The sequence below is a fragment of the Schistocerca serialis genome, chromosome 1, assembly GCF_023864345.2.
Source record: "Schistocerca serialis cubense isolate TAMUIC-IGC-003099 chromosome 1, iqSchSeri2.2, whole genome shotgun sequence".
Lineage (NCBI taxonomy): Eukaryota > Metazoa > Arthropoda > Insecta > Orthoptera > Acrididae > Schistocerca > Schistocerca serialis.
Window position 1 is genome coordinate 786,633,929 of NC_064638.1, and position 72,089 is coordinate 786,706,017.

Genomic DNA, 72,089 nt, shown 5'->3' on the forward strand with positions numbered 1-72,089 from the left:
CGTGGCGATGCAGAAGAGTCTGTGAAACTGAACATTTTCCTGCCTTTCAGTAAGGACGTTACTGCCCTCATAAGAAAAATCCTGACAAAATGGAACATCGCGGCAATCTACACACTCACCCGGAGCAGGAAAAAGAAGCAAATAGCTGGATAATAGCTGGAAAAAGCAGGCATTTACAGGATTCCGTGTAGATGTGGGAAGGTGTACGTGGGTACTACAAAAGGAACGATCAAAAACCGATTAGAAAAACACATCTGTAACTGTAGAAGGGGAGAGATTGATAGATCAGAATTTGTGCAAACGTTTAGCGTCCGGCAGACCACCAAATTAATTTTGATACTCCTCAAGTACTGACAGTCACAAGTGGCTACCATGAAAGGCTATACATACAGAACACAGATATTGTAAAATACACCGAAATTTCAGTAGGAAGGAGGATGGAGTGAAACTGAATGACATCTGAATCTTGGTGCGGTAGAAGATGTGTACTGGTCTTCCGCTATTGGGTGATAGCAACAGCGGACGACGACAACCGACAACGGACAATTGCGCTCAAGTGTCCTTAAAAATATTCAACTCTTATTATACTCGCTCAGGAACTGAATTTCCAGATCACTGAAATAGGTTTTCTTTTTTTTGTTTTAATTTCTAACCAGAAGGTCAAATAACAATTGTCATAGGTTTAGTCTTAAAATCTTTTAGTAGTTCTTCAGCAATTATTTATTTTCAAAAAACTTTCAACCAGTATTTTACCTCCTTAGCGGTTGAATTTACAAAAGTTTTAAAACATACATTTTTTTTATTTTTGAGTGAGAACAATAGCAACATAAGCCCTTTCATCCCCTATTTTACCCACTGAGGATTGGAATTTCGGGAATCCCTTCTTAAATGATCCCTGATGTATAAGATCCACGATCTTTCCAAACTTATGTAGGTTTTTGTCCTTAGCGGTTTGGGATGGGCGATGATGTGTCAGTAAATAGTAATTCTGTCTGTCCCCCTTAGGGGTTGAATCTCGAATAACAGTGAAACATGTATGTTTTTATCGCTAACCGAGAAGTCAAACACCAATATTCATAAATGTTGCTTTAAAAATACTTTAGTAGTTCTTTAATAATGATATATTTTCAAGAAAAGCTTTCACCCACTATTTCACCCCCTTGCGGTTAAATTTCCACAAATGCTGAAACAGGCATCTCTTTGTTTCTGATCGAGAAACCAGATACCAATTTCCGTATGTATAGCTTCGACATAAAAAAAAGAAAAATTTCATCCCCTATTTACCCCCAATGTGATGGACTTTCGATAAACCGCTTCTTAAACGACGCCTACGGTATAAGATTCACACCTTCTCCAAATGGTGATTCTGAGTCAGTGAGTCAGGACATTGCCTTTATATACAGTATAGAGACTGCGAAACATTGCCGGATCCGCAAGTAATTTTATAAAGAGTAAGCGTCACGAGTTATGTGTCACACAAAACTGGTAGTTGATGTGGAAACATTGAGATGAACTTTCATTACATTCGTGCAGTTGACGCACAAATGACAATTACATTATTATTTTAATCAGTCTGATGCAATTTGCCACACTTGTTGTTGTGCACTTAAGTGCAGAGACTGTTTTGATGCAACTCTCCATGCTACTCTACCCTGTGCAAGCTTCTTCATCTACGAATAACTACTGCAATCTACATCCTTCTGAATCTTCTTTGTGTATTCATCTCTTTGTCTCCCTCTATGATTTTTACTCCACACACTTCCCTCCAATACTAAACTGGGACCCCTTGATGCCTCAGAATGTGTCCTACCAATCGAGCCCTCCATCTAGTCAAGTTGTGGCACAAATTCCCCTTCTCCTCAAATCTATTCACTACCTCCTTATTAGTTACATGATCTAACCATCTGATCTGCAACATTCTTCTGTAACACCATGTTTCGAATGCTTGTATTCGCTTCTTGCCTAAACTATCTATCGTCCACGTTTCACTTCCATACATAGCTACACTCCATACAAATACTTTCAGAAAGGACTTCCTGACACTTAAATCTATACTCCATGACAACAAAATTCTCTTCTTCAGAAACGCTTTCCTTGCCATAGCCAGTCTGTATTTTATATCCTCCTTACTTCTACCATCATCCGTTATTTTGATTCCTAAAGAGCAAAACTCATTTACTACTTTAAGTGTCTCATTTCCTATTCTAAGTCCCTCAGCATTCCATTATCCTCGTTTTGCATTTGTTGATGTTCATCTTATATACTCCTTTCAACACACTTTCCATTCCGTTCAGTTGCTCTTCCAGGTCCTTTGCTGTTTCTGACAGAATTACAATGTCGTCGGCAAACCTCAAAGTTTTTATTTCTTCCCCACAGATTTTAATTCCTACTCCAAATTCTTCTTTTGTTTCCCTTACTGCTTGCTCAATATACAGATTGTATAACATTGGAGATAGGCTACAACTCTGTCTCACTGCCTTCTTAACCACTGATTCCCTTTCGTGCTCCTCGACTGTTATAACTGCCATCCGGTTTTAGTATAAATTGTAAACAGCCTTTGAGTCCCTGTATTTTATTCCTGCGAGCTTCAGAATTTGAAAGATTGTTTTCCATTCAACATTGTTGAAAGCTTTCTCTAAGTCTTCAAACGGTAGAAAAATACGTTTTCGTTTCCTTAACCTAACTTCTAAGATAAGTCGTAGGGTCAGCATTGCCTCGTGTGTTCCGCTATTTCTACGGAATCAGAACTGAGGTCGGCTTCTACCATTTTTTTCATTTGTCTGTAAAGAATTCGTGTTAGTATTTTGCAACCGTGAATTATTAAACTGATAGTTCGATAATTTTCACACCTGTCAGCACTTGCTGTGTTTGGTACTGGAATTATTATATTCTTCTTGAAGTCTGAAGAAGTTTTGCCTGTCTCATACATCTTCCTCTCAAGATGGAAGAATTTTGTCACGTCTCTCTCAAGGCTATAAGTAGGTCTAATGAAATGCTATCTACTCCCGGGGCCTTGTTTGACTTAGGCCTTTCAGTGCTCTATCAAATTCTTCACGCAGTGTCATATTTCCCATTTCATCTTCATCTATGTCGTCTGCCATTTCCATAATATTGCCATCAATTACATCTCCCTTATACTGACCATCTATATGCGCCTTCCACCTTTTTGCTTTTCCTTCTTTGCCTACGACTGGGTTACCATCTGAGCTCTTGATATTCGTTCAGGTGGTTCACTTTTCTCCAGAGGTCTCTTTAATTTTCCTGTGGGCAATATCTATCTTACCCCTAGTGATACATGCTTCTACATCCTTACATTCGTCCTGTAGCCGTCCCTGCTTAGGTACTTTGCACTTCCTATCGATCTCATTTCTGAGACGTTTGTGATCCTTTTCATTTGCTGCATTTTTATATTTTCTCCTTTCATGAATTAATTTCAATTTCCCTTCTGTTATGCAAGGATTTCTACTAGCCCTGGTTTTTTTACCCACTTGATCCTCTGCTGCCGGCCGCTGTGTCCGAGCACTTCTAGGCGCTTCAGTCCGGAACCACGCTGCTGCCTCCGTCTTAGGTTCGAATCCTGCCTCGGGCATGGATTTGTGTGATGTCCTTAGGTTAGTTAGGTTTAAGTAGTTCTAAGTCTAGTGGATTGCTGACCTCAGATGTTAAGTCCCATAGTACTTAGAGCCATTTGACCCTGTTTATCCTCTGCTGCCTTCACTATTTCATCTCTTATAGCTACCCATTCATCTTCTACTGTCTCTTTCTCCTGTTCTTGTAAATCATTCCCTAATGTTCTGTCTGAAACTTTCTATAGCCTCTCGTCTTTCAGTGTATCCAGGTCCCATCTTCTTAAATTCCAACCTTTTTGCAGCTTCTTCAGCTTTGGTCTACAGTTAATAACCAAAAAATTGTGTTCAGAGTCCACTTCTGCCACTGGAAACGTCTTACAATTTAAAACCTGGTTCCTAAATCTCTGTCTTAGATTATATAATGGTATCTGAAACATTCCAGTGTCTCCAGACCTCTTCCACGTATACAGCCTTCTGTCATGATTCTTAAACGAAGTGTTACCTATGATTAAGTTATGCCCCGTGCAAAATTCTACCAGGCAGCTTCCTCTTTCATTCCTTACTCCCAGTAAACATTTACCTACTACTTCTCTTACTTTCCCTAGAATCGAATTTCTGCCCCCCTCCCCCCTCATGGCTATTAAGGTTTCGTTTGCCTTAACCACCTGAATAATTGTCTTTTATCGCATCATGGATTTCTCCTATCTCTTCATTATATACGGAGCTAGTTGGCATATAAACTGGTACTACTGAGGTAGGCGTGGGCTTCGTGTCTATCTTGGGTACAATAACGTGTTCACTATGGTGTTCGAAGTAGTTTGTCCACGTTCCTATTCATTTATTCATTATTAAATCTACTCCTGCATTACCGTTATTTGATTATGTATTTATGGCCCTGTATTCACCTGACCAGAAGTCTTCTTCCTGCCGCCACCGAGCCTCACTAATTCCTACTATATCTAACTTTAACCTATCCATTTCCCCTTTTACATTTTCTAACCTACCTGCCCGATTAAGTCATCTGACATTCCACGCTCCGATTCTTAGAACGCCAGTTTTGTTTCTGCTGATAACGACGTCCTCCTGAGTAGTTCCCGCCCGGAGATCCGAATGTAGAACTATTTTACCTACCGGAATATTTTACCCAAGATGACGCCATCATCACTTAACCGTAAAGAAAAGCTGTATGTCCTCGGGAAAAATTATGGCTGTTGGTTTCCCTTGCTCCTAGCCCTTCGCAGTACCAGCACAGGAAGGCCGTTTTGGTTGATGTTACAAGGCGAGATCAGTCAATCATGCAGACTGTTGCCCGTGAAACTACTGAAGAGACTGCCACTCCTCTTCAGGAACCATAATTTTGTCTGGCCTCTTAACATATACCCCTCCGCTGTGATTGCACCTACGGTACGGCTATCTGTATCGCTGAGGCACATAGGCCTCCCCACAAACGGCAAGGTCCATGGTTCATTGCCACACTTAAGTCCATTATTTTTAATTAAAAACGTAATTGTTGTCAATCATCTTCATGAACTGGATAGCGTAATATGTCCATTGCAACATAAATAGCTTGACAAATTTTACGATAAGAAAAAATACTACAAAAGTAGCTTGCCAATAAAGGAATAACATTAGTTTTCTTCAGGCTCTGGCACCAAACACCATCGTAAAAACTTTCCGCCATCGTCTGTAATTACTGTCGATTTTTCACTATTCGCCAAGGCGGAAATATTGTCCTTTCAGATAGAAACACGAAAATCTTCACTACACTCTCGAGAGTCTAGTCCATCAGAATGCCCCCCACAGAGCTTCCCTACGGTCTGTAGGTTACTCAGCTGATGTTTTTCTTTAACCTTACGCCCGTAATATGCGGGGTGACAGTCATTGAACTATATGAAAAAACCGTGCGCACATTTTATTGGCGGCCGGTGTGGCCGAGCGGTTCTAGGCGCTTCAGTCTTGATCCGCGTGACCGCTACGGTCGCAGGTTCGAGTCCTGCCTCGGGCATGGATGTGTGTGACGTCCTTAGGTTAGTTAGTTTTAAGTAGTTCTAAGTTCTAGGGGACTGACGACCTCAGATGTTAAGCCCCATAGTGCTCAGAGCCATCTGAACCATTTTGAGCAGTTTCTTCAACATGTAAACGTCGCTACAGATATTCGGATTTAGGTTATGACATGTTCGATATGCCTGCCATTACTGCCGGTGATGTGGCGCAGGCGATTAGTGAAATTCTTCATGACCCGCTGAAGTTTCGGAACATCGATGGTGTCGATGGCCTCCTGAATGGCTGTTTTCAGCTCAGAAATGGTTTTGGGGTTACTGCTGCACGCCTTGTCTTTAATACAGACCCACAAAAGGGAGTCGCATGTATTCAGGTGCAGAGAATATGGCGGCTAATCGAGGCCCATGCCAGGGGCCTCTGGTACCGTAGAGCCAGAACGCGGTCCTCAAAGTGCTCCACCAGGACATCAAACACTCTGGTGCTACGATGGGGTCGAGCTCCGTCTTGCATGAACCACATCTTATCGAAATCAGCGTCACTTTGGATAATGAGGGTGAAATCATCCTCAAAAACCTTTACGTACCGCCTTTACGTAGTCACTGTGCCGTCAAGGAATACTGCACTGATTATTCCGTGACCGGACACTGCACACCACACAGCCGCACATTAAGGGTGAAGAGACTTCTCGATCGCGAAATGCGGTTTCTCTGTCCCCCAAATGAGCCAATTTTGCTTACTGACGAACCCATCCAGATGAATGTGGGCAACGTCGCTAAACGAAACCATACGTGTGCATACTAATTTCTATCACGCCCCGCGTCCAACTGTGTAGTTTATATGTCCTAATGCAAACCGTTCAGAAGTTATGAGCATTTCATTTCATATAGTCCAATAATTGTCACCCGTAAAACCAGTTAACTGATCTGTAAAATTTATCTATTGTCATTTTCAAATATAATATGTTCCTATCCTCAATATCTTTACTAAATAAACTCCTTGCAAACCCCAACCAGCCTCTGTTATTGACCAGTTAAATATTGCGCTTTTTCTTTCATATCGTTCGTCGCCGCCTTTCGCCGAGAGTACTCTTCGAACTTTACACGAAGCGAATTCTCCACATTCTCTTCACACCGTTGAAATGCTGTTTTTGGCTTTCTCAGCTGAGGATTCCTCGCTTACTTTACAATGAGAAATCTCCTAACGTTACGCTTCCTTGGATGGTCTCTTCATTGCAGAGAGCTGAATCTGTTTCATATTTTGCTTCGACTACAATATCGCCTAGGGTAGAGAGAATCATGTTTCCCAGATTCGGATTTTCCCTTAATCACCCCTTTTCTGACAACGTCTACATATGTGATGATTTCATGCTTTAAACATGAAAAATTAATTCTTCTTGGAATACAATAAATAAAATTAGCATAATTTGTCAGTTGTTTATATCAATGTACAAGATAACTTTTTTAATATATTTGAAGTTCATCTTGTGATACAAATAACAGTTTACAAGATGCAAACAACATTTGCAGTGTGACATAATTACTTGAGTTCTGTAGATATCTAATTATAATACACCCCGACGTTAACTGTATTTAATATAGAGAAGAGCTACGCAAAAGGAACTGCTTGGTGGCTGGAAGGAAATATGAATGGAAGCGTGGTAGTCTACTGCGTCCCCCTTCGCCCCCCCCCCTCTCCTTACGCCCCACCACAGCTGCCAATAGCTGTTAATTCGGTAGTTAAGCGATCGTTTCCTCTTCTCCTTCAGCGCTATCGGAGTACCGGCGAGGAGAAAGGAGTGAGAGACGGGCAGGTGCGCGGGGCGAAGCAGTGACCCCCCCCCCCCCCCCCCCCATATCGGACGAGAGCGGAGGAGGCGGTGCTGAGAGACCACTCTCATAGCCTTTGCTTTACGCAGCGCCATTCTTCTCACCCCTCGAAGCAATTACGGCGCTCGTGAAGTGTAAAGTCGTAATTAAATTTTTCGAGATTGACCCTAATGTTGTGAAAATGAAGGTTAAGTTTTAAAATAAAAATAAATTCTTAACCGATTAAAGGAGGCCGCTACACGGTTCTTTCCTCAGTGTTTCGTAAACTCATTTCTCCAATAAGGTTTCTAATTAATAATGAATTCTTGTTGTAAAAGATCGATTACTCAGATTGATTAACTAATTTGTAGCAGAGTACTTTCAGAAACTCAATTCTCCCATACGGTTTCTGTGTAATAAGGAATTGTTTTTTAAAAGCTCAGTTGATAAGACTGATTACCCTCATCTGCACGAGTACTCAGCAGTTCACACAGACATGTTTGGCGGAGGGTTCGGAGGAACATTTTCAGACTATCTCTCGACCGTTCCTCTCTCGAATAGCACGTGAGAAGAATCTGAATCTTTCCTTACGAGGTCTGATTTCTCTCATTTTATTGGGATGGCCTTTTCTTCCTATACAGGTGAAGGTCAACAAAATATTTACCCATTCAGAGAAGAAAGTTAATAAGAGAAATTTCGTGAAAGATATCGTTGTTTTAATGATTGACAAGCCAACTCTCTTATAATTTCGGGAATTTTGATGAAGACTGGATCCACAGCCTTAGCGAAATTTGTGAATGAAATCATTCCGCTTTAGACTGTTAAATGATTTGATTAATTTCTCATGGTTAGGATTCACAGTCATTAATATTTCTTAAAAGACATCATAGTCGCCGTTGACTGAATGAAATATTTATTATTACGATTGCAATTTAGGCCTTTTACGCTGTAATAAGTGTCGTAACCACCGTACTTAACCCTGTGCACACTGCGGCATAAAAGCGGTAGTGAAAGAAAGAATGTACTCATGTCGGATAGTTTTATATCCTGACAGAATGTAACTTTTGCAGTGTTACTTGAAAATGGCCCTAAGGCCGAAATTGTAATCGTAATAATAAATATTTCATACAGTCAGCGGCGACTACGATGTCTTTTAAGAAATGTTAAATGATTATTTATTGCGATTTCAGTTTCGATACATGGTTATTATCAAGCATATCCGTGGTATATTCTTCCCTATTTTGCAATAAGACAAAACGAGCTGCCCTTCTTTGAATATTTTCCCTGTCCTCCGTCAATTCCAATTCGCGAGTATTCCATACCATGAATTAATAATATTGAAGAGAACAGGCAAGCAAGTTTAGGCAGTTTCTTCAGAGGGTTTGTTGCACCTCCCACGTTTTTTACCAGTAAATACTATTTTGAGTTGTTCTTAACTGTAATCCATATAAGTGTAACGAACTTCTTTTAGTACTCGTCAAGATCTTACGCTTTTTATTGTTTAGTGCAACGGACACTTATCGCTCCGTCTAATACCTTGTTGAAATCAATTTTGCGATTATTTTTAATCTACTGATATTTTACTAGAAGATGAACGACATTATCTTCCGCTAATAATCTAAGACGGCTACTCAGATCGTCTCCTAAATCGTTTATACAGATTAAGAACAGCGGAGGACCTGTAACGCTTCCTTGGCGGACCACATACATGAGGTCTGTTTCACTCGATGGTTTTCCATCAGTTACTATGAACTGTGACCCTTCTCACATCCAGCAGGACAACTGAGACATTGCACTGTAGTGTAGTACATTTTGAGTAGAACACACGTGTTAGGATCGTGTCAAAAGCCTTCCGGAAATGTACAGAAATTAACCAGAGATCTCCTGACAACAGCACACAATATTTCGTCTGAATAAACAACCAATTGTGCCTCAGAAGAACGGTAATTTCTGATTCTGTGATGGCTGTGTGCCAATAGATCGTTTTCTTAGAAGTATTTCATAATATTCTAATATTCATTAAGTGACTTAATTTGCTCGCTTGCTCCAAGTGTATCTACTTCCAAAATACTCTTGTTGATTCGAATTATGGTACATTTACTGCATCTTCGTTGATGAAAGAATCTCGGAAAACTGTGTTTGGCTCTTGTGGCGCTATCATTAGTAATGCTACCATCGCTATCACGAGGCGAAGACATTGATTGTATCTCACCGCAGTTTTAAGTACATCTACATCTACATCTACATTTATACTCCGCAAGCCACCCAACGGTATGTGCCGGAGGGCACTTTACGTGCCACTGTCATTACCTCCCTTTCCTGTTCCAGTCGCGTATGGTTCGCGGGAAGAACGACTGTCTGAAAGCCTCCGTGCGCGCTCTAATCTCTCTAATTTTACATTCGTGATCTCCTCTGGAGGTATAAGTAGGGGGAAGCAATATATTCGATACCTCATCCAGAAACGCACCCTCTCGAAACCTGGCGAGCAAGCTACACCGCGATGCAGAGCGCGTCTCTTGCAGAGTCTGCCACTTGAGTTCGTTAAACATCTCCGTAACGCTTATCACGGTTACCAAATAACTCTGTGACGAAACGCGCCGCTCTTCTTTGGATCTTCTCTATCTCCTCCGTCAAACCGATCTGGTACGGATCCCACACTGATGAGCAATACTCAAGTATAGGTCGAACGAGTGTTTTGTAAGCCACCTCCTTTGTTGATGGACTACATTTTCTAAGCACTCTCCCAATGAATCTCAACCTGGTACCCGCCTTACCAACAATTAATTTTATATGATCATTCCACTTCAAATCGTTCCGCATGCATACTCCCAGATATTTTACAGAAGTAACTGCTACCAGTGTTTGTTCCGCTATCGTATAATCATACAATAAAGGATCCTTCCTTCTATGTACTCGCAATACATTACATTTGTCTATGCTAAGGGTCAGTTGCCACTCCCTGCACCAAGTGCCTATCCGCTGCAGATCTTCCTGCATTTCGCTACAATTTTCTAATGCTGCAACTTCTCTGTAAACTACAGCATCATCCGCGAAAAGCCGCATGGAACTTCCGACACTATCTACTAGGTCATTTATATATATTGTGAAAAGCAATGGTCCCATAACACTCCCCTGTGGCACGCCAGAGGTTACTTTAACGTCTGTAGACGTCTCTCCATCGATAACAACATGCTGTGTTCTGTTTGCTAAAAACTCTTCAATCCAGCCACACAGCTGGTCTGATATTCCGTAGGCTCTTACTTTGTTTATCAGGCGACAGTGCGGAACTGTATCGAACGCCTTCCGGAAGTCAAGAAAAATAGCATCTACCTGGGAGCCAGTATCTAAGATTTTCTGGGTCTCATGAACAAATAAAGCGAGTTGGGTCTCACACGATCGCTGTTTCCCGGATCCATGTTGATTCCTACATATTAGATTCTGGGTTTCCAGAAACGACATGATACGCGAGCAAAAAACATGTTCTAAAATTCTACAACAGATCGACGTCAGAGATATAGGTCTATAGTTTTGCGCATCTGCTCGACGACCCTTCTTGAAGACTGGGACTATCTGTGCTCTTTTCCAATCATTTGGAACCCTCCGTTCCTCTAAAGACTTGCGGTACACGGCTGTTAGAAGGGGGGCAAGTTCTTTCGCGTACTCTGTGTAGAATCGAATTGGTATCCCGTCAGGTCCAGTGGACTTTCCTCTATTGAGTGATTCCAGTTGCTTTTCTATTCCTTGGACACTTATTTCGATGTCAGCCATTTTTTCGTTTGTGCGAGTATTTAGAGAAGGAACTGCAGTGCGGTCTTCTTCTGTGAAACAGCTTTGGAAAAAGGTGTTTAGTATTTCAGCTTTACGCGTGTCATCCTCTGTTTCAATGCCATCATCATCCCGTAGTGTCTGGATATGCTGTTTCGAGCCACTTACTGATTTAACGTAAGAGCAGAACTTCCTAGGATTTTCTTTCAAGTCGGTACATAGAATTTTACTTTCGAATTCACTGAACGCTTCACGCATAGCCCTCCTTACGCTAACTTTGACATCGTTTAGCTTCTGTTTGTCTGAGAGGTTTTGGCTGCGTTTAAACTTGGAGTGGAGCTCTCTTTGCTTTCGCAGTAGTTTCCTAACTTTGTTGTTGTACCACGGTGGGTTTTTCCCGTCCCTCACAGTTTTACTCGGCACGTACCTGTCTAAAACGCATTTTACGATTGCCTTGAACTTTTTCCATAAACACTCAACATTGTCAGTGTCGGAACAGAAATTTTCGTTTTGATCTGTTAGGTAGTCTGAAATCTGCCTTCTATTACTCTTGCTAAACAGATAAACCTTCCTCCCTTTTTTTATATTCCTATTAACTTCCATATTCAGGGATGCTGCAACGGCCTTATGATCACTGATTCCCTGTTCTGTACATACAGAGTCGAAAAGTTCGGGTCTGTTTGTTATCAGTAGGTCCAAGATGTTATCTCCACGAGTCGGTTCTCTGTTTAATCGCTCGAGGTAATTTTCGGATAGTGCACTCAGTATAATGTCACTCGATGCTCTGTCCCTACCACCCGTCCTAAACATCTGAGTGTCCCAGTCTATATCTGGTAAATTGAAATCTCCACCTAAGACTATAACATGCTGAGAAAATTTATGTGAAATGTATTCCAAATTTTCTCTCAGTTGTTCTGCCACTAATGCTGCTGAGTCGGGAGGTCGGTAAAAGGAGCCAATTACTAACCTAGCTCGGTTGTTGAGTGTAACCTCCACCCATAATAATTCACAGGAACTATCCACTTCTACTTCACTACAGGATAAACTACTACGAACACTCCACCACCGGTTGCATGCAATCTATCCTTTCCAAACACCGTCTGTACCTTTGTAAAAATTTCGGCAGAATTTATCTCTGGCTTCAACCAGCTTTCTGTACCTATAACGATTTCGGTTTCGGTGCTTTCTATCATCGCTTGAAGTTCCGGTACTTTACCAACGCAGCTTCGACAGTTTACAATTACAATACCGATTGCTGCTTGGTCCCCGCATGTCCTGACTTTGCCCCGCACCCGTTGAGGCTGTTGCCCTTTCTGTACTTGCCCAAGGCCATCTAACCTAAAAAACCGCCCAGCCCACGCCACACAACTCCTGCTACCCGTGTAGCCGCTTGTTGCGTGTAGTGGACTCCTGACCTATCCAGCGGAACCCGAAACCCCACCACCCTATGGCGCAAGTCGAGGAATCTGCAGCCCACACGGTCGCAGAACCGTCTCAGCCTCTGATTCAGACCCTCCACTCGGCTCTGTACCAAAGGTCCGCAGTCAGTCCTGTCGACGATACTGCAGATGGTGAGCTCTGCTTTCATCCCGCTAGCGAGACTGGCAGTCTTCACCAAATCAGATAGCCGCTGGGAGCCAGAGAGGATTTCCTCCGATCCATAGCGACACACATCATTGTTGCCGACATGAGCGACCACCTGCAGATGGGTGCACCCTATACCCTTCATGGCATCCGGAAGGACCCTTTCCACATCTGGAATGACTCCCCCCGGTATACACACGGAGTGCACATTGGTTTTATTCCCCTCTCTTGCTGCCATATCCCTAAGGGGCCCCATACCGCGCCTGACGTTGGAGCTCCCAACTACCAGTAAACCCACCCTCTGCGACCGCCCGGATCTTGCAGACAGAGGGGCAACCTCTGGAACAGGACAAGCAGCCATGTCAGGCCGAAGATCAGTATCAGCCTGAGACAGAGCCTGAAACCGGTTCGTCAGACAAACTGGAGAGGCCTTCCATTCAGCCATCGGGACTGTCTTTCGCCCCCTGCCACACCTTGAGACGACCTCCCACTCTACCACAGGTGAGGGAGCAGCCTCAATGTGGGCAGTATCCCGGGCAACCACAGTCGTAGTCCGATCGGGGGATGCGTGGGACGAACTGGCCGTCCCCGATAAAACCCCATCTGGAACCCCACAGTGATGCCCATTGGCAACAGCCTCAAGCTGTGTGACCGAAGCCAACACTGCCTGAAGCTGGGAGCGAAGGGATGCCAACTCAGCCTGCATCAGAACACAGCAGTTGCAGTCCCTATCCATGCTAAAAACTGTTGTGCAAAGAACGTCTGAACTAATCTACAGAGAGCGCAAACAAATCGACACAAAATTTAAACAGTTATTAAAATACAAGATTGCCTAGTAAATGCAGTAATGCTGCTACTTGCGCACTGCTGACACACTGCTCGGCGGCGGAAGGAGATTTCACATTCGTCCAGACTCTCTTTGTACTTTTGGCCAAACTTCGAAGTAGAGTTTCGTTGTGAAAGTATTAATAGAGTCTCTCACTGAAGTCGACATTAACTTTCGAGCATCTGTAAATAGTTGCCTATCTAGGAGATTCGTCTTCACTTAAATTTGGCATGCATTTTTCGTTGCTTCTGCAATACTAGTCTGGCCCGTTTTGTGTTCAGTTGGAAGCGCGTCCCACCTCTTTTCAATTTGAGTGGTATAATACTGTAAGTTTCTGTCAACACTATTTCTTTGAATTCCAGCCACATTTGGTCGATGCTTACACAGTTAGTATGGAAGGGAAGAAGAAGGTCCCTTAAAGTGTCAAGCGAATTATTATTTATTCTTTAAAATATATATACACTCCTGGAAATGGAAAAAAGAACACATTGACACCGATGTGTCAGACCCACCATACTTGCTCTGGACACTGCGAGAGGGCTGTACAAGCAATGATCACACGCACGGCACAGCGGACACACCAGGAACCGCGGTGTTGGCCGTCGAATGGCGCTAGCTGCGCAGCATTTGTGCACCGCCGCCGTCAGTGTCAGCCAGTTTGCCGTGGCATACGGAGCTCCATCGCAGTCTTTAACACTGGTAGCATGCCGCAACAGCGTGGACGTGAACCATATGTGCAGTTGACGGACTTTGAGCGAGGGCGTATAGTGGGCATGCGGGAGGCCGGGTGGACGTACTGCCGAATTGCTCAACACGTGGGGCGTGAGGTCTCCACAGTACATCGATGTTGTCGCCAGTGGTCGGCGGAAGGTGCACGTGCCCGTCGACCTGGGACCGGACCGCAGCGACGCACGGATGCACGCCAAGACCGTAGGATCCTACGCAGTGCCGTAGGGGACCGCACCGCCACTTCCTAGCAAATTAGGGACACTGTTGCTCCTGGGGTATCGGCGAGGACCATTCGCAACCGTCTCCATGAAGCTGGGCTACGGTCCCGCACACCGTTAGGCCGTCTTCCGCTCACGCCCCAACATCGTGCAGCCCGCCTCCAGTGGTGTCGCGACAGGCGTGAATGGAGGGACGAATGGAGACGTGTCGTCTTCAGCGATGAGAGTCGCTTCTGCCTTGGTGCCAATGATGGTCGTATGCGTGTTTGGCGCCGTGCAGGTGAGTGCCACAATCAGGACTGCATACGACCGAGGCACACAGGGCCAACACCTGGCATCATGGTGTGGGGAGCGATCTCCTACACTGGCCGTACACCACTGGTGATCGTCGAGGGGACACTGAATAGTGCACGGTACATCCAAACCGTCATCGAACCCATTGTTCTGCCATTCCTAGACCGGCAAGGGAACTTGCTTTTCCAACAGGACAATGCACGTCCGCATGTATCCCGTGCCACCCAACGTGCTCTAGAAGGTGTAAGTCAACTACCCTGGCCAGCAAGATCTCCGGATCTGTCCCCCATTGAGCATGTTTGGGACTGGATGAAGCGTCGTCTCACGCGGTCTGCACGTCCAGCACGAACGCTGGTCCAACTGAGGCGCCAGGTGGAAATGGCATGGCAAGCCGTTCCACAGGACTACATCCAGCATCTCTACGATCGTCTCCATGGGAGAATAGCAGCCTGCATTGCTGCGAAAGGTGGATATACACTGTACTAGTGCCGACATTGTGCATGCTCTGTTGCCTGTGTCTATGTGCCTGTGGTTCTGTCAGTGTGATCATGTGATGTATCTGACCCCAGGAATGTGTCAATAAAGTTTCCCCTTCCTGGGACAATGAATTCACGGTGTTCTTATTTCAATTTCCAGGAGTGTATATCACGTTAATATTTGACGGCATTGGAACTTCAGACAACACCCGCTACCCGTGTAGCCGCCGTCTGTGCGTAATGGATGCTGATTTATTAAGCATATCCAGCCACCTCCCGACACCTCTTCACCCTATCACGCAATTCAATGAGTCTGTGGTCTACACGACGTAGAACCAACTGTACTTTGATTCAGACCCGCCACTGAGCTCTCTATCAAAGGTCCACAATCGGTCCTTGGAACGATGCGGCCTGCGGACAGCGGGCACCCCCTTCATATGCCTTTACCACTTCCGATAGCCACCGGAACGCGGAGAGAACCTCTTCTGAGTCAAATGACACACCGTTTGTATCGGCATGAGCCACAACCTGCACTCTGTGGTATCAGGAATGATCCGTTCCACACTCCCTCTTCCACTCCCCCCCCCCCCTCTTCCCCACTCCCCCTCAACCCCTCTCCCAATATGCATACCGAGTACACATATCATTCACACCTCGGCAGCCATATTTCTAAGGGGCTCCATCACTTGCTTAAAACTGGGACTCTCATTCACCAATATTCCCCCCAGTCCTTGAATGCACAAATCTGAGTATGAACTTTAGGGGTATTTGTAGTTAATTCACTGTACAAAAAGGCAACAAGGCAGTGTAACAATTGTGTATGTGTGCATATGTCAAGTTTTGGTGGCTATAATGGTGTGTTTATGTGGTGTTGTGTCATGTGCGTGATGGATGAGGGTGAAATAAGCGACAAGGTGAAACCCAGTGCCAGTACAAAGCCATCTGCTCTCTAATACACAAAAGGGGCCGCAGAGTTTAACGCCACCACCCAGCAAACGGGTCACCATCAACAGTGTCTCATGCCCCCACTTTGTGGGAGACTACTGAGAGGCTTGGAATTTAATATGGGATATTGGCTTAAATACTGATGATCAGGAACTTTACCTCTTCCCCTCTTGGAGCCCAAATGCTGGCAGTGAAGATTTCGTCCATCACCAGGATTCCAACCGGCTCAGCTCCGAGTCTAGCGCCACCGCACAGGCGTGCTTTAGTGACCTCAGCTACCGAGGCGGGTAACCCCACAGTTAATGGAATAAAAACCTAATAAGCAAAATCAAAAAAGTAATACATCATACAGCTGCGGAGAGTATTGCAACGTATTGGTCAGGAACCTCGAAATTAATAACAACGGCAACCAGAGGCGTCTTTGAATGGTCTACTGGAGTATGAGTAGGGAAATATCAAGAATCACACATGAAATGAGGAAATACGGAGGAAAACAAATGGTGAAAACACTAGTACAGACAAAGTCTAAGCAAAAAGAATACTTTGTTATGGGCATCTTGAAAGTATGGATGGATAGTACAAGACGGTCGAAACAAGTATGGCTGTGAATATCCTCGAAGAAGAAAAAGAGGTAGACCAGCTATAATGTGGAAACAGTATGTAGATGAGGTAATGTATAGTAGAGATTTTATTTAGTTTCAGCTAAATTACGCCTGCGCAAATTCAATGACGAACTACGAATACCAACTTTACTCGGAATGTGTTCATTCGTTTCAGCCTATTTAAAAGGGGAATTTCGCAGCAGAGTGATAACAAGTTTCAATGAAACTAGAACGACTTATGTGTAAGGTGAGTGGCATGTCTAAGCGATATTGAAGGAAGAGCGCAGCCCTGTGTCTACCGCAAGGCAGTAAGAGCTCTGGCAGGCTTTGCACAGAGGCGATTCTTGTTTCACATAATCACACAGAGAACGTCATAAGGAAGCAATTAAACACCTCGATGGTCATTTGCATTATCCGAGGTCTTGTTTAGTCAACTAAACCATGAGTCACATTGCAAATAAAACTCGCTTCCAGTTTCCTTCATAGTGATAGCTTGCATAGGCTTGCTTCTATTGTCTATATTGCCTCATTCCGTTTGGCTTGTTCTGAATATTTCACGAGCTACTGTTATAGATACAGCTCATTTATTAGACTGCTCTATTTTTGACTAATGTTATGCTACTTCCAGGCAGATTTAAATTGTGTGCCGGATCGGGATTCGAACTCGGGACCTTTGCCTTTGGTGGCAGGGAGAAATTCATACTGGAAACAGTTCCCCAGGATGTAGCTAAATCGTTTCTCCGCAATATCCTTCTTCGAAATGCTACGTAGAAATTATTCTGCGAAGTCTGGAAGGTAGGGTACGAGATACTTGAGGAGGTAAAGCTGAGGACGGATCGTGAGTGGCGCTCGGGTAGCTCAGTTGGCAGAGCTTTTCCCACGAAAGGCAAAGATCCCGAATTCGAGTCCCGTTTCCGCACGAAGTTTTAATCGGCCGAGAAGTTTCATATCACCGCAGACTCCGCTGTAGAGCAAAAGTTCATTATGCAATATCACGTCATTTACTGTAATGAATTCAAAAATAGATGTAGAATTTGAAGATTAAAATAAAAGAAATCAACTGATCCCTGCACACGACTACTATCTTTACCTATGACTTGCATTTAATCTGTACCCATCTCTAGCTGATCTCTTACCTCGAGAACAGAAAATCTTTAGAGAATACCTCACTGTGATAAACACTGAAGTTAACTTAGATGGAGGTTGTGAAGGCATTGCTACTTACGCATATAATTTTTTTTCTTTAGATTTCTGTTCTTTTTCTTTTGTTCATATGGGCATTTCTAATTGTGATTATGTAACATTCTACTGTGGTTGTTAAATGTAAAGATGTAATTGTGATTATTTCGTTTGCCAATGGATAAATATGTTTCTTGCTTTGTACCTGTGCTAAAGTTTGCAAAGTTCTCTTTTGGAATATTATTAATTGTGAAAAATGCAGTCAATAACATTTATAAAGATTTATGTAATTTACGATAACGATATAACATCTATAGCGAGGGGACAGCGATAGTGACATCGATAGTCGAAAGGTTGTTGTGTAGTAGAGGGGAGGGTGGATGGTGTGTCTGTGAAGCGTGAGCGGAAAAATAGTACTGTGTTTTATTAAAGGCATACGTAATTGTATGGACAGTGATACCGAACGGGTCGGCTGTTTTTGATCTAATTACGTGGAACCGTTGCTGTTACGCAGCTATGTTTAAAATAATTGTTAATTCTCTTTACCACTGCGGTATGTAATGCCATCGCCAGCGAACTTTAAGAGCAAATAAACCGGACTGTGAAAGTGCCGCTAACAATACTTTGTTGCGGACGACACGAACAGTGCTTTTATGCGAATGAACTTTGCTGGTATTGGTTTTGGGTGGTGGAACTGTTGTTCAAATGGTTCAAATGGCTCTGAGCACTATGGGACTTAACATCGATGGTCATCAGTCCCCTAGAACTTAGAACTACTTAAACCTAACTAACCTAAGGACAGCACACAACACCCAGTCATCACGAGGCAGAGAAAATCCCTGACCCCGCCGGGAATCGAACCCGGGAACCCGGGCGTGGGAAGCGAGAACACTACCGCACGACCACGAGATGCGGACTGGAACTGTTGTCTATCACATTCTATGAAGCCGTGAAAGTGAAGACTTTATTTAACTGTGCAATATAAATGACTTTCAGTGACGTTGTCGAAGTTTGAAATGCGAGAACAGAATGGACATTGTTTACGGTGTGCGTCACACACAAGAACAATTCTATGAACTGTGTATTTGTGGCTAAGACTATATGAACGTGACGAACTGTGTAATTATGGACGCTAGCGTCACGGACAGTGGATAAAGTGTAAAAACGAGCGATGTCTACTTAATGTGCTTTGAAAGAGAGGACATGACGACAACGGTCGTATACTGGCGTCTTGTGGTTTGTTAATCACCACGGGGTTAATGATACAGCTGTGCCGGAACTTTATTTGCGTTTCGAGGGAGAAGATTAACCTGCGGAACTGCCTGTATCCTGCTCTCATCATCGTAACCGGCCGACATCGTGCTGCCCAACGCAACGCTTCGTATGCAACAAAAAGTTAAGAGATTTCGCCGAACGCTATCCCCTGACCTAGAAACTTTCTTTCTCAATTAAAAGTATAAGAATTACAGACTCTATTCAAATAAATTGTTTGTTTAGTTTATGTTTGCTTTCTGCTAACGAAAATAAAATTACAATCAGTGAATTAAAAGTTGCCTGGTAGTCATTGTTGAAACACCAGTAAATATAAACTCTTTCCTCTCATTAGAACTAATTCTCCTTGCATGTCAAAATTATTGTAGTTAATTTATGTAGTTTTATGTAATGTTATGAGACTAGATATATGGCTGACTTATAAGAGTATTTTGTCGCGAAATATGGCGTCGCGCGGAAATTACGGCGACCGCCATAGTTGCTTGCGTTCTGACCTATAACGTAAAAGCTGCTATTCCCGTATTGGTGCATTTCCTGACGTGAGCGTGAATTGTAAATGTCAGCTGTCAAATCACGTAGGGAGTGTTTACCCAGTAATAAAAGTTTTTGATATTGTATTGCTACGAGTCGTAGTATTAAAAGACACTGGTTATACTCAAAAGTGGGTAGATGTATGGTGAACTCCCCCCCCCCCCCCTCCCAGTGTTCATGCAGTTATTAACAGTATTGTGTGTGATTCACGACATTTTGTCATTTTTTCTAGTTCCTTCCAGATATTGTCTTAGATGTCTTTGAAGTTCCAGAGAATATACACACAATTTTGTCGGCTCGGGTTAATTTCAGAGCAGTTTCTCGTGAATGTTAGAGATTTCAGTTATTCAGAAGAATAACAAAGAGTGTGGTTTTCGAACTAGAATTTTGGATGACTTCACATTTCAGATTTTGATAATTATTTTTCCTGTGGGTTGAGGCCATCACAATGTCTGCCAGCTTTTTCTATCGTATTAGCTATTAAAGTCAACTTGAGCGCTGTTTATTCTGGGTTATCACATGATCATAGTGCCTGAACACTCATACTTTTATGTATTACATGTGATGAGGAGATTATTTAGGCGACAAATGTTATCAAGTGCATAATCACAGTTCTGGACAGAAGAACCATAAGACACACGTGTGTGAACATGTGTAGCAAAATTATATAACGGTGATTCAGGTAAGATTGTCATCTCAGGTATTTCCTGAACCACTGAAGGCCTCGTAATTCTGTTTTCTGGCAGATGTATTGTGTAAACAGTCCTCACTACATGACGGATACGACAGAGAGCCTATTTCCATAGCTACATTAATATTACAGAGATGTTGTTATTAGCTTCCCTACAGTAACATCTGCTGCTAATATTGCCGTGCTAAAAGAGACGAATTCAACAGCGCTTCACTCTTCAACGTCCTATTACTACTTTCAGAGCGATCGCAATTACAGTTTATCTGTTATGAACATTATACGGACAGCTTTCTAATATGGAAGTTCGCGATTTCACAACTATGTAAGGAAATACAGAGTTGGTATAAGGAGGAGATAGAGTGTTTCACCGCCGCGATACAGGTTTAAAAGGGTCACAGGGGAAATGTAGCTGTGTCCTTCAGTGAATGCTGCAATACGAGACCGTTTAATCCGTACTCTAGTCAGGAACGCACATAACGTTAAGGATATTAAATGTGCCCCACTATAAAGAGCCTCCCATCTGCTATGCTGAGCAGACATTTTTTGTGTCCCAGTCACAACTGAAGTTTCCCATTTATCCTTCGTTACTGAAGCAAAAACGCGAGTTAAGCAAAATACAGTCGAGCCGTAACATCGAATTGTTTTTCAACAAATTTGTGGCTGTGCAACCTGATATGAGAATACTTATTATAAGTAGACCAGTAACTACGTAAGTATGTAACTACAACCACAGTGTGTTGACATAGGAGATATGTCTTCTGTCAGAATGAGAACTGAGGTTGCACCTTGATAGATTGGCTAATCTAAATGAAACTGATCTCTTGAGCATGAGGTTGTGTCCCCGAAACTAGCAGCAAAGAAAGAAATATAGCCGGCTGTGGTGGCCTAGCGGTTCTAGGAGCTTCAGTCCGAAACCACGCGACTGCTACGGTCGCAGGTTCGAATCCTGCCTTGGGCATGGATGTGTGTGATGTCCTTAGGTTAGTTAAGTTTAAGTACTTCTAACAAGGGAACCTCCCCATCGCACCCCCCTCAGATTTAGTTATAAGTTGGCACAGTGGATAGGCCTTGAAAAATTGAACACAGATCGATCGGGAAAACAGGAGGAAGTTGTGTGGAACTATGAAAAAATAAGCAAAATATAGAAACTGAGTAGTCTATGCGCAAGATAGGCAATATCAAGGACAGTGTGAGCTCAGGAGCGCCATGGTCCCGTTGTTAGCGTGACCAGCTGAGGAACGAGGAGTCCTTGGTTCAAGTCTTCCCGCGATTGAAAAGTTTAACTTTTTATTTTCAGTTTATGTTACAAACTCTTAAGTTTTCATCACTTTTTTTGGAGTGATTATCACATCCACAAGAAAACCTAAATCGGGCAAGGTAGAAGAATCTTTTTACCCATTCGCCAAGTGTGCTAGTTAGGTGGGTCGACAACATATTCCTGTCATGTGACGCACATGCTGTCACCAGTCTCGTATACAAAATATCATACGTGTTTTCCTGTGGAGGAATCGGTTGACCTATGACCTTGCGATCAAATGTTTTCGGTTCCCATTGGAGAGGCACGTCCTTTCGTCTACTAATCGCACGGTTTTGCGGTGCGGTCGCAAAACACAGACACTAAATTTCTTACAGTGAACAGAGACGCCAATGAACGAACAGATCATAATTTTGCGAAAGTAAAGGAAGTGAAATTTTCACTCGAGGGAAGATTTGAACCAAAGACCTCTCGTTCCGCAGCTGCTCACGCTAACCACGGGACCACGGAGCTCCTGACCGCACACACTCCTTAATATTACCTATCTTGGCGCATGGACTACTCAGTTTGTATATTTTGTTTATTTTTTCATAGTTCCACACAACTTCTTCCTGTTTTCTCGATTGATCTGTGCTCAGTTTTTCAAGGCTTATCCACTGTGCCAACTTATAACTAAATCTGAGTGGGGTGCGATGGGGATGTTCCCTTGTAAGTTCTACGGTACTGATGACCTCCGATGTTAAGTCTCATAGTGCTCAGAGCCATTTGAACCATTTATTGAAAGAAATATAAATTTCCAAGCGAAGTGGAGCTTGAAAATTATTGCTTACAGAAAAAAGTAAGAACCGAGTGAACTGGAACTCAAGGCGATTGCGCGGAATCATAGATTGACACAGCCATTCAGATGGATATCACAGGAGTGAGGTGTAACCTAAGTCCATGATTAGCGATATTGCGAAGTGAAAACGTCAGGGAAGCAATAAGCCCATCCGTCGCTATTGTACGAGGTCTAATACATTAATTGATCTGCAGTACCAAACTATTACGTGTGCTGTTAGATAAAATCGTGAGACATGAAACCGTCATTTATTATGTTTTAGCTAAGGAAGAGAGTGGAGTTACAGCCGTGAGATGCTTCATAACACTGTTTTCATGCTCGTCCTGCTACAGGGAATCCACTCGCCAAAAGAACGTACCCACGACGTTGCTTAGAATGAGGCGTACAGTTTAATCATTTGGATATGCCTAGTAAACGAGCCTTTTATGTTGAGGAGAGTCTTGGTACTTTATGTGGCTCTCACTCGTAAGTGCAGGTGTTGGATAAAAATGTGGAAACACCGTAGGAATGGTGAGAGCCAAACCTGCAGGTCGCGCTGTTGTATTTGATAACGAACGGCATCTTTTCAGTGCTCTCAGTACGTCTCAAGTGGTCAGAACAGTGTTCTGTATAGTTGTGAGTGCATGATGCCAGACCTAAGTGAGTTCGAGCCTTGGGTAGATTGTTGGTGCCAACGGACTTGACGCATTGGTAACACCGGTTCCCGTCAGATCACCGAAGTTAAGCGCTGTCGGACTGGGCTAGCACGTGGCTGGGTGGCCGTCCGGTCTACCGAGCGCTGTTGGCAAGTGGGGTGCACTTAGACCTTGCGAGGCAAACTGAGGAGCTTTTCATTGAGAAGTAGTGGCTCCGCTCTCGGAAACTGGCCTACGGCCGGGAGAGCGCTGTGCTGACCGCATGCCCCTTCATATCTGCATCCGGTGACGCCTGTGGGCTGAGGATGACACGGCGGCCAGTCGATATCTTTGGGCCTTCATGGCCTTTGCGGGAGGAGTTTTTAGTTAGATTGTTGGTGCTGGTGTGGTGGATGCCTCCGTAACCAAGCCAGCCGAAGTGTTCAGTGTCTCAAGAGGCGCAGCACCGTAGTTTTATACCGCATACAGGGAAACCGGACAAACATAATCCGAGTAGTCACAACGCAGCCGAAAGTGTACTTTGAGGAATCGCGACGGATAGTCATTGAAAAGGACTGAGGCGAAAAATAGGAGAACGACAGCTATAAAAGTCACTTAAGAATGGAATGTCGCACTCTCAAACCCTGTCAACATAAAAACAACACGAAGGGGCTACAGAAGTTGGGAACTGAAAAACTAGCTGAAATTTCAAAGCCAAACATCAGTGATACAGATGACCTTAACAGGAAAACTTGGTACCCAAGCCATAAAAGACTTTCGAGCAATGGAAGAATGTCGTTTGCTGGAATGAGTCTTATTTCACACTGTTTGCTCGTTCTGGTCGAGTTTACGTTCCAAGAATGAAACATTGCGGGGGTTCAGTGAAAATTCGGCTAGTCATGTCGTGGAATTCCACGGGTCCCATGGCTATATTGCAAGGTCGCATTCCTGTCAAAGATTTTGTGACCATTTTGACTGATCAGGTCTATCCCGAGGTACAATGTATGCACCTCAATAATGATGCTATAATCCAAGACGACATGGACTGGGTTGACATAGCTTAAATCGCCCAGAACTGATTTTGTGAGCGCGAGGATCAGTTGTCGCATCGTCACTGGCACCACAGTTAAGAGATATCAATGTTATAGGGTCTTTGTATTCTACTGAGCTTTCCTTCGTGGGGGACCACAGTCCTACAGAACTTTTGACAGAAATCTCCTCCATTTACTATTAATTGTCCATTTATTTTACACCGTCACAATTTCGGCTTTATAACCATTCTTAAGTGTAGATTCAAATATTAAAATACGTATGACCCGTCTGTGACATATCATCGCCGAAAAAATATATTTCCGGTCTTGTAGACCAGTTTGTATTGCAATGTAGGAGTACATGGTTCAAATGGCTCTGAGCACTATGGGACTAAACATCTATGGTCATCAGACCCCTAGAATTTAGAACTACTTAAACCTAACTAACCTAAGGACATCACACACATCCATGCCCGAGGCAGGATTCGAACCTGCGACCGTAGCAGTCGCGCGGTTCCGGACTGAGCGCCTAGAACCGCAAGACCACCGCAGCCGGCTAGGAGTACATATCGAAGATACTAATATGGTAGACATTTTACAGTGAATTGACAAACAGAAGTGACAAATGCAGGTCACACGAATATATTAGCTGTTAAACATACCATACTGTGTGTTACTGGTTTTTCACTGTGGACAATGTTGGCCTTATTATGTATCTTCGATATGTACTCGTATTCTGTAATACGATAATCGGTCTATAAAACCAGAAATATATCTTTACGGCGATGACATCTTGTTCAATAACATCCGTTCCCTTCCCGCCAACAAGAACCTCTTCCTGCACACCCTCGCGACTCACCGCGTGGCTGCCTTCCTCCTCAATAAAACCTTTCTTCAGCTCCACCACACTGTTCACACCTCGCCCTACCTCCTTCACCGCTCCACTAATCCTCTCCCGATAGCGCGTGGCGAAGTAGCCATTGGTCACCACCGCCAGATCCCTGTTCGGCTCCAACCTCTCCTTCCCGACCTCACAGAACACCTGATCCTTAGTCTCTTCTTTCCTGGCCTTACCATCAACTGCGCCACCGTCTATGTCCGCCCCAACACCCCTATTCCTTTTGAATTCCTCTCCCACATTGACCGTACCTTCTCCTCCTACATGATCGCCGCCGACCTTAACATCCATAGTCGTTCCGCCGCCCAGTTACGGCGGTGGCATCGGTTCCTCTCCTCCCTCCAAGGCGACCTCGTCCCCATTCCCCAGCACACCCACCCTGAATCCAGCTCCACTCCCGATGTCATCCTCTCCTCCCCTAACCTCCTAACCTCCTTAGCCGCATAGCGGTGGATGTTCTGAACTCCATTGGTAGGGACCATCACCCTGTCCCCCTCACCATTTCAGACAGTCGTCGCCACCATCCTGACCCTCGTACTGACCATCCCCCGAAATACGTCCATGATTATTCCCGTGGGATGCCTACTGGGATACCCTCTCTACCCAGGTCGATAGCCACTCCCTCACCTACCATCACCCTGATGATATTACCCGTGCCGCCTCCTTTCTCAAGCAGACCTTGTCTGAGGCTGTGGAGGCCCACGTCCCTTCCGTCGCCATCCACCCTCACCATCTTACTTTACCCCCCCCCCCCCCCCAGGCCGTCCTCCTTCTCCATGAATCCTGCCGTCTCTACTGTGCCTTCCTTCACACGCATGACCCGGACACAGTACGACACCACCAGCAACTACAATGACACATCAGAAACTTCCTCGCGGCTAAGAAATGCTGGGACTGGCGACAGACATGCACCTTTCTTAATGCTACACTTCCTATCAACTCGTCCAAGTACTGGTCAGCCTTCTGCCGCCGTACCGATTCTAAGCCCCCTCCCTACTACCCTCTCCTTCGTGATGATCAACCCTTCCCTGACAACCTTAGTACTGCCAATCACTTTGCCTTCTACCTTTCTGATGTCTTTACCATCCCCGACGATCCCCAGTTCAATTACTCCCTCTTCCCAGATGTCCATGATCAAACTGACACCTCTGTCCCTCCCCTCGTCCCTGGTATCCAGTACTTGGACAACATCGCACACACCGAATTCAATGCCCCCATCACTACTTAGGATCTCATCGCTACACTCCGTACGAAATGCAACACCGCTCCTGGTCACGATCGTGTCACTTATCACCACCTTTGTGAGGCTCCTGCCTCCTTCCTCTCCAGTCTGGCCAGGCTCTATAATGTGGTCCTGTCCACCGGCTACTACCCCGACCTGTGGAAAACCTCCCGCATCCTGATGTTCCTTAAACCCGACAAACCGCCATCTGCTGTCTCCTCCTACCGTCCCATTAGCCTTACCTCGGTCATCAGCAAGGTCCTGGAATCCATCCTTACCCAATGCATCCACCAGCATCTCCACCTGCACCGCGTCCTTCCCATTACACAGTGTGACTTTCGGCCATCCTTCTCTACCAATGACCTTCTCCTTCACCTCACTCATCTCCTCTCCGAACAGCTTAATTCCCGTCACTCCGCTATCTTCCTCTCCCTCGATCTCGAACGCGCCTATGACCATGTGTGGCATTCTGGTCTCCTCTTCAAGCTCCAATCCTTTGCCTTTCCTATTCACCACGTCCGTCTGATCGGGTCCTTTCTTTCCCAGCGTCCTTCCTATGTCACCATCGATAACACAGATTCCTACATCTTCTTCCCCTCCGCCGGTGTGTCCCAAGGTTACGTCCTCTCCCCTCTTCTGTACCTTTTGTACACGGCGGACATGCCGCCGCCTTCACCCCCCATCCACCCTCTGCAGTACGCCGATGACACCGCCTCACCGCCTCCCTTGCCCTCGCCCCCACCCTGCAGCGCTCCCAACACCTTCTCCAGTCCCATCTTGACCGATTCATCACTTGGTGCAACCAGTGATTGCTTAAGGTCAATCCTTCCAAAACCCAGGCGACCTTTGTAGGCAAAACCACCCCTTCCTTCCGCCTCCTTGACTTCTATGTCACCGTCTGTGGCCGTCCAATCGCCCTCATCCCCACCCTTAAGTACCTTGACGTCACCCTTGACCGTCGCCTCTCCTGGACCCCCCCACCTCCGGACAATCCAAGCCAAGGCACGCTCCTGACTCCATCTCCTCAATCTCCTTTCTGGCCGTACATGGGGTCTGGACCCCTCCACCATCCCCCACAACTATAAATCCCTCATCCGCCCCATCCTCTGCTACGCCCACCCTGCATGGATCTCTGCCCCTCCTACCTTTTACAAATCCCTTCAGATCCTTGAATGCCATGCTCTTTGCCTTGCCTATCGCATCCGTCTCTCCTCCCCCCATGCGGATCCTGTATGACCTTATTCAATTCCCCCACGTCCTCCTTTTCCAGATACAGATCCTCTACACCTCCCGTAAACTCGATCCTCCTCACCCGCTTGTCTCTCCCATCCTCTCCCACCCCACCCGCTGCCTCATCTGTATTTCCACGTCCCACCTACATCTACATCTACATTTATACTCCGCAAGCCACCCAACGGTGTGTGGCGGAGGGCACTTTACGTGCCACTGTCATTACCTCCCTTTCCTGTTCCAGTCGCGTATGGTTCGCGGGAAGAACGACTGTCTGAAAGCCTCCGTGCGCGCTCTAATCTCTCTAATTTTACATTCGTTATCTCCTCGGGAGGTATAAGTAGGGGGAAGCAATATATTCGATACCTCATCCAGAAACGCACCCTCTCGAAACCTGGCGAGCAAGCTACACCGCGAGGCAGAGCGCCTCTCTTGCAGAGTCTGCCACTTGAGTTTATTAAACATCTCCGTAACGCTATCACGGTTACCAAATAACCCTGTGACGAAACGCGCCGCTCTTCTTTGGATCTTCTCTATCTCCTCCGTCAGACCGATCTGGTATGGATCCCACACTGATGAGCAATACTCAAGTATAGGTCGAACGAGTGTTTTGTAAGCCACCTCCTTTGTGGATGGACTACATTTTCTAAGCACTCTCCCAATGAATCTCAACCTGGTACCCGCCTTACCAACAATTAATTTTATATGATCATTCCACTTCAAATCGTTCCAGACGCGTACTCCCAGATATTTTACAGAAGTAACTGCTACCAGTGTTTGTTCCGCTATCATATAATCATACAATAAAGGATCCTTCCTTCTATGTACTCGCAATACATTACATTTGTTTATGTTAAGGGTCAGTTGCCACTCCCTGCACCAAGTGCCTATCCGCTGCAGATCTTCCTGCGTTTCGCTACAATTTTCTAATGCTGCAACTTCTCCGTATACTACAGCATCATCCGCGAAAAGCCGCATGGAACTTCCGACACTATCTACTAGGTCACCTGCTCTCCATCTCTCCACTCTCCTTACCCTCTCCCAAGGTGGCTTCCGCCAGCTCGCCCTCGCTGATGATGCCCTCCTCCCCCCCATCTACCCCTCCTACCAACTTTGACTCTCCCCTCCCACTTCCTGTGTTTGTTCCTACGGGCACCCTCTCTCCCTTCTCTCACCCTTCCCTCCCTCTTTCCTTCTTCCCCCTCCTCCTGTGGGCTTCCCCTACCCCTGTACCTTCATTCCTCCCACCATCTCCTCTGCTGTTGGCGTCTTTGCTCTCCCCTCTCCCTCCCCCACCACCTTCTTCCCCTCTTGGCATGTCCCCGGACTCGCACACGTTAAGTGGACATTCGCGCGCCGGAGATCATCGCCATCAGTTTCTCGTGTGTGTGCCATCGTGTTTGCGATTTAGTGTTTTTCGCCGCCTCGCTCCTTCGTTCACTTGTACCGTCTACGTCATCAGTGTTTGTGCGCAGTGTCGACAGTTTTTCGTGTTTTTTCGTCGAGTGTGAACGGCTTCGTGTTTTAAATTTTTGTATCTACTGCTTTTTAATCACCAATCTGTTACTTTTCTTTCTTCCTTGTCTCTTTTATTGTAATACTTGTGGTTGAAGAGCGGAGTAGATTTATCGGCTGCCAGCCCACCTTTGTATGAGGTGAAAATTAACAATAAAGAAAACAAAAAAATTCACAGTGATGACACGTCACAGAGGTCAGACATATTTTAATGTTTAAACATTCACTTGAGAATGGCTATAAAGCCTAAATCATAACTGTATGCATTAAAAGAGCAATTAACAGTTAAATGATGGAAATTTCTTTAATACGAAAAATTCATTATGATCTGCTTTGGAGAGAAGAGTGCGTGATAGCTATACAGCTTCATCACTCTTACCTGAACTTGCCTTTGTTTTGCGGGAAGAGTGGTATAAGACTCACTTGGAAATTAAATTTTGATGTTAACGTTTCTCCTACACTATGTTCGGCATGGTAATGTGTTGCGTATTTGGTGGTTCCATACTTGTGACTGCCCCCTGCATGAGAACCTGCTAGACGTGCAGAGAGTTGTAGTTAACTGCATACTTTGAAGCGGCAGTGAAATTTGTCGATAACTGTCTGATGACGCACGTTTATGTTTCCTAGTTTGAATTGGAATATTAGTCTGAGTTGGTGGCAAAATAAGGGCAGGAGGATATGAAAATACTTCGTGTTATGATGTATCCTTGGAATAACCCATAACCAATTTCCTCTGCAGTCATTGTCGAATTGAACTCTATCAACTCCTGCTTCCTCCTTCGGGAACACAAAAACTGTCAGCTGGTTATGCTGGACAAGTGTCAGATCTTGCTGCAGGGGCTGTGGCGGGCACCCCGCTTCCCTGCGCCTGCCACACCGCAGTCTGCGGGCCAACCGGCGCTGCCCGTCAGCAAAAGGTCGTCCCAAATTAATTGGAGGCTTGTTACTCTGGCGGCAGGGCCTGTGATGACACAGCTCGCTCTCTTTTGTGATCACCTTCTGTGTAATTAAAATCCGTTCGCATGTTTACATGCGTTTCGTAATTGCAATTACCTAAGTGTTTGCGAATTTGAAACGGGCTGAAGAGCAGATGGGCTATACAGGCGAAAGCTAAATTCATCGAGTACAGGCCAGCGACTGTCTGTCGTCGAGTGGCTGGCAATGATGATAACGTGAGCACTTGCCGAGGTGATCAGTTCCTCTTCCATGCATAACCGGACATATGAAAAATCTTCTGAACAACTTGGATAAGATGTCCTACTTCCTAAAGCAGAAAGTAATGGTGCGATTAGAAATCAGAGAAATTTTTTGCAATAAGCCGGAAAATCGAGAATGTAAAAATATACAGTGAGCAGATACAGTCTGTAGTAATTCTCTTGCCTAAGACATCACAGCGTAACCTGGCAGTTATACCTCAATCACAATGCTGTTGTATACAAGGAATTGGCGCTTCGTTCCCTAATGTCAATGTTAAACCTGAGAAGAATAAACACTATACATCCTCCGAGGCTTTGTTAGATGGCAGACACAGATTACGAGCGATAAAGTTTCCTGCAACAAGCTGTAAGGGCCTTGTATCCTTTCTCTTGATATTTCCATCTGATATTTTTTAACAATTTGATTTACTTATTTTTTCATATCGAGTCTGGCGGCTCTCGATGACAGATAAATTATCACTGATTGCTAAGAATGGGCTATAAAGGAGCAGTGAGTTAGGTTACTGCATTCGCAGCATTTCGTTACGGGCCTCGATGCTGTGTAGTCGCGGAAAAAAATGTTATTCTGACGATTAAGTAAATTAAATACAGCATGAGAAGACAGGACTGCAAAATGAAATGGTGCAGCTACGTCGGGAACAGTCTAGAATTTAAGTGTGAAAAGCTTCTCCAGTTGCTTGCCGACTACTGCGCTTTTTGTGAATATCTTTGGAACGCTGAATGACAACCGAACACATAAGATGCCGTTCGTGATCCGAAATATCACAGTTCTCGTATTATAACTTTCATTTTCCATTGTACTTCGAAGAAATCGATGTGACGAGCATCAGTACTACTAATACGGCGCTCAAAAGTTAACTTAAACATGGCAGGAGCATTCAACCAACAACATTTCAGACGAGACATCATGGAAGAACAACTTAATGACGACCCAAGAAAGAAACATGCGTATATCGTTTCATGTCAAATCCCCGAAACAAAGACGTATGGCGTGGCAAATTTATGATGAACTACGTTTCATAAAGAGATAGAAAAACTAATAAGAACAGTTTTAGTTCTGAAATTTTCGAAGCGTAGGGCGGTATGTCAGTTGTCATTTCACCATGTCACTACTAGATAAATGGCTCTCCATGGACGTAATCCAGGAGCTTAGTTGTGCAAGAAACTTTGTATGCTATCTATTTGCTCACCTTAGGTTATATTCATGCACAAACTCAGGTCTTACATTGATTTACGTTAGTATTAATGCTGTTGGGCACCGTTATACAACCACATCTACAGTAAACCTACTCGCTTACTTTACTACAGGACTGGACCCAGACAACAAGCTCCCTACTTGACACGATTCTTTTACGTTCAAACGCTAAAAAGGATTTAGGCCTGGGTCCGGGACTGTTTAACCTTCCTGAGACAACAGTACCAAGTATGGTTTTACCTAAGGACGATTGCCGCCTTACTGTGATGAGGAGATGTGTGTATTCTGCTATGACGCAGAGAGCTACGCAGCTTAAGCTGCTGGCAGGTTGGCTACGTGGGATTTCCAAATGTGGTGTTTCTGGTCCTGCTTCAGGTACCACAGGTACCGCGGGACATCCGGCCAACCAGTTTTACACCGTGCGTTTTGCGACCAGAGCCTCTCCCACTGCTGATTTACGCCAGCTGTTTACCAGCAGATGATGTGCTGTCGCTGTCAGACAGGAAGGGTCCTCACCGACAGCTTTCGTTTCCGTTCAGTTTTGTGGGAGTAAGCTAAAGGAGTTCTTTACGCTGTGGGTAGTAGAAAAAATTACAACAACGAAAGGGAAGCTATTTCTTCTCAAGGATGGTTCAAATGGCTCTGAGCACTATGAGACTTAACTGCTTAGGTCATCAGTCCCCTAGAACTGAGAACTACTTAAACATAACTAACCTAAGGACATCACACACATCCATGCTCAATGATGGTCATCGTTACTGTATGCACAGCAAACATGATGATTATACGAATAGGTTGTGAGTGAAAGGAGTAAGTACGTGGCTGTTTAAGAACGCAAATGGTAGAATCGTTGTTGAACAGCGATATTCTCGTCCATCTGACGAAACTGATGTGTTGATCGAGAAACGAATGCATCACTGGAGGAAACGAGTCCACGAAGAAAAGTGCCTATTTTTCAGTTTCCTTAAAGAGGCAATGTAAGATGTGAAAGGTAAAGGCTTAGATTTCGTTGAGAATATGCCAAATTATGAGAAATCCAAGACTGCAGCGTGTAAAGCAACAACGGGAACTATTGGGACGGCCCAGAACTCTAGGACTAGTTCGGAGATTTAAATGAGCGAAGACGTTCGTTGGAGCAACGGAGGGTAACTGGTGATTGGAAAAAAGCGCAAGTCACACCCATTTTAAAGAAGGGCGGTAGGAAAAACACATGTAATTATAGGCCTATAGTGTTGGTGTCAGTCTGCGGTAGAATTATAGAACATGTTTTATGCTCAGAAATTACGACGTTTTTGGAAAACAAAAATTTCGAAACGTTCTGGCAAAATAAAACCGTGTGCCGGACCGAGACAAGAATTCGGTACCTTTGACTTTCGCGGGCAATTGCTCTAGCAACTGAGCTACCAAAGCACGACTCACGCCCCGTCCTCACAGCTTTACTTCTGCCAGTACCTCCTCTCCTACCTTGCAAACTTTACAGAAGCTCTCCTGCGAACGTTGCAGAACTAGCACTCCTGAAACGAAGGATATTGCGGAGACATGGCTTAGCCACACCGTAGGGGATGTTTCCAGAATGAGATTTTCACTCTGCAGCGGAGTGTGCGCTGATATGAAACTTGGCACATTAAAACTGTGTGCCGGACCGAGACACGAACTCGGGACCTTTTCCTTTCGCGGGCAATTCCTCTACCAACTGAGCTACCCAAGCACGACTCAGTCCCGTCCTCACAGCTTTACTTCTTCATAAAAATTAACAAGGATGCCACAAACAGAGATCTTGCGAAAGTCAGCTCGCTCTGTTCCTCCATGAGAGCCACAGCGCCATAGACAACGTTGATGCCGTGTTCCTTCACTTCAGGAAGTCTTTTGACACCGTCCCGCACTGCAGTTTAGTGAAAAAATACGAGCTTACCTGATTTGCGACTTGGTTCAAGACTTCCTGTAGACAGAACTCAACAGGTCACTCGTAACGGAACATAATCTACATGTTACAATAATTTCCGAAGTAGCGCAAGGAAGTGTGATAGGACCGTTACTGCTTACAATTTATATAAATCATCCAGTAAGATGCGTTGGAAGCTTTTTAAGACTGTTTGCAGATGATGCGATTGTCTATAAGAAAGTACCAACGCTAAGAGACAGTATCGAATTGCACAATGACCTACAGAAGGTTGCTGAATGCTGCAACCTCTGGTGGTTGACCCTTTACGTAAATAAATCTAACATACTACGTGTACACAGGAAAAGAAATTCACCTTGTAGAATTACACTGTTGATGTCAAATTTCTGGAAACAGAATCTACCGTGAAACAAGTAGGAGTAACTGTCCAGAGCTACCTTATGTGCAACGGCCACATAAAACAAATATTACGAAAAGCAGATGTCAGTCTGAAACTCAAAGGAAGAATCTTAAGGAAATGTAACTCATTCACGACAGAAGTGGCTCACAATATGCTTGTTCGACCGACAGATTCTTCAGTATTGTTCGTCAATTTGGGACCTCACCATGTATTACTGATAGAAGAAATAGAGAAGATCCAACTAAAAGTGGCGCGTTTCGTCACGGAATCGTTTAGTCGGCGTGAGAGAGATACAGAGACTCTCTACGAAATCCAGTGGTAGAGGCTACAAGAGAAGCGTTGTGCATCTCGGAGAGGATTAGTATTAAAATTCAACATATTTCTTCCTCCCACATGTACAGGGTGTTTCAAAAATGACCGGTATATTTCAAACGGCAATAAAAACTAAACGAGCAGCGATAGAAATACACCGTTTGTTGCAATATGCTTGGGACAACAGTACATTTTCAGGCAGACAAACTTTCGAAATTACAGTAGTTACAATTTTCAACAACAGATGGCGCTGCGGTCTGGGAAACTCTATAGTACGATATTTTCCACATATCCACCATGCGTAGCAATAATATGGCGTAGTCTCTGAATGAAATTACCCGAAACCTTTGACAACGTGTCTGGCGGAATGGCTTCACATGCAGATGAGATGTACTGCTTCAACTGTTCAATTGTTTCTGGATTCTGGCGGTACACCTGGTCTTTCAAGTGTCCCCACAGAAAGAAGTCACAGGGGTTCATGTCTGGCGAATAGGGAGGCCAATCCACGCCGCCTCCTGTATGTTTCGGATAGCCCAAAGCAATCACACGATCATCGAAATATTCATTCAGGAAATTAAAGACGTCGGCCGTGCGATGTGGCCGGGCACCATCTTGCATAAACCACGAGGTGTTCGCAGTGTCGTCTAAGGCAGTTTGTACCGCCACAAATTCACGAATAATGTCCAGATAGCGTGATGCAGTAATCGTTTCGGATCTGAAAAATGGGCCAATGATTCCTTTGGAAGAAATGGCGGCCCAGACCAGTACTTTTTGAGGATGCAGGGACGATGGGACTACAACATGGGGCTTTTCGGTTCCCCATATGCGCCAGTTCTGTTTATTGACGAAGCCGTCCAGGTAAAAATAAGCTTCGTCAGTAAACCAAATGCTGCCCACATGCATATCGCCGTCATCAATCCTGTGCACTATATCGTTAGCGAATGTCTCTCGTGCAGCAATGGTAGCGGCGCTGAGGGGTTGCCGCGTTTGAATTTTGTATGGATAGAGGTGTAAACTCTGGCGCATGAGACGATACGTGGACGTTGGCGTCATTTGGACCGCAGCTGCAACACAGCGAACGGAAACCCGAGGCCGCTGTTGGATCACCTGCTGCACTAGCTGCGCGTTGCCCTCTGTGGTTGCCGTACGCGGTCGCCCTACGTTTCCAGCACGTTCATCCGTCACGTTCCCAGTCCGTTGAAATTTTTCAAACAGATCCTTTATTGTATCGCTTTTCGGTCCTTTGGTTACATTAAACCTCCGTTGAAAACTTCGTCTTGTTGCAACAACACTGTGTTCTAGGCAGTGGAATTTCAACACCAGAAAAATCCTCTGTTCTAAGGAATAAACCATGTTGTCTACAGCACACTTGCATGTTGTGAACAGCACACGCTTACAGCAGAAAGACGACGTACAGAATGGCGCACCCACAGACTGCATTGTCTTCTATATCTTTCACATCACTTGCAGCGCCATCTGTTGTTGAAAATTGTAACTACTGTAATTTCGAAAGTTTGTCCGCCTGAAAATGTACTGTTCTCCCAAGCATATTGCAACAAACGGTGTATTTCTATCGCTGCTCGTTTAGTTTTTATTGCCGTTTCAAATATACCGGTCATTTTTGAAACACCCTGTACACTCTTTGACATAAAACTCGACCGGCGGCCGGCCGCTTCAGAGGCTAAGTCCGCGCCGATCGCGACATGGGACAAATAAACTGGCCAACTCGCTAATTCTCAAAGTCCGGTTATCTGCACAATCTTGCAACACTGTAGACTGCGGCACTTCCTGGAGGAAAACTTGTCCCATGATAGAGAAACCATAGGTTGATTGCTCCTGTGGTCTAGTGGTAAGCCGGCACGGTAGCTCAGCGTGTTCGGTCAGAGGGTTAACTCCCTCTGTAATAAAAAAACTGAGTTAATCGATCAACAACGAACTTAAACGGATGTCTCACAACGTCCGCCCCGAGCAGATGCAACGAACAAAATGAGATAAAAAAAAGCGGTAGCGTGCGTTGTTTCTGTTCATAATGTCAGTGGCTCGAAAGCAGCTGGCATTAAGTATTTTTTATAGCCTCTTCTGTTTGAATGCTGAAGGCTTGAATGTAATGGTAGCGCAGATTCAATCTATTTCGCTTTCTGACACACCGATATCAAAATTTTGTCCAGTAACCATTTTGCGGAAGATTTCCTGCAGACTGTCCTTCTCTGGACGCCGTATGCGGCAAAGCTCCGGGATCCACTGGCTGGCTACCGGCAGCGGCCGTGGCGACAGCAGTGGGGCTGCACTCCCCCGTTCTTTATCGAAAGCGCCTGCTACCGCTCATCGCTTTTGATGATTTAAAACACTTTATTATTAAATGTTGCTCCACAGAAAACTTCTGCGATTTCCATTCACGCTCAAAAGTAACGGAGACAGACGCCCTGATCAGTAGGTGGGTACTGTATTACATTAATCGGCAAGAGCTGAGTATGGCCCGAAATTAATTTTATAGACTGGGACGAAATTAAACCACCTCACTACATCCGATGAATTTGTAAATCCTTCATACCTCGTTTCTTTTCCTTTCAAACTCAGCGATAAACTGTGTGAACACCTTGCAATGCATGCTCTGTAGCAGTGCAGGAACACTGCACATTTGGAGATCCATGTATGGGTTCATGAAGTATTTAATGTAGATCGGAAGTGATAGTTAAGGTCATCAGATTTAAACCAGACAAATTTATCGTTTTGGAGGTTTCAGAGAACGGGAAGGAATTGCTAACGCCGGTGTCAGAAAACGTCTACAGTTAAATGCTATTGCAAAAATTTAGAAGAGAGGAACTATATTAATCAACATGTTCACTTCATAAACAACCTTCTGACATGTTAGACCTGTATGACGAAGAAAGCTCAAATTCGTATCGTTGACAGTCGGTTTGAATCTTTTCAGGAACTATTTTACAGTGAAGCACCTTGGCATTTGCAAAGCAGACATCCATGATAGTAACATAATTTACTAAGTGGAAATCGGACGAAGATTGATGTTTAAAAGCATTCTTCAGATTTCGTATGAGTAATTTTTACTAGCAGTTTGCAACTCCATTAATTAAAATGGAAAATAAAAGGTTGTAGTTAGCGGCTTCTACCGAGACTGGACTGCTACGTCATGTAGTACGAGCACCGCAACGCACAAGGGAACCTCTGAGCTAACGACACACTGGCAGCAACAGGCGGACTATAGTCACTGCGATGTTGCCTGAGCCTCAAAACGCAACCTTAAACACACAAACAGTTGTTACTTATGTGAAGAACGCCGTTCTTGGAGTCCAGAAATTAAATATACTTTCTAAGTGTCTCATCTTACAGTGGAGTATATCGTATGAGTCTTCGATGTGGAAAACGAATGTCAAGTGAATTTAGCGAGGTAATGCCGGCCTCCACCCGGAAGTAAACGCACTATCACAGTGTTGACAAATACTTGTTACGACTCTGCCAATTCTCGGTTCTCTTACGAGGCAGCTCTTCAGCGAATGCTTGTCGTGATTGTCCGATACGGTTCTTCAGAGTGGAGACGCGCGCGCACGTTTGGTTTTTATGCGGCGTTCTCCCTTGATAGTTTCTGACGTCGCCTTGTGGGCTACGTATACATCTGAGACATTCAATTATCATTAATCCAGACTGATACAAGTTTCAGCTTCCGGCGTGGAAGAAGGCTGTTGACGCCGAAATTATATCATTTCAACGTAGAGAAAGAACAACGGATGATTCAATGTTTCTCATTCAACATAAAGCACGTGAGATAATTTTCCTTAACGTTCATAATCATCTAAAGATACAAACGATGTAAAAATACATCGGAAGCTTATTTGAACTGAACATAATGTAAGATACCAAACGGTTTGCACCTCGATGTCGAATGTGTCCACATGCAATCTTTTGCAGCATACATATAGAATGTCATGATTACCACGAGAATGAAGAAATATGTTGGTAAGGATGGAAGCAAGAAGAGACGCAGTCAACAAATATTCGATTCCTCGTGGCATTCATTTCATTTGAGGTGTAAGAAGAGGTAAGGGGGTTATTACTTTCGTAACACGAAAGATCTGCCGCACATATTGATAACGAGGAAGTCTTCGTCTTTATACGTTTCCTCCTTAAAATCTGTATGCTCTATTATATACTAAGTAGCCTGATCATTGTTTCAGTAATGTTACCCTCTTGTTTGACCTCGTAACGATGAACAGATTCCAAATGCATGTCTCTGCATGAAAGTAATTGTTCGAACCCTTCCTGCGTTGTTTTTTGTGTTTTATTGCTCGGAATTCCTGAAGCAGACCCTTCTTTCATAGCTACTCTTTATGTGCATCGATACTAAATAGGGATATGAAAACTCTTGAAAGTGATAGAATGATATTAATAATCGTAACAAGTACAAGCAAATAATGAATGAAGTTTATTGCAATGCAGAATGAGAATGGCTGTGAATATAAAAATCTATAAAAATACACCGCTGAAATCTACCAATGAATTGTGTACTTATACTCATCAGCTTCAGTGAAATTTGTTATACGTTACTAGGATATAGTTGCCATAGTTAATACATCAATAATAACCTCGTTTATTGCTTCAGTGACTGTTACCGTCTTGTTTGGCACCGAGATGATGTAAACAACACAAATTCGGGTCCCTGACAGTTAATTCTAGTCTCTTCAGGGACTTAGTCTTGTTTTGTTGTTGTTGTAAATTGGCATTCGCGAAGAATACTACTGTCACAAATCCTGAGAGGTTTTCGAAACACATATGATACGGAGGGTTAAGAATAGTCTCTCAGTTTTGACCTTTAGAATAGTAGTTGCCGCGCGGTGTGGCCGAGCGGTCTCGTGCGGCGTGTCACAGATTTCACGGCCGCTTCTGCCGGAGGTTCGAGTCCTCCCACGGGCATGGATGTGTGTGTTGTCCTTCGAATAAGTTAGTTTAAGTTAGTGTAAGTAGTTTCTACGTCTAGGAGACGATGACCCGAGCAGTTTGGTCCCTTAGGCATTAGAACTTAAAAAAGAGCACTAGCGGAACGAATTGATAAGATCATGCTTCTGCAGAAAAACTGGAACTAACGAAAAAAAAAAAACAGCTATCGTTATATAAATTGTGCACTTTACTGCAGCAGTGCCTTGTTCGCACTGTAGTAAATACTGCCCTTACCATAATCATAGCTGACGTATACAGCTCCCAGCGTGAAACATGAAGAGTACGACCACCTTTTGCATGAAGCGACCATTTTGAACTGAAATACGTTTCCTAACTCAAAACCAGTCCTTCTGTGATAATTACTGACAATATTTGATCGAGATGACATGAAAATATTAAATGGATGTAGCAGATACAATGTAGTCCTACAACCGCAAATCATTCTCATACCAATACAGTTGCCAAGAAAGGCGTACGACGTTGTGAGTCCTTGACTACTTTAGTGGCAAGAAGATTCCGTTTCCTTAGCAGGAATTCTTCACGAACGGATGCGGATACAATGCAGTCCGAATGACAGTAATGGCGGTATGCCTACATGTCTAAAAAGAGCAGAAAACCTAATTGTTAACCCTTTGAGTAATATTCCCACGTCTGTGACCAGTATCATGGTTAAAGCCCTTGTATTACCACTGTTCGTGCTTACCTACATCATCAAATAACAGCAGAAACGGAGAGAAATACTTTCGGAGTATACGCCTTGATATTTGAATTCATTTTTGGATGTAGCAGGTTTTCTTTTTCAATGAAGCTATTGTTTCTATTTCCAGACAACATTTCATATCCTTCTTACTTCTGCCGCAGCAGTTATTTTGCTGCCGACATTGGAAACCACGCCTAAGACTACCATCGTCTCATTTCCTGACCTAATACCCTCTGAATAGCCTTACTTAATTTTACTGCTTCTCATTACCCTTTTATTAAAGGCTATACACCAAGGAAAGAGAAATAACATATATGTGTGATGTTTACCGTGATGAAATCAGAAAATTGTGCTTATAAAAGCGCTCAGAACCTCTGAACGAGCCTTTAAATTTGCAGCACACACCACACCGAATGAAAGAAAATACGAGTAATATTAAGAGGAGCAAGTTGACCAAAGCGACCGTGGGGAGGGTTTGATGTAGTCCCTTGAAGTTGGACCAGTCTCCATCGAATCTAGTTCCTGATAGACCAAAATATGATCTTGATACAAAAGCATCAGTGTACTCATATGGGAACTACTTCCAACGTGTAATTGAAAGAATACCTGGTCAAGTTAGGTAGCGTTTCTCTTGCGGCCATCATTAATTTTAATTTCAGCCCATTCCTTGATGACGCACTGAAATGTTTTCGAACTTTTCTCATTGTTTCCGGCCTCAGAGATTTCTTAACCCATTACTGGCCATTGTCCCTTTTTTGGGACGCGTATATTTTACTTATTTGTACGTAAGCAATGGAGCTTTTAGGCTTTATTATTACACCTGTAGGTTCAACTAGCTGCTATAATGCCTGTAAATGTGAAATAAATAACTTTTTTCTGAGTACTTCACGTCAGGAAAATTATAAACTTGCCGATTTTTTGTTCTCGCACTTCGCAGCACTGTATGTCTGCTGGTAGTTCTTGGACGACGTGTTTGTTATGAACATATGGTTGTCCATGTAAGATTAAGTATACTTCAGATTTTTTCAAGTAAGTGCAATATCGATATATTTTATCCGTCCCAATAATGGCATGTTACACTATCATTTATTGTTGATGTGCCCTATTTTTTTATACACGTATTATACGGAGAAGAATTGCATTTTACGTTCTTTATATCTGCTTTTTTCATGTTCTATTCGAATTTTAAGATTCCAACAGGATAAAAACAAGCTGGGTGGACTTACACTTAAAGAAATTCTAGCAGAACTAGCGAACCATCAAGAGAGTGACGATGAAGATGATGACGTAGAATTGGCGATGTAATAACAGATGAAGAAGACATTGATGAAAATGTATTGAACAATGAGTCTGTTGTACACGATGTAGCCGGTACTTTAGAGAGAAGCTCTCACTTTTGGATGTCCGACAGAGAATAGTGACGTTTTACCTATCAAAGAAAACAGGATCAGTACCAAAGGCAAAGGATAACAAGGAAGCAAATTGATGGGAGTACGGGTGAGCACAGATGTACGACTAGATCCAGGAAATCATTTCATTGTGCCAAGTAACACACAGAAGAGAGTAAAACACAGAATAGATGCGCTTACTGCAAGAAAAAAACAACAAAAATTTGTGATAGGAGCAATGTTGGTGTACACGACAAGTGTTTTGCTTCATTTCATACTGAGTAGACATTTAATAACATTAAAACATTCTTTATTTATTGTTTGTGTTGCTTCTTACAATATTGTGCATGGAGAATAACGTTGTGAATTTGGATAGCGCATTTGGCCAATGTCCCAAAAATAGGACGATCTGTAGTTTTTGTTCCAATAAACTGAAAATTTTCAAAATAACTTTTTATTCAGTTAATCCCTCGATGTAACGTATTTATGTATAAAAGTTTGCAAAAAATGATCCGATAGAGTTTTGGCCAGTAATGGGTTAAAGCGTGAAATCGAGTTTTAGTCACACCGTAAGTTAGACACCCATAAAGCTCTGACTTGCTTTAGAGCATCAAATCATTTGAGCAGCGATTCCAATATACAGAAGACCACTTCTGAAGAAGGGCCTGCTGTCAGCAGGTCCTGGAATACAACACTGTGGGCAATAACAATACCCATGTTTTACGTCACAAGACGCAGAAGTGATTTATATACTTTTCGAAAAACTCATTTCATGAATGCTTTCGAGTCTGGTAGTGTATGGGAAGGGTGTTTTTGTGATGATAAAAAGTCGGGTAACGCAGATTTCACTAGTTCCGTTGGCTTTGAGAATGGGAATCAGTTTTTGGGTAGTCGAGTGATGTGATCATGGTCAAGAGCGAGTGCTGTTTCTACATCACAGTGGCTGCCGCCGCGTTCCTGTTCCGTCAACACAAACACACGTGTCTGGGCACACTGTTCATCACGTGACATGCTGCGAATGGCCGTGTCAAGAGGGCGCAGTGTTTTTTCAACGTGTTACTCAAGTAATAAGTCAAATGGATTGCATGACTGGGACAGAAACCTTAATTTACCTTTCATTGCTTATTTGTGGTCTGACATAATGAACAACAGCATCGTTTAATATCTTCCCTAATGATTATCGCTTCTTTCTTAACAGTGATTCTTGACAAAGCATTTTAACGAAGTTTATATTTTTAACTGAAAAATATATTATTTTATTTTATCAGTCTTTGTTTCTCCACTGAGCTGTAAATGGTTCTCTTTATAAAACGTGTGGTAACGTCACAAGGGCGACAGTCGCAATGCAGTCGCAGTGGAATCGAGAGAGTGGGGTGCGTGTGGTTGCACTGATTGAGCGTGGCAACTACTCGGCGTCAGAAGCTGGAGAAAAGTGTGTAATACCGGCAAGAACAGCTAGACGTTGGTGGAAAGAATACCAGGAAAGGGGCTATATAGGGCGGAAAAGAGGAAGTGGCCGGCCCTGTGTGTCTACTGCAGCAGATGATCAACGTGGTTTGGAGAATATACGTGCTAATCCATTCCTCAGTTGCCGTGGCCTGAAAGAGATATCTCAGTTTCCCGGCAGCGGAAAGACTGTTGCGAGGAGACTGAAAGACGCCGGATTATATTGTCGGGAGCTGCTATGAATCAGTCATTGACCGACTATCAGAGGATTGACCGCGTGGTTTTTGTAGCGGAATATATCGACTTTGACTGGACTAGAGTAATCTTTTCGGATAAAAAAATATTTTCTTCCTGTGGCGACGCCCCTGTTCAGGAGACACACTAAATTTTCCCCATAAATTTATTAGTTTGTGCTGTTAGTGACTTTACATTTATAGTAAGCACAAAATAATAAATATAAGCAATTCCCTATATCATAATTTTAGTACTTCATCCCTCATCTGATAATATGACCCCTGAATTTGTGAATATTTGCATTAATACGCAAATGTTTCTTGCGAAGAAGTGTACGGTTCTCTGTAGCTGTATGGAGCTATATTTCGGCTGATGAGGCAGGTCCTCTCTGGAGAACAGAGGGAATTCTCAACGGAGAGGCCTACACTAACATACTGAATTCCGTTATGAAGCCGAGTGCTGAAATGCCGTACCCAGACTGTGAAATATATGTTGTGCAGGTATGAACAGTGGACGTGTGGAACAATTAAGAGTATTTCCGGTTTTTCCTAGGATTTATTCATTACTTTGATAAGCTCTACTTCTTATCAAAGCGTCTACTCTACATTTTCAGTTGTATAATTTTGATTTCTTCACCTTGCTTTGATATTGATGGCCGTGAAATGCAGCTTTCCCGGGCATTATTTAAGTTTCTTCCTTAGTGCCTCGTTCCTTAATTGTATGTGTAAGGAAGACGCCGTGTATAAATAACTGATATATATAAATTTCATTTGCCTACTTACCTTTTCTCTTCTTAGGCTTCTCTCCACAGTTACTTCTTATACGACCCTGCGATTCGTTTCTATCTCCTTCTGCCTTGTTTTGGTCGTTTTCCACTACATTCAGTATCCTTTCGCTTGTAGGCGGACCATACTTAATTTTTTCAGATCCCATCTTTCACTTACAAAGAAAAGAGTACTCTATTAATCCATTTTGCAGCGTGTTTCTATATTTCTGTGACTTGTATGTATACTTGAAAGAAAATTATTCGTAAACATAAATGGTTTGCTAGCGCTGCTCTTCGTTTTACTTTTGTTAAGCATCTATTTCTCTCTCATTCTGGTCCTGACGTGGCTGAAGTGCTATACTTGTGATGGCATCAGCTTTTATTGGTGTGTTCATATGTTTATTAATTTTTCTCATTGCCATTACCATTTGTTGTTGTTCTTACATTCCAGTGTTATTATTTTCTCGATTTTCGGATAATACCTACAAAATGTTGTTAATTTTGTTTCTAAATATGGAACTATTAAAAAATTTTTAACAAATGTGATGCAGCGTATCCTTTCACAATTGAATTTAACTGTTAAAGTTAACTGTTCCGTTGTTTGTATTGCTTCTGTAATACATATACACATGGTGTTAAGGAAAGTGGTATTCCATACTTTGCGAGTCGGTAGTATGGACTAAAACAAGACAAAGTGCAAATCGTAAGAGCTACACGCACTTCTTCAGTACAAGAGAAGTGTTTTGAGTAGAACAACAGATGTGTTTCATAGTGGTATAGGTGAAGAAATGCTCATTGCTCTTAAGATATTCATTTCAGACACATTGGTCTTGTTTACTGGAAATGTTAGTCTTCTTTCTGTCCATCCTATCAGCTCTCGAAATATGGACTACTTGTTTTTAATACCCTATATTCGTCGCTTACTCATTTCCAGACGTTATATTCCTATTTTATTCCATTTGTGATGATTATTGGGCTGTAATTTATTCAAAAATTGGAACTAATCAACTCAATGCAGGCCAGTTTCTATAATAGTAAAATTACACCTTCCATTTCGAACCATTCCTAAATAAATGAAGGAATTATTTGTTTATCGGTTCATTTCTTCGCTTTTAACTAGCAGACCATATAAACCTGTAATTGATTTGGTTGTTCTTACTTTGTTCCCGAATAGGCCTGCCCCAATAAACCGATCTATATTTCCTTTTATTAAAATTGTACAATATTCGTACGTTTCTTGGAGGCATGCTGTAGTTTTCACTATTGATTGCCTTGGCTGATTTTTCTTTTAGAGTTAAGCATAAGATAAAATATACTTTACAGTACTTTACTAACATTACAATCATGATCTATAACATATCCCCCTAGGTATACGCTCTTTTTCTCCAGGTCACTTCTCGTAACTTAGAATATAATTGTGCAGTAATGTCCACATGTAAAATTAAAATATGGTCAGCGTTTTCGTAAGTGTATTTCCTCACCTTCTGGCGTGGGTGAATGATAACACAACTGTCAAACAGGACAGCCGAGGACTGTATCACCTAATCCCATGTCGTTCGCGCTCGTTTCTGCCAGCCACTTTGACACGGGAAGTGCGTGGTGACGGGGCTAGGAATCAGAATGTGAACGTACTGGTGACGAAGTTTGAGGTTCCTGGTGGCTCAACCTAAAGCCGTTCACCCTAGTGTGCTTCCTGTCAGGAAATGTCGTCCTCAAAAAGTGGACAGGATGGTTTTTCTCATCCTTCGAAATTGTCAGATAGCCGCAACAGCACGTTTCCAGGATAGTACATAGTTGTTCATGGGTTCAAGATTTATTTCTCGTATATCTTTTCCTTTATTCCTCCTTTACATTCAATTTTGATATCAGCTGGCAACTGCCCGAATAGCCTTGATTAAAAATTATATGACAAAGAAACAAATAGTTTTCATGTTTGATATCCCGTAGGTGCATGCAAGTATATGAATTGGGTTACGATTTACAGATTTTATGATCATAGTCAAAACAGCAACGTTGCATAAACGAATTGTTCTTGCCAGTGAGCATTACATAAAGATACGTACACGTAGTGCTATCTACTTCTTACTAATATGAAGGGAAGACTAATTTTATTAACATTCCTGAAATAAACTATTTATCTCAACCGCAGGAGTATACTCCGAGCGCGGGGCCGCATTGACATGAGGTGTGGACAGGCGACGTCACCGGCCACGGTCGCCTTCGGTAAATGCAACACATTGAGTGAACGAGCACGTGTAAAGAACGTAGAGAATATCTCGCTAAAAAACAGATTTGTTTCTTCTGTATATCTTTGTCAGTGGAAAGATAGAAAAAAGAATTCCATAGTGAAGGCTAGCAATCGTTTTGAATAAGCGAAGCAGATTAGCTTTACAACCATGCAACAGAGTCTAACAGTTCAACAGGCTGCCGCACTGTATTGAACAACTTACAACCCACCTCATCATTACCAAAGCATAGGAGGCGGTATATTCCGAAATATGGCCCACCTGCGTGCTATAAGTGGCGCTTTAAACTATATTACCATTCACTCTGTATTCTGATCTCCGTCCCAGCACCCCCCCCCCCCCCCCCCTTGTCAATGTAGGTTTTTGTCAGCAAAGTAGTTTGAAATGTGGAATCCTCCGAATAATTTGTAACATGTAGCTTAAACTACACAGCCTTTGCAGTTGTCGAATTTTTTCACAGTATGGAAATTAAGTATTTATAGTATTAGAAGTATTGAAATTTCTAAGTTAATGGATGATCGTTTCTTTACAGGACCATAGCCCGATTCATAATAGCAGAGCCGTCCAGAACTGATTCCAAGGTCAGCAGAGAATAAAACTTCTTCCTTTCGTGCCAAAATCACCAGACCTCAACCTCTTTGAAAATATGTGGGGGGAGGTTACGAGGTCATTACCACCTGGGTCAAGGAATTCAGAAACTCTGTGGGAAAATATAGAGAATACATGATGGGAGATAAACGATCATCACAATCTCTCGAGGAATTTAGCCTCATCACTGAAAGAAAAATAAAGGTCAAACCGGTTGCGAGGTCTTAAAGTGTTCCGGAAACCTACTAAAGCTAAATGATCCTTGTGTATTCTCATTAAATGTGTCACTGCATGATTCTTACACATAGCAACTACTAATTAAATTCTTTACTCAAAGAAATAAATAAACAAATGTATGTGATACGGATAAAAGTTTGATTTTGTATAATTAACCCCAAATTTGGTACACTGTTAATTACCCGACTGTGTTTAAAGAAAACGCGTAAGTAACCGGAATCGTAACTGGACCTGCATAATAACTCCTTCTCCGTTCTGTAAGCTATTTCTTTTCATTCTGTCTTACTTTCATCTCTCAAAACATAATAACGGTGTTACCAGTAACACACAGGATTACATTGCCTAACAGCTGATCTTGTAACAGTGCATATAAAGATATTTCTACTTCCTATGGTCTCTTACGAAGATAACCTTTTTCTCATCCACGAGAAGGAATGAAGGATAGCCCACACTGCTTAATTCATAACGTCACAGCACACACTATCACTCTTATTACCATTGGCCAAAGCAATTATCGTATCTACACGCGGACTAGTATTAGAAATATTCTGTAACATCTTCAATCACTGTCTGATCCCAGAAACACCTCTAACTTATTGACGTTCCTCGATGTTAACTAAGTCTCGCGTGGTTGGAAAGTTCGCGCGGTCGCGATTCTGAAATTTACGTTCCCCTCATTTTCGTGCGCGACACGTTATTGCAACTAAAAAAAAACTCCAAAAGTTACTTAGAGTGATTTCCTAATTATATCTCGGCACAATTAAATAATATACCATCCAAAACCTCCCCTCCAAAAGATACATAAATACACACACAGAACTTTTCAGAATACCTACAGTTCGTGTATAGCGTACATAGTATGGCTACAGGAATTGCTATTATGCTGTTTTCCCTTTATTTAAGTCAGGAAAGCGATCTCACTGATTCCCACATATCTTTCAAGTCCCGTTGTTCTAAAGATCAGCTTCACACGTAAATTTCTACTGACTCATTTCACAAAAGATGACTTCTTATTCTTTCATATTAAATTAGCAACCTTGCCATTATCCATGAATTTTAGAAACTCGTCAAATTACAAACTGAAACACAATCAAGCTACAAATGGCTTCTTTGAAAACCAATTCTTTCCGATCAAAATTAAGAGCATTACTTTCTACCATGAATTTCTGTTAGCAGCTCGTTTAGTTAAAGCCACGAGATAATATTTTACTGCACTTCCAGATCAGGTTTTTAAACAAACTGACCAAAATCATTAATTTAAATTGACCATTACTAAAAAGAATTATGGTAAATCAACACATTCCTACTTATAAACTAATGGTTCCTAGCACTCAGTCATCCACACTTCATTATTTTCTTCATCAGCCCCATGTGGTGAGTGCCAAGTCTTTAGGCTATAATAGTTCATCACATGCATTCTGTTCGTGTCATACCAGCTTTACAATTGAATTCTAACACTTTACTGTTCATCGAATTACTCAAACGAAATATCAAATTCCGTTAACTTTCAAGTTACTCTTCACGATCGCGACATAGTATTCTCACATTCGTCGTCTTTTACCTGCCTATAAACAATTTGGTTCCCTCCAAAATATTACATTAAATTAAATCTACCCTGAAAGAGAAGGTTTCTACGTAAGGTGGAACATTAAAGCCTTAAATAACTCATTTCCTTTCCCTTTGCCGACAGCATTTTGCTCCGCCACTTCCTCAGTCCATCCTGCTGCTTCACTCGTCCCCAGGCAAGTCACGCTGCCGCTCTCTCCCTGCCTACGGCGAAGGTGGTGTGCATCCTGGCCAATCAAGGCTCCAGAATTTCAAGCATTTGAAACTCCTGGCTGTCTTCTCCCCAGCACACAATGAAATCTGCCCGCGCTTTTCTACTCAATGAGCTTAACGGAAAAAATACAGACAAACCTAGGCCCCCGTCTCTCCAATGTCAGAGACAGACCTTTACCTCACAAATCTCTCGTGTCGCTACATATCGATACGTCATTGCCTTCCCATGAGTCTAATAATTTTGTTTCAATATTCGCTCCTATTCTATCCACATTGCATACTATTTACCTTGTTCTCAACCCAATCGTCCACTATTTAGGATAGGATAAGTGGGAAAAGTGGGTTTTCATACATTATACCAAAATAATAAACTCATCCAGTTGCTCTGATCAATTTCTTTAACACAGCAGGTTGGTTCAATAAAAACTAACAACTCAGATCGAGCGTGTGATAACGGGTACCTGATACCTGGCGTAGCAAGGTATTCTAGCAACTACGTGTGGCTTTAAAGTCAGTACCGCCACTAGACTATTTTTTTCTATTTACAGTGTTACATTTACACGATCATGATTTCGGCTTAAATTCCATTATCAAGTGTTTTAATGTTATACAGTGCCTAATATGGCTTACTGTCGTATTTAAAATACACTATTAGACACATTGTCTAAGAGCCAATATTTCTGGTAAAATCCTAATGCTATGTTTTATCACTGGGTACATCATCTTGACCATCCTTGAGTCATGCAGAAGCTACCCCTTGTCTCATCCTTCACGTTGCTAGTAATCAGTTATCTACTGCAGTCGCTATTATGGCAGTGAGAGTGTTTATACAGGAATTCCTTGGCAGCGTAGTTGCGAAGTAGTGACTTTATAAAATTATAGTTGCCTCCGAAAGCAGTTCCAGGTTTGCTGCAAAAGATGTATCAGTTCCTTTCGGTAAGTTTTAAATCACGTGTTACCTATCACGTGTAAGTGTGTCCTAGCAAGCTCGCAGGGGTTGCCATGACCGTAGACTTCACTAATCTTAAGTCACATCAAAATTAATGACAAAATTACTGAACAGATTCGAAGCATCTATAAGAGTCACGAATTTGTACTTTTTTTAATCAACTCGGTCTGAAATAAGAGGGAAAAAAACTACAGGGACAGTTACCAAGTTTGTTAGTATGCATTAACTGTGGTACATCTCGAGGTGAAAACGTACGAAAATGCACAACTGCACTTTTGCGAACTTCTGTTTTATTTTCGCATCAATACTGTTGTGAACCCACCATCTGGTATCAATGCATTACATTATCATCCATTATATATAATCATTTTGATAGTACACTTGATATTATAGATGGGTAGGACACAAGACCCAGGACATAGATAATGTCCGTTTGATGTAACAGTGTGTAACATTTTACTTTTTTTTGAATAGGACAATGTTCCTCTCCAATAATTTTTAGATTAGTTACAATAAGCTTACGCTGCAAGAGAATTCGCTTGAATGTTTCAATATGTGGTCTGTTGTCGATTTGAAGGACTTCCATTACATCGTCAACGTAGTGCAACTCCACCTAGGGCTGTCTGGAGTAGGGTGGAGATAGCAATGTGAAAGGTGCGAGCTGTCGAAGACGATCTTCATATTGTTAGTGCGATTGGGACTTCGTATATTCTTGACGACGTTTAGCACCTGTGCGGTCAGTCCCCCTTTTTCAGAATTCATGTTAAGTAATCCTGCTAAATTCCCATAATATTGTCTTTTTATATTGATGTGTAATATGGATAGTCGTCACGTTCATGTGCCATCTACAACGCAAATTTAATATAACTATCCTAGGAACTAACCTGCAATACGTTTTGTATTTCATAATCGGAACTACCTACATTAACCGTCATCAGAGCAATGTCAGGGAACAGAATGCAGCAGTGCCTTGGTAGCTACTTGGGGACCTACTTGAGTCGTGTTTTAAGAAAAGGGTAGTTGCTGGTTCACATTATATTACACTAGCGAGAAGTACCGACTTTTCCTTTACTCTGCAAACATCCAGAACTAAATTCAGCAACTAAATGCTAAGAATATATTTACATTGTGCCAACTCAGAGATCAATAGACATAGATATAGATATAGATATGATTTTTATCTTTGCAACTGTAAATGGAAGGCTTTGTTTGATAGTCTTGTGCTGATGCTGTCTGAATCAATTACGCCATTGGACAAAAAGCGGGTTAGATTTGAGACCTAACCCAATAGGGGGGAAGGCACAGTGGTCTGCTTCAGGAATTCCAAGAAAGAAAGAAAAAAAAAAGAAAAAAAACGCAAGAAGTGTTCGAACACCTACTTTCATACAGAGAGAAGCATTTGGAATCTGATCATCGCTACGGGGTCAACCAAGAGGGTAACATTACTGAAACAATGATCAGGCTACTTAGTATATAATAGAGCATACAGATTTTAAGGAGGAAACGTATAAAGACGCAGACTTCCTCGTTATCAATATGTGCGGCATATATTTCGTGTTGCGAAAGTAATATCCCGGTTTACCTCTTCTTACATTTCAAATGACGTGAATGCCACCGGATACAACGGCCAGGTTTCCCCCGCATCCGATACCGGTAGCGGCGTCGCCATCCTGCTACGCGACGGACTCCCTGCAGAGGACGTCATCTACCTCCCCACTGCGCGAGGTATGGCCCTTACACTGTTCGGCGTGCGTATTATTAATATCTACGCTCCGTCAGGCACTGGCCGCCGTCGTGACCGACAAACTTTTTTTGCCGAAAGCGTCACACCCCTCTTCACCGGTCCGCAGGACGATTTGGTACTCGGTGGGGATTTTAACTCGACACAAGAGCCCGCGGACCAACTCCCGCGACATTCCCCTTGTGCATCTCTCTCAGTGGTCATCGACCGTCTCCGACCTGTTGACACATGGAAGAAGCTCCACGAAATTCAACCGTGCTATACATTCTACACCTCTCACTCGTCAAGCCGCATAGATCGCATCTACGTTACCCGCTCCCTTGCTGATGGCACACGTCATGCGGAAGTCTGGCCCTTGGCCTTTTAGACCATGATGCTTACCTCTGTGACGTCACTCTCACCCGACAGCAAGTGTGGCATAGTCGTGGTCTGTGGAAACTCAATGTCGCTCACCTGACCTCCTCAGACTGTCGCCGTATGGTCGAAGAAGCGTGGGCACGCTGCCACTATCGTCGAGAAGTCTATGACTCCACCTTATCATGGTGGCTCTCCTGTGCAAAGCCGACCCTCAGGAAGACTCTGATGAGTTATGGGAAGGAATTAAAGGCGTGGCAAACTAATACCCTGCACTTCTACTACACCATTCTACGTGACTGTACGACGATGCCTTTCTCGCCAGCCCGGCAGTCGATGGTCCATCGCACGAAGGCGCAGATCTCCTTGATCATGCGGCGTAACTTGGAAGGCACTGTAGTCCGTTCTCGAGCTTCTAATCGAATCCCTCAAGAACGTCCGTCGATGTACCACCTCCTTCAGGAAAGACAACGACGACGACGAGCTCTGATCCAAATCCTCACTGATGTGGAAGGGCGCCGGCACGACACCCAACAAAGCATCGGTCGTGCTCTCCATGCTCATTTTGCCGGGCTCTACGCAGCCGTACCGCATTCTGCAGCACTGGTCACAGAAGTCGCTCAGCTTACTACGAACACTCCTCCGGAGGATGCAGTGCATGACCTCCAAGACGACGTAACCACAGATGAAGTGGTAGACGCTATCAAGGCGGGTTCCGATAACAGATCTCCTGGACCTGACGGTCTACCCATCGAATTTTATAAAAGTTTTCACTATTTGTTGGCTTCCACGTGGACGGCAATCGCACAAGAGCTGATGTCACCGATGACAGTGGTCCCGAGCGCCTTTCTAGAAGGAATTATTATCCCCGTACATAAACCGCGCGGGTTATCGAGGGTCCAGGACTATCGACCAATTACTTTGCTCAACAGCGACATGAAAATATTCACACGGCTACTGGCATCGCGACTCAAGAAGGTCGCACGTTACGTCACATCCTGCGACCAGACTTCCCTAGGAGGCGACAACAACATCCGTACGGCCCTTTGCCGTTACAGAGACATGATAGCATTAGCGCATCATCAGCGTCTTCCTGGCGCCTTGGCTTCACTGGACTTTAGCCAGACTTTCGACCGTGTTGACCACTTCTATTTACGGACAGTTCTTCAGCATATGGGTTTTCCTGGCGGTATTGTCACAGTGGTTATGCGCCTGTTGAGTAGTGCAACCTCTAAAATCATGTACAATGGTCGTCTTACACCGTCCCTGGTCATCGCACGATCTGTACGACAAGGATGCCCTCTTTCCACGATTTTGTATGCTTTCGCCTTGGAACCCCTGCACCAGGGCATGCGCCAACGTTTGGAAGGCATGGCTGTGCAAGGCCACCGTTTTTGTTATACAGCCTACGCAGACGACATAGTACTATATCTGCGCAGTGAAGATGAAGTACGAGCAGCACTGACATGGGTGGCGACTTACGGAGGAGCGTCGGGGAGCTGCCTCAACGTGTCAAAATCCAAGGTCCTGCTCATTGGTGAGGGCTTGCCGGAGAGATGCGCTGCTCCCCTTAGTGTCGCCGCCACCATACGGTGTCTTGGACTTGATTTCACAGCAGACCTGCGCCGCTCAGCGACTATCAATGGTAGACGCTTGCTACAGACAATCAGAGCAAATCTCGTAGATCACCGGCTACGAGCTCTCGACGTTATCCAACGCGCGCAATACGTGGAACATGTATCATGCTTCCCGTATACCACACGTGGCTCAAGTACTACCAGTCCCAAATCTACTGGCGCGACGACTGTTGATGGCTTTCGGCTCCTTCGTCAGCTCGGGGATGTTATTCAAGGTGCAGTATGAATCCCTTGCACTGCCATGAGATCGTGGCGGGGTGGGACTCATCCACGTGCCGACTCGTGTCAAGGCACTATACGTCACTATACTAAAACTTTGGCATCGTTGCCCGCAGAGCCTTACTAGCCTCCTGCTTCACAACTTTGCACCGGCCTCCTTGTCCGCCCCAGTACTGATATCGACCATTCCAACCCCCTATTATTACATCCAACGATTTTTCCTGGAGTTCAGTTATATCTACCGGTCCTTACCACCTACACGTTTGTACCTCACGAAAACAGTCTCCGAATTGTTACAACAGTGCCGCCCGTCCAACCCCATCGAACGTAAGTATCCACAGTACGTGTGGCGACACATATGGAAGGCGATCCATGCGCGTTTTCTCGAATCAGACGTTCAATCAGCGTGGTACATCACCGTGAATGGCAAACAACTTAACCGAGATCGTCTGCACCGCATCCATCTCGCCGATTCATCCCTCTGCACCCACTGTGGAGTGGATGACACGGATGTCCACGGGTTCCACTGTGGCACAGCGCTAGACGTCTGGACACTTGCGCTGCGAATTTTGGCATTTCTTACTCGTCAGACACCGGCTCAGATCGACGTCCACATGCTTTTGTATCCCGATAAGACTTTCTACCCATACGCCAAAACTAACTCTGTGAATTGGATCTGTGGCCACACGATCCGCTATGTTTTTACTTCTGGCGACAAGTCTACGCTAGGATATTGGACTTATCTCAACGAACGACACTGCGTCCTGATACGCAACCCACGCTATAAACAATATTTTTCCAATTTCTTAGGGAGCACTTTCGATGACCCACCTACTAGCTGGAACGTCCAAACCCTGAGAAGCTGAAAACTGTATAAACCGAACCAAACTGAATAGATCTGCTACCCAGAACCCACGCCTACGCCGTGAGAAGACACGTTTGGACGAGCTGGCATGCTGTAAGCGGATACACTTCAGGAGCTCCTGTAAGAACTGGACTTTAACTACAAGTCGCACGACGACTTAAAAAGCTTTTCCTTATTTATTCCTCATAATTTGTTCTTAAAGGAAAAAGAAATTTGATTTTGGCTTTGAGAAGCTTTTTTTTTTGTTCCAAAAGATTGCTTCTTCGCCAACAAGACGAAGGAGACTCATTTTTGTTTACTGGACGGAGAAACCAGTAGAATTGGAGTCTTTGTTTTCTTTTGGAAAAAAAAACTTTTCCTTATTTATTCCTCACAATTTGTTCTTAAAGGAAAAAGAAATTTGAGTTTGGCTTTGGAAAAAAAATACTATATGACATAGCAGTCCAATCTCGGTAGAAGCCGCTGATTGCAACCTTTTATTTTTCATTTTAATTAATGGAGTTGCAAACTTCTGGTGAAAATTCCTTATACGAAATCTGAAGAATGCCTTTAAACATCAATCTTCGTCCGATTTCCACTTAGTAAATTATGTTAATATCATGGATGTCTGCTTTGCAAATGCCAAGGTGCTTCACTGTAAAATAGTTCCTGAAAAGATTCAAACCGACTGTCAACGATACGAATTTGAGCTTTCTTCGTCATACAGGTCTAACATGTCAGAAGGTTGTTTATGAAGTGAACATGTTGATTAATATAGTTCCTCTCTTCTAAATTTTTGCAATAGCATTTAACTGTTACAGAGCATGCATTGCAAGGTATTCACACAGTTTATCGCATAGACTTACCATAAAGAATGAAACAATAACTGTAATACACTTTACACCACAGACGCTCACTCTGGCATGACGAAAACATCCGAACATTGACCAAAAGTTGTACAAATAATTGAGTTTGAAAGGAAAAGAAACGAAGTATGAAGGATTTATAAATTCATCGGATGTAGTGAGGTGGTTTAATTTCGTCCCAGTCTATAAAATTAATTTCGGGCCATACTCAGCTCTTGCCGATTAATGTAATACAGTAGCCACCTACTGATCAGGGCGTCTGTCTCCGTTGCTTTTGAGCGTGAATGGAAATCGCAGAAGTTTTCTGTGGAGCAACATTTAATAATAAAGTGTTTTAAATCATCAAAAGCGATGAGCGGTAGCAGGCGCTTTCGATAAAGGACGGGGGAGTGCAGCCCCCGCCACGGCCGCTGCCGGTGGTAGCCAGCAAATGTATCCCGGAGCTTTGCCGCATACGGGGTCCAGAGGAGGACAGTCTTCAGGAAATCTGCCGCAAAATGGTTACTGGATAAAATTTTGATATCGGTGTGTGAGAAAGCGAAATAGATTGAATCTGCGCTACCATTACATTCACGTCTTCAGCATTCAAACAGAAGAGGCTGTAAAAATGCTTCATGCCAGCTGCTCTCGATCCACTAACATTATGAACAGAAACAACGCACGCTACCGCTAGACCACAGGAGCAATCAACCGATGGTTTCTCTATCATGGGACAAGTTTTCCTCCAGGAAGTGCCGCAGTCTACAGTTTTGCCAGATTGTGCAGATAACCGGACTTTGAGAATTAGCGAGTTGGCCAGTTTATTTGTCCCATGTCGCGATCGGCGCGGAATTAGCCTCTGAAGTGCCGGCCACCGGTCGAGTTTTATGTCAAAGAGTGTACATCGTGAAATGACCACGATTAGAAAATTCGAGAAATGAGAACTAATGCAGAAGCTTACCGACAGTAATTCTTCCCAAGCACATTCGCAAGTGGTACAGGGAAAAGGTGGATCAGATGGAGGTGGTAGAAATACCCTTCCTCACACACCGTGAGGTGGCTTGCGGAGTACTGATGTACACTGGTGTCCAAAGTTAAAGCAACGAACCGCTTTTTCCCCGTCTTGTGCCGAATTCACCGTATAGTCATGCAAACCATACAAACTGTCAACAAATGTCCCTACAATCGTGTTTCGGAGGGAAAATGGTATTCCAGTCAATAGACAACCACGTCAACGATGACGTCAGGGTATCTATCAAACAGTGTAGTGTTAGCCAGGTAGGCCCACATCTACAATCGCTGTGTATACAGTCACCGACGGTACAGTATGGAACAAAGAAGATGCCTATGAGACTCTCTGGAGTGAGAGGCCGTAAGAAGAATGGAAACAGAACAGTCGCAAATTGATGAGGTCCAGTGGCTTAATTTGAATCGTTCTGTTGCTTGTCGGATGTGGCAACGATTTATAGAGACCGAAACAGTACTCCAAAGACCAGGGTAGGGCCGATCACGTGTGATATCAGAAAGAGAGGACGTTGTTTGGATGTAAGGAGACTCCTTAGTACTGCTCATCAACTGGCACCTGATCTCACAGCATCCAGTGGAAGTGTTGTATCGAGACAAACGGTATACAGAAGGTTTCGGCAGAGTGGCTTTTATTGTTGGAGACCTGCTGTATATGTACTTGTGTACTTTTGGTGTGTCTTTACAGAAGAGAACGTCTAGAGTAGAGTCACCTACATTCCATCTGGGCGCTGGAACAGTGGGCCAATGTTCTTTTCACAAATCTGCATCAACATCTAAATGGATACTCTGCAAATCACATTTAAGTGCCTGGCAGACGGTTCATCGAACCACCTTCACAATTCTCTATTATTCCAATCTCGTACAGTGCGCTGGAAGAATGAACATCTATATCTTTCCGTACGAGCTCTGATTTCCCTTATTTTATCGTGGTGATCATTCCGCCCTATGTAGGCCGGTGTCAACAAAATATTTTCGCATTCCGAGGAGAAAGTTTGTGATTGGAATTTCGTGCGAAGATTACGTCGCAATGAAAAACGCCTTTGTTTTAATGATGTCCAGCCCAAATCCTGTATAATTTCTGTGACACTTTCTTCCATATTTCGCGATAATACAAAACGTGCTGCCTTTCTTTGAACTTTTTCGATGTACTCCGTGAGTCCTAGCTGGTAAGGATCCCACACCGCGCAGCAGTATTCTAAAAGAGGCGGGACAAGCGTAATATAGGCAGTCTCCTTAGTAGGTCTGTTACATTTTCTAAGTGTTCTGCCAATAAAACGCAGCCTTTGATTAGCCTTCCCCACAACATTTTCTATGTGTTCATTCCAATTTAAGTTGTTCGTAATGGTAATATCTAGGTATTTAGTTGAATTTACGGCTTTTAGATTAGACTGATTTATCGTGTAACCGAAGTTTAACGAGTTCCTTTCAGCACTCATGTGGATGACCTCACACTGTTCGTTATTTAGGGTCAACTGCCACTTTTTGCACCATTCAGATATTTTTTTCTAAATCGTTTGATCTTCTGATGACTTTATTAGTCGATAAACGACAGCTTCATCTGCAAACAACCGAAAACGCCTGCTTAGATTGTCTCCCAAATCGTTTGTATAGATAAGGAACAGCAAAGGGCCTATAACACTACCTTGGGGAACGCCTGAAATCACTTCAGTTTTACTCGATGACTTTCCGTCAATTACTACGAACTGTGATCTCTCTGACAGGAAATCACAAATGCAGTCACATAACTGAGACGATATTTCATAATCACGCAATTTTAGTAAGAGCCGCTTGTGTGGTACAGTGTCAAAAGCCTTCCGGAAATCCAGGAATACAGAACCGATCTGAAATCCCTTATCAATAGCACTCAGCACTTCATGTGAATAAAGAGCTAGTTGTGTTGCACAGGAACAATGTTTTCTAAACCCTTGTTGACTGTGTGTCAATAGACAATTTCCTTCGACTCAATTCACAACGTTCGAACACAATATATGTTCTAAAATCCTGCTGCATATCGACTTGAACTATATGAGCCTGTAATCTAGTGGATTACTCCTACTACCTTTCTTGAATATTGGTGTGACCTGTGCAACTTTCCAGTCTTTGGGTACGGATCTTTCGTCGAGCGAATGGTTGTATATGATCGTTAAGTATGGAGCTGATGCATCAGCATACTCCGAAAGGAACCTAATTGATATACGATCTGGACCAGAAGACAAGCTTTCATTAAGTGATTTGAGTTGCTTCACTACTCCGAGGATATTTACTTCTACGTTACTCACGTTGGTAGCTGTTCTCGATTCGAATTCTGGAATATTTACTTCGTCTTTTTTTGTGAAGGCATTTCGGAAGGCTGTGTTTAGTATATCTGCTTTGGCAGCACTGTCTTCGACAGTATCTCCGTTGTTATCGCGCAGAGAAGGCATTGATTGTTTCTTGCCGCTAACATACTTCACATACGACCAGAATCTCTTTGGATTTTCTGCCAGGTTTCGAGACAAAGTTTCGTTGTGGAATCTGTTACAGGCGTCTCGCATTGAACACTGCGCTAAGTTTCGAGATTCTGTAAAAGATCGCCAATCTTGGGGATTTTGCGTCTGTTTAAATTTGGCATGTTTGTTTCGTTGTTCCTGTAATAGTGTTCCAACCCGTTTTGTGTACCTAGGAGGATCAGCTCCATCGTTTGTTAATTTATTTGGTATAAATCTCTCAATTGCTGCCGATACTATTTCTTTGAATTTACGCCACATCCGGTCTACACTTATATTATTAATTTGGAATGAGTAGATATTGTCTCTCAGGAAGGCGTCAAGTGAATTTTTATCTGCTTTTTTGAATAGGTATATTTTTCGTTTATTTTTGGTGGATCTGGGGGCTACAATATTCAATCTCGCTACAACAACCCTGTGTTCACGAATCCCTGTATCCGTTTTGATGCTCGTTATTAACTCAGGACTATTTGTTGCTAAGATGTCAAATGTGTTTTCACAACCATTTACTATTCGCGTCGGCTCATGAATTAACTGCTCGAAATAATTTTCAGAGAATGCATTTAGCACAATTTCGGATGATATTTTATGCGTAATTCCGGAATTAAACATGTATTTTCGCCAACATATCGAGGATAAATTAAAGTCACTACCAACTATTGTCGTATGAGTCGGGCATGTGTTTGAAATCTAACTCAAGTTTTCTTTGAAACTTTCAGCAACTGTATCATCTGAACTGGGAGGTCGGTAAAAGGATCCAGTTATTATTTTATTCCGGTGCCAACAATGACCTCTGCCCATACTAACTCACAGGAAGTTTCTACTTCAATTTCGCGACAAGTTAAACTACTTCTAACAGCAAGAAACACGCCACCGCCAACCGTGTTTAGCCTATCTTTTCGGAACACCGTTAGGTTCTTAGCAAAAATTTTCGCTGATCTTATATCCGGCTTTAGCCAGCTTTCAGTGCCTATAACGATTTGAGCATCAGTGCTTTCCATTAGCGCTTGGAGCTCTGATACTTTCCCAACACAGCTACGACAATTTACAACTGTTATACCAATGGTTCCTGTATCTACGTTCTTTCTGTGTTCAGCCTGCACCCTTTGTGACTGAAGCCCTTCTTGTGTGTTCCAGAGACCCTCTAACTTAAAAAACAGCCCAGTCCACGCCACATAGCCCCTGCTATCCGTGTAGCAGCCTCCTGCGTATAGCGGACACCTGACCTATACAGCGGAACCCGAAACCCAGACACCCTTTGGCGCAAGTTGAGGAATCTGTAGCCTACACGGTCGCAGAACGTCTGAGCCTCTGATTCAGACCCTTCACTTGGCTCTGTACCAGAGGTCCGCAGTCGGTCCGCTCGAATATGCTGCAAATGGTTAACTCTGCTTTCATCTTGCAAACAAGACTTGCAGCCTTTACCACTTCTGTTAGCTGCTCGAAACCAGAGAGAATCTCTTCTGATCCAAAGCGACACACATCATTGGTAACGACGTGAGCAACCACCTGCAGTCGGCTGCAGCCTGTGCTCCTCATGGCATCCGGGAGGACCCTTTCCACATCTGGAATGACTCCACCCGGTGTCCGGATTTGGTCTGGAGAGTGATTCTCGACGCATTCGCGTCTGGAGGGAACGTGCAACACAATTTAGAGACCCAAACATTATGGAAAGAGAACGATATGGAGGAGGATCCCTAATGTTGTACCGAGCGAGGTGGTGCAGTGGTTAGCACACTGGACTCGCATTCGGGAAGACGACGGTTCAATCCCGTCTCCGGCCATCCTGATTTAGGTTTTCCGTGATTTCCCTAAATCGTTTCAGGCAAATGCCGGGATGGTTCGTTTGAAAGGGCACGGCCGATTTCCTTCCCCATCCTTCCCTAACCCGAGCTTGCGCTCCGTCTCTAATGACCTCGTTGTCGACGGGACGTTAAACACCACTAACCTAACCTAACCCTAATGTTGTGGACAGGAATGGGCTGCTCGTCCTCTCGATTTGAATTCCATAGAACAAGTCTGGGGTGCACTAGGGAGACAGGTTGTATCATGTCAGCATCCACCAACCACTCTCCAAGACTTGCGAGCAGCTCTTCAGGGAGAATGTGCGTTATTGCCTGAACATGAGATTGAGGACATCATTTACATTATACGCCGTCGTTGTCGGTCTGTCTTGCTCCCAGAGGTCGTGACATCCCATACTGAGCACATTAACCAGTTGTCGGAATGCGGGTGCAAATCTGTTAAGCTGCAAAAAACAAAGGACATCTTTGTCTACAGTTATGCTCATTGAGGTTGTTTACGTTCTGTATTCTTCACTTAGGTTCTAATTTACTCTCACCTTTTATATTGTTCTGCGGCAAAATAGACACAACCTTGCAAAAATCCCGTTTGTTGCTTTGATTTTGGACACCAGTGTAGGTGGAGAAGGTCATTGATCTTTTAAAATTAATGATGACTCTGTTCCTGACTAAAGGATCTTACGTTTGATTATGAAGAAGCGGAAAAAATCTTCTGTGAAAACGGAACTGTTCTTATGGTGAGAGGGGGGGGGGGGGGGGGAGGGGGACATACTTCACACTTGTTCGAAGCAATTCAAACAACTGTACACCATAGACATTGACAGTCCTGGACTTTAAAATGGTTAAAACTACAGTTATGAAAACAGTGTTCCCCGAAACATCCCATTCTGGTTGCAATTTTCACTTCAACCTGAAGCGTACCATATAAAAAGATGTTTTATTCTTCTACTACTTTTACGAAAAAGACCATAAACCTGTAAGAAACTCTTATATCACAGAACGTATATGCAACATCAAAGATTGTACAGCAGATGTTAACTGTAACTCACAGACAGTATCCATAAGACGTAAAAAGCAACCTCTTTACTGCACTCACTTAAAAAAAAAGAAAAAAAAAACGAACAACGCTCTGGGAACCGAAGACTTTCTCTTCTGGCTACGTACTTACGTTTCAGATCTTGATGAAATAGGAGGTTCGTGTTATTGGCTCTGTGTCATATCTGATTTATCCAACAATAATCATTTCATCCCTGGTTACCGGTGTGTGCATTATTGTAGAAACTTCTGTCGTTACCACATTAATTTTATTTCATAATCTGAGACGTTTAAGGTAGATGTATCTGGAAATTATGTTCACATTGTTTGAAGGCAGAACGGCCAAATGGTTATCGCGTCGCGCCGTTTAAGTGTTTTTATTTCACAAAGTACGAATTAATGTTTATTAGCATCCTTTATGTGGAAGTGAGTAGAGTGTTTTAACTGCCAACGAGCCTTCATTGGTGATATTCAGAAGCCACCAAGGCCTGACACATCAAAAGATCATGATATGTGATGCGTAGGTATTAGAATGGCGTGACTGAGTAAAGTAGAAAATTTAATTGTACCTAGATGTGATAACGTTAATAACCAAATCTTGCCATTGCATTTGTAGCGTGTTTCTCCCGAAACAAATGTTTGTTCATGCATTACATGTTTCTATCAAAATTTAAATATATCTCCCACTTTTGTCAATCAGAAAGGAAAGATGAGTTAGAAACCAGTGTCTGTAGGACAAAATACAAGAACTGGAATTGACGGATTATTAGAGGGACAGAGAAGGAGTACGATTGTTTTGCCGCATGTGTGCAGCAGTGGCATACCTTCCACTAAACACTATTATGAAACATAAATGGTAGTAATGAAGGAAATTCCAAGTAGAGAAAATGCCATGAAATTCACAGAATTTATGGCTAATCAGTGGATGGAAAAGCGTGGTAGTACAAATTGAAATGTGGAATATTTTTAACCAGTGGCACAGGACCACAAATGCTGCCGAACGTCGGTTTAGGAAAGTAAATTCCTCAATAACTCAAAAAACATTTGAATGTATATTTTGCTTATAAATTAGCTGATAAAGGAAAGCAGTATAAGAAATTAAAAAAGATTCCTTTGCCCTGACTCTTACTTAAAGAAGAAAAAAATAGGTGTTGACAACGGGTTAGAAGACATTATAAGAGATTATGACGACTTATGACGTTTTACAAGATTTAAGAATATGCTTAAAATCTCTGGCTGTCTTACAAACAATTGAGTGAGAAATTTAGTCATAAAAAAGACACGAAGTTTAATTATTTGCTGCAGTAATGTGTTAGAAAGCATGAAAGGTAAAAGAAGGTAAACAAATTAAGAAAGCGATTAAATGCTTGTGCGTCATGTGTACAGCCTGTTCTACGCCTTTATAAAATGTTACAATTAGAAACCGTTCGACAGAGCCTCCTCAATTGTTAGGCCTCCTTTGACGGTCTCAAAACCCACGGCTAAAATATTTGTGGTCGGAAACACGATGCTGACGTCACCTATTGCAAAGCCCACCGTCGGAAAGGCCAAAATACCTTTGCGGCTTTCTTCGTCGATTGAAAACTCACAGATAAAGAGTTGTGATCAGAAACACTATGCTGACGTCACAGGTCGCAAATCCACGGTCGGAAAGCGTACGACACGTATGCGGACCCTCTGACGGTCGGAAAACTCTCTGATAAAGCATTTGTGATAGGAAAAACAACGTTGATCGCAAAGCGCACGTTCGGAAAGCCCATGACAGGTTTCCGTCTTCCTTTGAGGGTACGAAAACACATGGTTAAAATACTTGTGGTTGGAAACACAACGTTGACATTATCAACTGCAAAGCCCACAGTCGGGAAGACCACGACACTGGCAGGGCCATCGTAGCCGGGAATGTCCCCTGGACGGGAGTCAGACGTTCTGCAGTTCACAATGTGTGATGGCAGTGATGCTCTTAGACACAGGGAAGCCAACACTTCTAGAGGAGACAGACAACCTCGATGAAGAACATGGAAGGACACTGTGCCATACCTGGAGAGATAGATCCTTAGGCTAAATGAAGGCTACCTCCTAAGGAAAATAGGTGCGCTGGTGTTCCTATGGGTGGTTGCTCACATCTACATCTACATCTACATCCATACTCCGCAAGCCACCTGACGGTGTGTGGCGGAGGGTACCTTGAGTACCTCTATTGGTTCTCCCTTCTATTCCAGTCTCGTATTGTTCGTGGAAAGAAGGATTGTCGGTATGCCTCTGGGCTCTAATCTCTCTGATTTTATCCTCATGGTCTCTTCGCGAGATATACGTAGGAGGGAGCAATATACTGCTTGACTCTTCGGTGAAGGTATTTTCTCGAAACTTTGACAAAAGCCCGTACCGAGCTACTGAGCGTCTCTCCTGCAGAGTCTTCCACTGGAGTTTATCTATCATCTCCGTAACGCTTTCGCGATTACTAAATGATCCTGTAACGAAGCGCGCTGCTCTCCGTTGGATCTTCTCTATATCTTCTATCAACCCTATCTGGTACGGATCCCACACTGCTGAGCAGTATTCAAGCAGTGGGCGAACAAGCTTACTGTAACCTACTGGCTACCTACGCTACACGTCGGTAACTGGTAAAGAGGAAATGAATCATTTCCTAAACACAAACGAGTAAATAAATTGACGACGAAAAGGACTAAGAAAAGGACTGAGAGTAATCTGAGCAATAAATAGTTGAAGATAGTCACATGGAATGCATGGGACCAATACAGCAAGGAACAAGAACTTAAACAAGAGCCTGTAAACGAAACTATCGGCATAGTGGTAGTGACTGAAGCAAAAAGAAAGAGGATTCATTGAACGAAACAATTATGTTTCGATGTACAGCGAAGTGGATGTAAGTAAAAAAGAAGTGCTGGTGTTAGTGTAAATGTAAAAATGGGTTTGAAAAAGGTCATACGTTTATTGATACCGATTAAAGAAATGTACAGTGGGGGCCGATACTGAATCGATTTAATAGTATAAAATTTGATTTTTATTTTTCACTTGATGTCCGTCAGTGCCTTCTGCCTGGCGGCTAGTTGCCGCAGATCAGTCACATTATAAAACCAGACAGAACCACTTTGAAACTCACGTGTTGAACCATCAACAGCTAAACTCACGTGTTGCTGACGAGGTAACGCTAACAAACTGCGCGTCTACGATTTAGCCGACCAATAGGGAGGTTTGGAGGTGGTCGTGTGGGGGTGGAACTGCGGCCAGCCGCAGGGAGAGGACACGCCGTCCGCTCTCTTCTGCTGGCAGCTTCCGACCCGACCAGACGCTCTGGTATACTGCTCTCTTGGGCAGCAGCCCATTCAGTTTCTGCGGCTTCTCTAAGCCTGTCTTTACTTTTTACGGCATTAAACACGCATGTATTTAAAATATATTTGATTTTTCACCTCAATGGGTGCCCACTGCTTTCCCTTCCTTGCTAATCCTGACACGTTGACAGAAAGAATAATACATCTAAAACTTAAACTAAAACAGAACACTAAAATCATAGGAAGGAAGAAAAGAAGACACGTCAATTTTATCACTCCCTGCAATCTGTGTGGATTAGCTTTTGTAGTAATTAGCGTACCATTATCGTTGTGGATTACAACGCAACGGTAGGAAAATACGTTTTCAAAAGGGGATAGTTCGAACTAATAAAGAGGATTATAAGAATCTGAATGGTGAACAGCTAAGAGACTTCTCGACTTTTAATAATCTGAGTGTAACAAATAGGTTTTATCGACATAAAAGTGTGTATAAATTTACCTGTTGTGTTAGAGGGACCAGAACAATCATTGATTATATCCTCACAAATTGGAGAACTACACCCTTAATGGAAGGTACTAGAGTACAAAGAAGGCGTGATGTACATTCGAACTATTTTCTTGCAGTATCTAAAATAAAAATGCCGCAATACACTTTAGACCCCAAGAACATATCACTGGGAAAGGAAGTCTTCGAAATACATCTGCAAGATTTCAGCTTGAGACATTTATATCAACAGAAAATGTATGAAATGTTAAAAGATTCAAAAATAAATCTATAAAGTGAAAAATAGAAAGAAAATAGTGACATGATTGTAAAGTCAGGCTGTAGAAGGCATCGAGGAATCACCAACCTAGTACGGGAGGTAAGTGTCGGCGGTAAAAATCGTAGAGGAAGATAAAGAGATGAATACAATAAGCAGATTCACAAGGCTGTAGGTTGCAGCAGTTATTCGCAGATGAAGAGACTTGCATGGGATACATTGGCATGGAGAGCTGCATCAAACTGGTCTTCGGACTGAAGACTAAAACAACAACAATTATAGCTATTATAAGCCGTTTGCTTTATATTGGTTGGTACCTCGAAGTACCTATGGCAAGAGCAAGACATTAATGCTTATTTTCCCCTGCGCTGTAGGTCAGGTGTTGAAATGTAGACGCTTGAACGCAAAACTGAGAGGCGTAGTCGACTTAGTGGTGCAGTTATGGCCATGCAGGAAACCTCAGGTCGTAAAATTTGTGACGTGCTTGTGAGCAGACTGTTCGATGCAGAGAAAAAAACACCAGCACACTGATGTGTGTACATATTAAGATACCACATATAAAAATATCTGCACTTATACCCGTTACAACCTGAATTATTAGCATCAAATAACGTGACTGTAACATACAATTGGACTACCGTTCGTCTTATGAGCAGTAATGTTATCGCTCTAAATGTTATAAAACTGATTTTCTCTTGTATGCCTAATAATTATTGTCATATGTAGCTCAGTGAAATTTACATTTACATGTTTCGTAACAAATATACTTCTTAAATGAAAACCATTTTACGTACGATCTATGAAGGGACATCACCACATTCCTTTCTTAAAATCTGTATAGTGTGTTCTTGTTTTATGACATGTCCTACGTCCTTCAGGATCTTCTCTCTACGGATCTATGGAACAAAACTAGGTCTGATCCAGAGCTGAGACAGGCATCATCTTAAACGCACACCTAGCATCATTGCTCGACTACAGCCGTCGTCTTTCCCCAGCATCATAAATTATGTCCACCTGCTTAATGGTATGTTGATCCACCTTGCAACGCATACAGCAACGATCCTGCGTGGCATGGATTGGACAAGTCCTTGGTAGATTTTCGGAGGTGTGTGGCCCGAGATGTCTAGCATTGGTCACGCAATTCTCGTAAACGATGATTTGTGGGCGCTGAGGTGGCACGCGACAGTGTACCATATACGTTCGAATGGAGAGTTTGACGATAAAGACATCAACTTGAGTTCACTATCATGCTCCTTAAACCACCGTAGCATTATTCCTGCCTTATGGGACGGATTCTTACCCTCTTAGAAGGTCTCATCGCTGTCGATGAAGTCATCAAGCACAAACGGCTGTAGGTCGTCTGGCGTAATGTTCACGTAGTCCAAAGTTGTCTCCGATTACTAAGGTCCCATTGAATCCCAGTTAAATGACCCCCGAAGCATAATACTGATCCCACGGGCCTGCGTCAGTGAGAGTACATGTTTCGAGCAGCCGTTCATCCGGATGACGACATATTGAAACTTCTTTATGAAACTTTTACTTAAACTGCTGAATGCAAGTGAACCTTCTTACTGCTGAATGAAACTGAATGTACTGTCTCTTTGCTGCGTTATCATTTCAACAATGACCCATAATGTCCTAGCGCAACGCAAGGACAACTCAAAAAGGTTAACCTCACTTCAAATAATTGATACAAAAGAATGACTCTTACAATCACTACTCAAACTTCTCCTGTACATTACTCACAATATTAAACGGTAACGCTATCTGACTGCTTTATAATAAACTCAAAAGAAATGCCCTGAATAAGAAGAAATCCTGACAATAACCTATACATTTCATAAGTAACTTACCTCATAAAAATCTTCATTGCACGAACTACAGCAATGCCGCAAGCACCAATACTTCCAGCTAAATGAAAGATTCTAACTACTGAAGGTTCTGACGAATGATAGGAATGTGGTTAGCAAAGGAAAGATTTTGTTGCAAAGCAAACAACGTATTTTTACCTTAATAATGTGACAAACAGTTCTAAACAATATATAATCGTCCGTTACATCCAGTTCCAAAAATTATATAATCATAAAAAATATTCAATCTCCAAGTCGGACGCATCCAGATCGCCGGCTCGCGCTAGTACTGCAAACCTCCAACACTACTAATTATTAACCTCTAACCTCCATCACTGCTGACTACTGACTCCCGACTTCCATCACCACAAACTCTTACAGAGTGCGCACAGCGCTGTCCGAGTTATTAATACAGAGCGCTACATAGCGCTGCCAACATACAAACACAGAAACAGCCTACTTACAGTACGTGGACACGACTACCGATCTAGTGTAACAAGAAATGCAATTCAGCCGAGCATATCCAATCACGATGATCCTGTCCCAACTACAGTCGTAAATGATGAAGTCCTTGGGCCGCCATGGAAGGGGTCGTTTGTTGCAGATAAATGTGTTCAATACTTGCACTGAATTGTTTTCTCCGAAACACTTGTACCTGCAGATCTGACTAGAGAGTACAATGCTGATTCCAAACTGTGGTCAGATTTGCACAGATCACTGCCTGCCCTATTTCACAGAATAGGCAGTACCCGACCTCACATTCCCTAATGAGGCCTGCGCCTCCAACACCTCGTCGCCTGCTGGTGGTTTCGCCGTCCTTCAACTACACAACAAGGGCCATATGAATCTGCGCCTCCAACATCTCGTCGCCTGCTGGTGGTTTCGCCGTCCTTCAACTACACAACAAGGGCCATATGAATCTGCCCTTTGTCAGATTCGCATCTGTCAATGGATTTTCCCCTTTGTAGCCTCTGTCGTCGCTAGATTTACCTTCCGTACGGCGTCAAGAGTTTGCAACGCTACTAGGCGTCTTCTGTCTTTCGGGGAGCAGCGTTCATAATGTTTTAGCCTCATCATCATTAGTTGCACCTTTCTTAGATGTAACCATAGAGTTCAGCGGACGTTACCACTGTCAATAAAATTCTTCAGGGTAGGTGACCCCGCTGTCTACAGCGTTTCGGCCACTGTTGCAAATTCCCTTTCTCAGGGTATTGTGCTGTCTCCATGCGGTCACCTAACATGAAGAATTTTATTGACAGTCGACGCTTATTGTTAGTCTTCGACGCCTTATGAATCTCTCTCGATTCTGCAGACACCATATCAGAGGAATATTCTGGTAACTGTTCCGTATTAAGGTTCGTGAATCTAGTGCGTAGCCACGGCTCGAGTCGAAGTTCGTGCTTGTCGTGCTTGGCCGGCGTTCTGAGACGGCCTGGAGCGCACACTAGATGCTGCGACGCCTGCATTGCGGCTCCCCTGCTTTGCTCCGCTGTCGACTGTTTTCACAGACCCTCAGGCGCTGCCACTCACGATGGGCTGAGTGCCTCGGGACGCTCCGACTGTTGAACACCGAACTCCAGAAATGTTCTGTGGCGTCGTGAATAGAAAATTTTTAATCGGAGCAAAATCCACCTCCACATCGTTCAATCTGTTTCTTGACCTTCAGAGTGCGCTGTTCGAATACTACAGTATGTAACAAATGTTGTGATTAACGAAAGCACAGAATTACACGCAATAAATAAATTGCAAGAACTGTTTTGGAAAAGAAGCCGTTGTCAATTTTATATTCCACCACGTAGCTTCTTGACAAGACATTAATGACCTGTTCTGCTACTTTGGAACATTAACATATGTTCTCATTTATACATAGTACAAATAGTTGCAGTAATATCTATGACAAATAACAATAAACGATATAAACTTCTTATAACATTAAAAACAACGATAAAGGAAAGTTTGATAAACAGGATAGACTCATTAACTGTCTCTTGACAATTCAGTGCACGTCACAGGAAAAAATGAAATGAGCGTATGGCACTGTTGACGCCACTTCGGCTACTTTCAGCTCAATGATGTTGAAGGACACACAATACCTAGTCCCCTGCCGGCAATCGAACCCGGGCCCCCGACGTGGTAGGCGGTAACGATACCGCTACGCTACGAAGGCGGACTACGTCACAGAAGAGGTGTCTGTCTTTGTTGTTCGTTAGTACATAACAGCGTTCGGTGTTAATGTAATTAGACTGGTTGCAGCGTGACAACTCGAACATTTTAACCAGTTAGCGTTTCGCATATTCCTAGTGCCTGCCTTGCATTCCACATCGAACGAATCGTGTTGGTGTTACATTTTAAAAAGTCTGATGTTTCAATATGAAATAGTGCATTATCCTAAGTCGATTAATGTGATCCTTTTCTTTATTTGTACTAGCAGAAGAAGTCTGTGAATCAACTGCAAGTGAATACACAATACATCATAACGCAAATAAGCGCACCGGAAACAATTTTCATATTCTTCTTCAGCAGTAAGACAGAGTTCAGAGGACGCCGTAAGAGGTGAACCAGTGGAGGAGGGAGAGGCATGCTGTCAGGCGAGTGACCAGAAGAAGGCCGCGTGGAAGGGTTATGTGAGATTCGAGAGACTTCTAGAACATTCCGAGTAGCTGAACTTCCAATCTGCGGGAGTACTAAGAAGCAGTAATTCAGCGAAGACACCCCTTGACCAAGCTTAGTGGATGTAAAAAGAAATAGTGCGGTAGGAAATTACAGTTCTCTCTATTTTAAAACAGAATAAAACCCGTGATATTTTCATAATGGAAGTTTGGCATCTAAGAAGGAAATATCGAAAGTTCTATCAGTTGCGTAAGTGCGGAATGATGACAGATGCATCAGGGGACCTCCCGAGTTGAGACGGAGTCGGTGACAACGAACATGAAAGTTGGACTTTTCCTCTTGTCAGAGGGCAGACGAAATTGAGGTCCACCATCAGGGCGTGCAGATTAAGCAGCAGTTATTTTAGAGAGGGCGCCCTGTAACCGACAAAGTCCATAGGACAAATAGGTGTCAGCTTTCAGAATCATTTAATGAATTTAGTTTTATTTGAAATGTATTTTGAACCAGCTAGTAATGTGGTTTCAAAACATTGAAGACCTCGTGTCTCTTCTGACTAACTACGTGCCTCCACATTATGAGCTGTGGCTTGCGTTGCTTCGTTTCTCAGAGGCAGTATTTTTATCACTGATGACCAAATGATCGCGATACAGCGTTTCCTGTGAATGTCAAACCTATTATTATGCTGTGAACTTGTGCAAAGTGAACTCTTTAGAGGCACACGCAGTGCTCAGATTACTATGCTATTTTCTTTATAGATTGTTATTGGTACGAGTAATTTTAAGCTTTGGTTTTTTAGAAGGATAAAGTTTCCATGGGTTCCATAACCTCATGCTGAATACGTATGGAAGGTGTTTTTCTACTTTATGGTTTCCACGTTGGATCTTTGTGCTATGGTGTCAAGTACATATTTTGTCTAGCTGACGATGTTATTGCAAGTAAGAATTTTAGAGACCACGGAGACGTTAATAAATTGTCACCGTGATCATGTACGTTTTCAGGATAGACATCTTTGGCTGTTTTCTAACCAAGCAAGTTAAAGCTGATCGCACCATCTATTTCGTGGTCGTTCTATCCTCCTCCTGTCTTCGAGTCTGCACTCACGGATTTTACTTGGTATCCGGCATTGATGCATACGATGTAGATGCCATTGCTTTCTGTGTTGTTTTATCCTTTCTGCTATTCCCAGTACATGGAGCTCATCTATTATCTTACTGTTTCTCTTATGATCTTCTAGTTGATATCCAGCCAAAGGTCTTAGAAGTCTTATTTCTGCCGCTTTACTTCTCTGTTGTTTGGTCGTCAAGTCCATACTTCGGAACCCTGCAGAAGCAAAGATACATTCACAGTATTATAGAGTTTTAATACTGTCTCTTTAATGGTTTTGTTCAGGAGTGTTCTTTTAATTGTACATAATATGTGTACTTTTGCAGTTTATTTTCAGGACCGGTATCATCAGCGTAAGAGACATGACAGTCCAGGAAGTTGAATATATGGACTTTTTCTAGTATATTACTATTTATTATACACTGAAGAACCATAGAAACTGTACAACTGCCTAATATCGAATAGGGTCCCCGCGACCACGCAGAAGTGCCGTAACATGACATGACATGGACTCGACTAATGTCTGAAGTAGTGCTGGAGAGAAAAATCCGTAAGAGTACCAGGGGATGGAGATCTCGTCTGAACAGCACGTTGCAATGTATCCCAGATATGAAGTTCATGTCTGGGGAGTTTGGTGGCCAGCGGAACTGTTTAAACTGAGAAGAGTGTTCCTAGAGCCACTCTGTAGGAGTTCTGGATGTGTGGGGTTTCCTGCTGTAATTGCCCAAGTCCGTCGGAATCCATATGGACATGAATGAATGCAGGTGATCAGATAGAGTGCTTACGTATGCGTCACCTGCCAGAGTCGCATCTAGACGTATCACGGGTCCCGTACCTCCCCAAATGCACATGCCCAACACCATTACAGAGCCTCCACCAGTTTGAACAGTCCCATGCTAACAGGCATGGACCATGGATTCATCAGGTTTTCTCCATACCCGTACACGCCCATCCGCTCTATACAATTTGGTAAGAGACCCGTCCAACCAGGCAACATGTTTCCAGTCTCAACAATCCAATATCGGTGTTGACGGATCCAGGCGAGGTGTAAAACTTTGTGTCGAGCAGTCATCAAGGGTACACGAGTG